The sequence below is a fragment of the Sparus aurata genome, chromosome 2 (assembly GCF_900880675.1).
Source record: "Sparus aurata chromosome 2, fSpaAur1.1, whole genome shotgun sequence".
NCBI classification, from domain to species: Eukaryota; Metazoa; Chordata; class Actinopteri; order Spariformes; family Sparidae; genus Sparus; species Sparus aurata.
The window spans coordinates 12,797,574-12,860,361 of record NC_044188.1 but is presented as its reverse complement, the minus strand read 5'-3'; the positions used below and the strand labels follow the sequence as shown (position 1 = coordinate 12,860,361).

At 39.8% G+C, this 62,788-nt stretch overlaps 4 protein-coding genes and 2 long non-coding RNA genes across 11 annotated transcripts; 5 read left to right on the top strand and 1 right to left on the bottom strand.

Moving 5' to 3' along the window:
- The first annotated feature begins 2,343 nt into the window (after positions 1-2,343).
- Positions 2,344-6,828, top strand: LOC115572264 (extracellular calcium-sensing receptor-like). Its single transcript, XM_030402176.1, has 6 exons — positions 2,344-2,402; positions 2,619-2,916; positions 3,072-3,866; positions 4,017-4,244; positions 4,434-4,557; positions 5,915-6,828. Exons 1-6 carry the CDS (start codon positions 2,359-2,361, stop codon positions 6,826-6,828), a joined length of 2,403 nt encoding a protein of 800 aa, XP_030258036.1. The 5' UTR covers positions 2,344-2,358.
- Positions 6,829-8,383: 1,555 nt separating this feature from the next.
- On the top strand, positions 8,384-12,106 carry LOC115572258 (extracellular calcium-sensing receptor-like). The gene is made up of 6 exons (XM_030402163.1): positions 8,384-8,487; positions 8,709-9,006; positions 9,156-9,950; positions 10,054-10,281; positions 10,444-10,567; positions 11,199-12,106. Exons 1-6 carry the CDS (start codon positions 8,399-8,401, stop codon positions 12,104-12,106), a joined length of 2,442 nt encoding a protein of 813 aa, XP_030258023.1. The 5' UTR covers positions 8,384-8,398.
- Positions 12,107-17,068: 4,962 nt separating this feature from the next.
- Positions 17,069-21,052, top strand: LOC115572255 (extracellular calcium-sensing receptor-like). Its single transcript, XM_030402147.1, has 6 exons — positions 17,069-17,295; positions 17,486-17,777; positions 17,950-18,744; positions 18,900-19,127; positions 19,258-19,381; positions 20,135-21,052. Exons 1-6 carry the CDS (start codon positions 17,069-17,071, stop codon positions 21,046-21,048), a joined length of 2,580 nt encoding a protein of 859 aa, XP_030258007.1. The 3' UTR covers positions 21,049-21,052.
- A 10,041-nt stretch (positions 21,053-31,093) lies between these two features.
- LOC115572248 (extracellular calcium-sensing receptor-like) lies at positions 31,094-37,005 on the top strand. The gene is made up of 6 exons (XM_030402138.1): positions 31,094-31,323; positions 31,515-31,803; positions 31,947-32,741; positions 32,853-33,080; positions 33,257-33,380; positions 36,092-37,005. The coding sequence occupies exons 1-6, from the start codon at positions 31,094-31,096 to the stop codon at positions 37,003-37,005; spliced, it is 2,580 nt and encodes an 859-aa protein (XP_030257998.1).
- Positions 37,006-47,492: 10,487 nt separating this feature from the next.
- On the bottom strand, positions 47,493-54,967 carry LOC115595617 (uncharacterized). 6 transcript variants are annotated; one of them, XR_003986738.1, is made up of 5 exons: positions 54,583-54,967; positions 49,623-49,754; positions 49,436-49,527; positions 48,235-48,300; positions 47,493-47,536 (listed from the first exon to the last, which is right to left on the bottom strand). It is a non-coding gene; the product is annotated as an uncharacterized LOC115595617 (long non-coding RNA). The 6 variants fall into 6 exon arrangements; XR_003986733.1 differs by lacking the exon at positions 47,493-47,536 and adding an exon at positions 47,564-48,143; XR_003986734.1 differs by lacking the exon at positions 47,493-47,536 and adding an exon at positions 54,252-54,310 and having other exon boundaries at positions 48,155-48,300; positions 54,583-54,631.
- LOC115595613 (uncharacterized) lies at positions 50,380-52,786 on the top strand. The gene is made up of 3 exons (XR_003986731.1): positions 50,380-50,866; positions 51,500-51,618; positions 52,571-52,786. It is a non-coding gene; the product is annotated as an uncharacterized LOC115595613 (long non-coding RNA).
- Positions 54,968-62,788: the final 7,821 nt, after the last annotated feature.

The window sequence follows — 62,788 nt, the reverse complement described above, 5'->3', positions numbered from 1 at the left end:
TTTGGTTTCCTCAAGTGTTCTGGGTTGGACTGCGGGCATGCCATGTTGGTCCAATAGCCAGAGGGAATGCCAGTGCTCTGTTGAGGAACTCTCGGTCCAAAGGCCCAGCAGGATTTCTGCTTAAGTGTGCTGGGGGCAGAGCCGGTCGTGGCTTAGAACAAAAGTCTCAACAAAAGTTGGAAACCACTTATACAGCTTCTGAAGCAAACAATCACTACACGGTTCTTCATCAAATGTGATGGTTCTCAAGTTCTGATTCTTAAACTGACAATTTAAGAACCAAAGTTTTGGTTTGATGGGAGAGTTTCACACAGCTTGACTACAATGTCACCTTCCATGCCAAGTGAGGTTTTCTTCCCAGTGCCACCTTCATAGACTGCAAAGTCACAGAGGATTCCAGAGGAAGTGCAGCGGCCCTTAAATTTTCAAGGCCCAAGGGTGGGGCTTGCTGTTGACATATTGCCTTATTGGGCTGTGAGTCCCTCTAAAAGAGACCATTTGCTCCTCAATAGAGTTGTGCTCCTCTGGGGTAATAATCAGGCATTGTTTGCGAAACATCTCAGGCCACAGATGGATCTTCCAGAAAGTATCCTCTTCTTGCCTGTTTGACTGATCAGCGTCATCAGTGAAGTGCAGAGATGGCAGCAGGTTCTGAAAATGGTTGCGTGACATGTTGTCAACCAGTCCTGGCAGTTGGCAAAGACCCATGCGCAGATAGAGGCCAATCAATAGTTCCAGCTCCTTCACAGTGGTGTTAACATCGCTGTGATTTGCAGATTTTTGTACACTGTACAAATTCGTTTGCTCCTTTAGTAACTCAAGCATTTCCGCTGTGATGAACTTCTTGAAATACTCCAGGGGAGTATGAAGATTGTCTGGGGGTGTGGCACTCTCTCCTTTGAATGAGCACTCAGGGGCTTCAAAAGCTTTCTTTATCCAAGAAAACCTTTTTGTATCCTGGGTAGTTGTATTTTGCTGTCCAGGGTTCGTCTTTGGTTGAGGTGCTTTATCTAAATCACCCGATTCACTGCAGTCTGAATCACTAGACTCACTTAACTCGTCAGTCTCCATGTCTCTGTTGCTGAGAGTAAAGAGGGTCTTCAAGGCCTTCATTTGAGCTACTTTCACATCCCTCAAAGTCACTGTCATCTACCTGGATGACTGCCAATGCATCCTGAACACTGTATCGCTTCTTATCCATACTGTAGATAAAATTAAATTACAATTTTCAATAAATATTTTCAATTTGTATTTTTTATTTATTTTCATTACATTTTCAAGCAATATAGGGTAGAAATAGTGATATAGGGTCTGTTTATTTTATTTACTGATGGGTAAAAATGGTTTCCTCATATATTTTATTAAAATTGGATTCATATAATGTGATTTTTGTTTACATTGTTTTAATATGCTTTGAATTGAACAATATAAAATATATTAACTAAATATCATTGAATAAGTTAAGTCAACTAAGTAGATAATAATGTTTTTTTTTTTTATTGTGACATATGTCACATTAGGTTTTTCATGACAATTTTAAGGTTAAAGGTCCGATGTGACATATAAGTCACAACGATATTTACCTGACTTGTTTATATCAAATTGTTCATGAAAAGTGTTCACAGCAGGTTAAATGTAATACAGGACATGTTATGTTTGCATTACAATTCTTAAATGGTTTGAATCTTACCTTTGGCAACCAAAAACAAGCTTTTTAAATGTAGCTAGCTCTGGCGCTAATGGTAACCTAGCACACAGACATCTTGGAAATGTTGTTATGGGGAGACTAAATCACATGACCTGTCACATGCCCCACCAGGATGTTTAGTATGTGTCACTTCGGGACTTCATGAGTTAAAGTTAAAGATAAAGCTGCTCATGGAATTTTCCGGAACATTTAAAGGACGTGTGACACCTGTGTCACGGTGGGTTCTTACTGTTTTGAAGATCCAAATACAAAAGGCTAAAAAAACAAAAAAAACAAAAACAAAAAACAACTGTGTAAGGCCGTCTCCCTCTTCTTAATTGACGTTGTATGTCCCCAGAGATAAAACATCTCTCTTCCATTCTGTTTCATGCTGCTCCAAAATGTATAAATATCAGAGCCAGTTCATGACTTACATTATGGTTTATGTGAGATCACCCAGTGGTTAACCTTTCTTAGAAAGTATGATGCCCACACAGAGGCTGTCAAAGAAGTGTTGGGTACTCTTACAGCTTTTGTTGGTTGCGTCTGTCACTCAGGCCAAGGAGCCAGTCTGTAGGCGAAGATCAGATCCAGAGAACCCACAGCTATCTAAAGATGGGGACATTATGTTGGGGGGGATGTTTTTTTTCCATAGCAAATGGAAAGGCAGAATGGATACCTACATGCACAAACCACTGCCACTGCAATGCACAAGGTAAATTATATGAGAGGAATATATTTAGATTTAAAATATCTAAGAAGGGATTGCAGATAGAAAATGTACAAAATGGTTATCAAACTGAGGATTAACATATCCATTGCTGTGTGTGTTAATACAATCAGAATGCTTTCATTTACTGTGATCTTGTTTCTCTTTCAAGAACAAATTGTTTTAAGAAAAAGGTTTTTCTTCATGATTGTCTGCATCAAGTTTCAATTTAAGGGGGATCCAGTATACCCAGGCTATGCTCTTAGCCATAGAAGAGATTAATAACAGAACAGACCTACTGCCTGGCATCTCTCTGGGATATAAGATCTATGATATCTGTGGCTCCATTTCAAGAGGAGTGGGGGTCACACTGGCCTTGACTAATGGTAATGAAGAGATATCTGCAGCCTCCGATGGAGCATGTGCCAGACCTGGCCAAGTGCAGGCCATTGTGGGTGTAGGTCATTCCACTCCTTCCATGGCTATCTCTACTGTCATTGGACCCTTTAATATTCCACTGGTGGGTAAGTCAGTGAAAGTTACATTTTGTTAGTGTATTCTTCCAATTGGTCATAGCATAAGAAGATTTAATGTTGTGAGTTTTTTTCAATATTTTATATATCTATTTAATATTATCAATATGTTTATCGTGGGATATCTTTTTTTGTCTTTTAGATCAGCCACTACGCTACTTGTGCTTGTCTCAGTGATAAAACCAAGTACCCATCATTCCTCAGAACAATACCCAGTGACTTTTACCAGAGCAGAGCCCTGGCCCAGTTGGTCAAGTACTTTGGTTGGACTTGGGTTGGAGCTATTAGATCAAACAATGATTACGGCAATAATGGCATGGCCATATTTACAGAAACCGCCCAGCAGCTGGGTATCTGTCTGGAGTACTCTGTATCTTTCTATAAAACAGATCCACCAGACAAAATAGAAAAGATAGTTAACATTATCAAAACTTCCACTTCCAAGGTGATTGTCACTTTCCTCGCTCACATGGATATAGACATCCTTATAAATGAGCTGTCTCACCACAACTTGACTGGGTACCAGTGGGTAGGCACTGAGAGCTGGATCTTTGATTTCCAAACTGCGAGCATGGATAAATATCACATTCTGGATGGTGCAATAGGCCTGTCCATCCCCAATGCACACGTCAGTGGCATGAGAGAGTTCATCTTGGATGTAAAGCCGCTCAATTCATCTAGAAATGAATTGTTTATAGAGTTCTGGGAGACATTGTTTGACTGTAAGTTTATGCTGTCAAGGTCCTCAGCAGGGAATCAGAGAGAATGTACAGGACATGAAGATGTGACTGGAGTGCAAAACACATATACTGATATGTCGCTCATGCCTATCTTTTACAATGTTTATAAAGGAGTGTATGCTGTGGCCCATGCACTTCATAATATTCTCAGCTGTAATAAAACATGTAACAGCACTGTGCAGCTAGATCCTTTTACGGTGAGTTGAACACCAAAGTGTCAATTTCTACATTCAGTCATGTCAACAAAGAAAATGGTTTAAATGGTTGCAGTCTGTCTCTCATTCTCTTAAAAAAGTAGAACCACACAATATTTAGCAGCTCAACTACATTGATGCATGTCTTCTTAGATTTTACAGCACATAAGAAAGATTCGCTTCACAACAAAGGAAGGAGATGAAGTTTACTTTAATGAAAATGGAGACCCAGCAGCAAAGTATGAAGTTATAAACTGGCAGCCAACTGAAAATGGTATTGTGGACTTTGTCACAGTTGGTCTTCATGATACATCTTTACCTGTAGATAAACAGCTGAATCTACTAAATAAGTCTTTAATATGGGCACAGAACTCACTACAGGTGAGTCACCATGTGACTACTGCAAATGTTTATGGTGATCTATTTGAATCGTCATAATAATTATCACTTGATTTAACTGGATAGACAATGTTTTGTTCCACTGTATCTCAATTAACAGTACTTGCTTTTAAAGACAAAGTCAAAGTCAATGCCCTTATGTTTTTTCTCATTGTCTTTTTGTTCATGCAGGTGCCTTCATCAGTTTGCAGTGAGAAATGTCCCCCAGGAACTCGAAAGGTTCTGCAAAAAGGAAAGCCTGTCTGCTGCTATGACTGTTTAAGATGTGCAGAGGGAGAAATAAGCAACATTACAGGTGTAGTAATATTAAATGCCTGACAAAAAGTTTCCACGTTTACATGCAAATGTTAAAGAATGTTACCGTTTTGTAATCTTATTTCAAAAGCATCGAGGGAGCCCCTGCAGGAATTGTATCGTGATTGTGTAGTCGTTCTTTGTTTGCAAAGAAACCAAAAATCCCTATCATTGCATCTAAAATTAATGCATAAAATATCCTAAACATATATTCAAACATATGTCTAAAATCAGCTATATAAGACAATCTTAGAAATGTAAATCAAGGTTAAATCCCCAATATGAAACTATTATATAAATTAAGTATACTTAAATTTACTTCAATTTTAATTGATTAAAGAGAATTCAGAAAAACCTGAGCAAGATTGGTGCTCTCTATTATGTCGTCAGCTCGTTAATTCTCAGACGTCCTGCGTCACATCCGTGGTATAGGGAAGGGGTTGTAGCATGAATTGCTAGCTTCAGTGTATCTTTTGGTCTAGCCACTATAAGTCACAAGGTCGAAGTGGCAAACTATAAAGTTTATTATAATGTATTTGAATTAATATTGCTCTAAGAGTTTTTAAATGTAAATTAAAGGGTCAGTTAACTCAAATAACAAATCGCTGACTTCCCCCTCACCCAGCAAACCAAGCTGCTGCTACTCTCCTCTCTTGAGCGAGGACATGGGGTTGAATGGCACCAGTCCATGTTATGCCCTGTCATAGCCCTTTTAGAGTACATCTGGAGAATGGCCCTCAAGAAGACTGGCAAGCATTTCCCTTCAAATCTAGTCATTTTGGCAGACCTTTGTTAAAGCCTAGGCTGTCTAATCAGGTCATGGACACAATTCAGGGGCTTCAGTGTACTTGACTTCTGTCATGGCTGCCAGTACAAACTGTTGACATTCTACTGTTAAATGTAGCAGCTAGTCCCTCCTTCAGGAGGCAATTACTAGGTCTCAGGGTCTGTAGATGACTAGGCCATGTGGGCTACATATTCTTAACCATTTTGTTGTCTCTCTTAGTCAGGCTTGCTGGCAGTCCTGAGACGCCAATTGAAGGTTTGGTCTTTGCATCTTTCAGGGCCTTTATTGTTTTTCTTTGGGTCACTCTTGTTTGCAGACAGCACCCTCTACTCATACCTATAGTTACCCCATACATATGGAACATATAATAGAGTGGTAGTCTTGATACAATAGGGACTAGGGATACAATAGGGACTGAATAGACAATCTCTTAAGTGTCTCATCAAACTGTCAGTGATACCATTTATTGGATAGTAATCATGTGGTGTCTGTCTTGTATGGACAAAAAAGATGCATCGTAGAGACAAATGTCATTAGCAAGTCTAACACCTGCTTTGAAATAATTTTTCAGATTCCATCACCTGTGTGCGATGCCACCCTGAGTTCTGGTCAAATGAGAGAAGAGATGCCTGTGTAAAGAAAGAGGCAGAGTTTCTCTCATATGAAGAGATTATGGGAGCACTGCTCACAGCAGCCTCTCTCTTTGGAACATGCACAACTGCTGTTGTGGCGTTCATTTTCTTCAGATACAGGCGGACTCCTGTTGTCAGGGCCAACAACTCTGAGCTGAGCTTCCTGCTGCTCTTCTCCTTGACTCTGTGTTTCCTGTGTTCTCTGACCTTCATCGGCCGGCCCTCTGAGTGGTCCTGCATGCTGCGACACACAGCATTCGGCATCACCTTTGTCCTCTGTATCTCTTGTGTTCTGGGGAAAACAATAGTGGTGTTAATGGCCTTCAGGGCCACACTCCCCGGTAGTGATGTGATGAAATGGTTTGGGCCTGCACAGCAGAAACTCAGTGTTGTGGGTTTCACCCTTGTACAAGTTATCATATGTATCATCTGGTTAACAATTTCTCCTCCCTTTCCCTTTAAGAATTTTAAGACTTTCAAGAACAAAATCATATTAGAGTGTGCTCTGGGCTCAGCTGTAGGCTTTTGGTCTGTACTTGGGTACATAGGACTTCTGGCTATGTTGTGTTTTAGCCTTGCTTTTCTGGCTCGGAAACTACCTGATAATTTCAACGAGGCCAAATTTATCACATTCAGCATGCTGATATTCTGTGCAGTATGGATCACTTTTATCCCAGCGTATGTTAGCTCTCCTGGAAAGTTCAGTGTTGCTGTGGAGATATTTGCTATTCTGGCTTCAAGTTTTGGCCTGCTCATTTGTATTTTTATTCCAAAATGTTATATTATCTTACTGAAACCAGAGAAGAATACAAAAAAGAATATGATGGGGAAGGGCTCATCAAAGTCCACCTGAATGCTTTAAAACAAAGGCATACACTTAGTGGCCTCTTTATTAGGTACACCTTTCTAATCATGGGTAGGTCTCCGTTTTTCCCTTGGACAGCTTGAATCTTTGAGACATGATTTCAACAAGTACTGCAAATGTTCCATTGAAATTCTGGTCCATGTTCGTCAGCTCCACATTCATCCAGAAATCAAGTTTGGCCAGGCTAGGCAATATTTTCACAGTTTTCTACTGTCTACTTTTGGTGAGCCTGTAAACTCTCAATCCTACTGTGCATGAAAATCCCAGCACATTAGGCGCAATTGAGTTACTCAAGCTACCCTGAACAATCATCACTTTGATCACATTTCGTCTCCATCCTGGTGTTTGGTCAGAACAACATCTTAACTTCTCAACCACGTCTGCCTGCCTTTATGCATTGTGTTGCTGCCACATGACTCTTTAGATTAGATATTTGCATCAATGAACCAATGTACTGTTGAACATAAAAAGTGGCCATTGGGAGCAAGCTTTACCCAAAACTTTGTACATCTGAGTGACAAGTAGACATCTACCTTCATTTTATCAAACTGTACACCTCTACAATTTTACACTGTATTTAATGGTATTTTTAACATGACAGAATTTAATACGATATAATAAAGAATCATATCACCATACCATCATACCGATATACAGAGATTTCACAAATACTAATACAGTTGTAATTAAATAAAATTCTGTTTCACAGACAGACTTTCAAACATTCTATTCCCAGATAAAATGCGGGACATGAAGGAGATTGAGCAGACAGAGTCAAACATCAGGTAATCTTCATATTTGGTGGCAACAGCAGACTGTGAAAATGTACAGCTCTCAAATGGTGTATAGCAGTAGGCCTAGTCAACAACTGTCCTGTGTCAGAAAACAGGGCATGCATTGGCCTGCTGTGTTCATTTTTTTAAACTTTAAACTGATAACCTTAGATGGAGAATCCATCAGAGCAGCACTCCAAAAAACGAGACTGGATCAATACTATCTCCACTCTACTGGTTGGTATATCAGCCAGATAGGCAGTTTTGTATTTGAGGTTCTCACTTTGACCTTAATATCTCATGAAAACTACTGGACAATGTATTTCCTCTTTTTCCATCTCTAGATTATTTGGCAATCTCAAGTTTCTAATTTTTTCATGAATAACACAAGTGTACTGTTGGCTCTAAAATATTTTTTTCAATTATCCCACTATTATTACATATGCTAGAATAAAAAATTGGCTCTGGCCCAAGACCTCTCAATCCCATCCTCTCAATCCACCTGGTATGTCCACAGAGATATAAAATCACTGTACCATTCTGTTTTGTACTTTTCTAAAATGTATAAATATCAGAGGGAACATTTGATTTACGTTATGGTTCATGTGAGGCAGCCAAGTAGTTCAGCTCTCTTAGACATTATGACGTCCACACATGGGTGGTCAGAGAAGGGTTGGGCACTTTTTCAACTGCTGTTGGTGGCATCTGTTGCTCAGGCTGAGGAGCTGCCATGCAGAAGGGGAGGGGATCCAGAGAATCCACAGCTATCTAAGGATGGTGACATCATGTTGGGGGGAATTTTCTCTTTCCACAACAAGTGGATGGACCGACAAGATACATACATGCACAAACCACTGCCTCTGCACTGCACCAGGTAAATTATACTGTAAAAATTATATTTAGATTTCAAGCATCTGAAAGTATAAGAGTATTTAAATCAGGTACAATAGGGGATAATTTAACTGAGTATTCAAATGAGATGTCTCTGTTTTCTGTGTATTAATACCATCAAATGTTTTTCATTTATTGTGCTATTGTTTCATTCAAAAGACAAATCGTCTGCAATTCCGATTAAATCTATTGTTCCACATAAAGCTTAAATTTCAGAGGGTTCCAGTTTGCACAGGCTATGCTCTTTGCTGTAGAGGAGATTAATAACAGCACAGACCTACTTCCTGGCATCTCTATGGGATATAAGATCCATGATGCCTGTGCCTCCATTGCCAGAGGTGTCACAGTTGCACTGGCCTTGGCTAATGGTAATGAGGAAGTATTTGCACCCTCCATGGGAGGATGTACCAGATCTGCCCAAGTGCAGGCCATTATGGGAGAGACTTTTTCATCTCCTTCTATGGCTATATCTACAGTTATCGGACCTTTTTATATCCCACTGGTGGGTATTGGTTGAAATGAAATTATACTTTTGGAAATTGATTATTATTCTGCCAGATGGTTATAGCAAAACAGGTTTTAAAATAATTGTATTGTGCTGTTTAAATGTTTTGTATCTTATCGTGGGATATCTTTTTTATTCTCTTTTAGATCAGCCATTTTGCTACTTGTGCTTGTCTCAGTGATAAAACCAAGTACCCATCATTCCTCAGAACAATACCCAGTGACTACTATCAGAGCAGAGCCCTGGCCCAATTGGTCAAGTACTTTGGTTGGACTTGGGTTGGAGCCATTAGAACAGATGATGATTATGGCAATAATGGCATGGCCACTTTTACAGAAACTGCCCAGCAGCTGGGTATCTGTTTGGAGTACTCTGTATCTGTCTTTAGAACAGATCCACCAGACAAAATACGACAAATTGTTGACATTATCAAGGCCTCCACCTCCAAGGTGATTGTCACTTTCCTCTCCCCCACGGATTTGTATGTGATAATACAGGAGTTATCTCTGCACAACATGACTGGGTACCAGTGGGTAGGCAATGAAGGCTGGATCTTTGATTTCCATACTGCAGCCATGGATGGACATCACATTCTAGATGGTGCCATTGGCCTGTCCATCCCCAAGGCACATGTCAGTGGCATGAGAGAGTTCATTTTGGATGTGAAGCCACTCAATTCATCTAGTAATAAATTGTTTACAGAGTTTTGGGAGAAATTATTTGACTGCAAGTTCAAGCTGTCAGAGTCCTCAGACGGGAATCCTAAAGAATGTACTGGGCATGAAGATGTGACTGTGGTCCAGAACAGCTTCACTGATATGTCGCTCATGCCTATCTTTAACAATATCTATAAAGGAGTGTATGCTGTGGCCCATGCACTTCATAATATTCTCAGCTGTAATAAAACATGTAACAAAAAGGTTAAGCTTGATCCATTTAAGGTGAGTTGAATACAGATACTTCAATCAGTTTTTACATTGAATCGCATCAACAACCAAAACAATTTTGTTGGATAATGATGTACATTTATTCAAATCTGCTTAGATTTTGCAGCATATAAGAAAGATTCGGTTCACAACAAAGGAAGGAGATGAAGTTTACTTCACCGAGAATGGAGATCCAGCAGCAAAGTATGAAATTATTAACTGGCAGCCAACAGAAAATGGCATTGTGGACTTTGTCACAGTTGGTCTTTACGATGCATCTCTACCTGCAGACAATCAGATGAAACTGCAAAATAAGCCTTTAATTTGGGCACAGAACTCACACCAGGCAAGTTATAATCTGTTGAAATTCTGAATTGATTCTATCACGGTATCATAATTTCATCCATATATTACAATTCAAATATATAATAAATGTTTGCAATCAAAACCTGTTGTCAAAGTGAATGCACATATATTTATTTTTTTAATTGCTACTTTGTCCACACAGGTGCCTTTGTCAGTTTGCAGTGAGAATTGTCCCCCAGGAACTCGCAAGATTCTCCAAAAAGGAAAGCCTGTCTGCTGCTATGACTGTTTAAAATGTGCAGAGGGCGAAATCAGTAACACTACAGGTGTAGTCATAATTAATGCAAGACAAGTCAAAAAGCATTATTTAACTTTTTTGTAACGGACTGCAGGCATCCAATTCAAAAGTGTATACTTCTAACCTTTTAATATTATTTGGGATCTTAGAAGGTGAAATCACGAAATCCCTTGCAATTGTACATGTTGCTAATGTTCTTAGACTAAGTGAATGTTCCCGCACATACTTTTTCACAAACTGGTGAACCTCCCCTTTGAATGATGAAGAATGATTTATGATTCTCCTTACATAGCCAATCATGATACAATCCCCTTTTTAACAATCAACCAGTTTACAAATGGAATGTTTTGTACATTGCTACATTGTGCATTGGTCAACGTTCCCAGTGTTGTGTTAACTATTTTGAAACAAATTGTTTGCTTCAAATTCAGAAATAGCATATGTTTTTTCAAATATATGAAGTGGATGAGGTGAAATTATCTTTTGTCTGATTTCAGTTCAATATGTATTGAAGATATCACATTGTTGCATCCTGATTTACTAAGACTGAGATTTATTGCACACTTTCCTTTATGGAAACTAGTAAAAACATAGGCACAGGATGAGTCAAATGTAATGAGCAAATCTTAAACATTTTCAATTTTTTAATTATTTTTCAGATTCTATCACCTGTGTGCGATGCCACCCTGAGTTCTGGTCAACTGAAGGAAGAAATGCCTGTGTACAGAAGGAGGCAGAGTTTCTCTCATATGAAGAGATTATGGGAGCACTGCTCACTGCAGCTTCTCTCTTTGGAACATGCATGACTGCTGTTGTGGCATTCATTTTCTTCAGATACAGGCACACTCCTATTGTCAGGGCCAACAACTCTGAGCTGAGCTTCCTGCTGCTCTTCTCCTTGACTCTGTGTTTCCTGTGTTCTCTGACCTTCATCGGCCGGCCCTCTGAGTGGTCCTGCATGCTGCGACACACAGCATTCGGCATCACCTTTGTTCTCTGTATTTCTTGTGTTCTGGGGAAAACAATAGTGGTATTAATGGCCTTCAGGGCCACACTTCCAGGTAGTAATGTGATGAAATGGTTTGGGCCTGCACAGCAGAAACTTACTGTTCTTGGCTTCACTCTTATACAAGTTATCATTTGTATCCTCTGGTTAACCATTTCTCCTCCCTTTCCCTTTAAGAACTTTAAGGAACTCAAGGACAAAATCATCTTAGAGTGTGCTCTGGGTTCAGCTGTAGGCTTTTGGGCTGTACTTGGGTACATAGGACTTCTGGCCATGTTATGTTTTATTCTTGCTTTTCTGGCTAGGAAACTGCCTGATAATTTCAATGAAGCCAAATTTATCACCTTTAGCATGCTGATATTCTGTGCAGTATGGATCACATTTATCCCGGCATATGTCAGCTCTCCTGGAAAGTTCAGTGTTGCTGTGGAGATATTTGCTATTCTGGCTTCAAGTTTTGGACTGCTCTTTTGTATTTTTATTCCAAAATGTTACATTATCTTACTGAAACCACAGAAGAATACAAAAAAGAACATGATTTGGAGAGTGGCACCCAAATAATTCAGAAATAATATAGTAGCACATTTACTATTATCATTTTAATCTTTTACAGAATAATTTGGTAACCAGACTTCATTTCATTGATGACTTGCATGTACCACTCTAACTGAATTTAAAAACAAAGTATTACATATTCCTATTAACCAATACATATAATTAATGCAACCCATAATTCCTTACATAATCACCAACTGTTATGTTTTTTGGATTGTGATCAAAGAATGAAGTTGACATTTTCACAAGCATCATCCCTAGGTTGATTCCTTTGGTTTCCTAATTTTAACAATGAGAACTCGCCCCTTGCTGTCATATCCCAGGACTTGCTATTTGGGGGATCTTTGTTTTCATCCAGAGCACCTATCCCAGAAGTATGGAAATGTAAAACATAAACATATTGTTGAAGTTATATATTTTGGTTTAATTGTGTATTTTGTACTGTATTTGAGTTATTAAGAGAAGGGTAATGTAATTTATTTATTCTGTGTCTTTTGTTCATTCTTTGGTGCTAAGGCAAGAAACTTGACTGTTGAATTCACTTTTACTTCCATCAGTTGTAAAAGGCTGTATTCAGTAAAACAAATCTAAAACCATCAAGGCCCCCTCATTAAGCCAGACCTGGGAGGAGAGCCAGCTAGCAATCACCTGGTTGCCTGGCCTTAGCTCATGAGACTTGGTTGTTTTCAGCCCAAAGAAAGAACATGCCGTCCCATCTGTGGACTGATCACCTGATGTGGAGTGGGATGTGTGATGGGCAATGGGTTAGGGCAGTGACCTGGGCGTCCTGACACCTAGCTGCACAGACTAGCTCTTGGAGAGGTACCAACTACAAATAGGTTGCCTCACTTCTTATTTCACAGACACCAAACACCTAAAGAGGGGCTGGATACTCCTTTTCGGGAGTTGCCCAGGTTGGGAGGTGCCGGGCGAGTGTGGGGACACTCACAAGACTCCAGCTGGGCACCGCAGTCTTGGAGTGCTCCCAGAGGAATGAGAAAGTTGAATTTGTGTGAATGAATTTGCTTAGGGGAAAGCTGTGACTGTCATTTGTTCTTATGCACCGAATGGAACCTCTGAAAACCCAACTATCTGGGAGTCCTTCGCTGGGTGGGGTTGTGGAAGGGGTGCCGTCTCAGGTCTAGTCTCAAATTGGCCATAGCAAACACCAAGTCTGAATAAAGACTGTCCGTAAGTGTACTTGGTACCAGGCTCCCCAAGGCCAAAGGCAAATGACTTGGTGGTCATGTCACCAGATCTGTGTCTATATGTCTTGGACACTTGGGTGAAGACCAAGTGTCAGAGCTGAGTTGTCAAGTAAGTTGGATCAGATGGCAGGGGAGGCTACTGGGCAGACATGGCAAACCAAAACAAGTTGTTAGGGTGAACTGGGAACATCTGGCTAAGGAACTGGTCCGTCGCGTCTTCAAATCCCATCTCTGGATGAATTTCCTCCTCATTACAGGGGAGATAGAGAAGATGGAATCTGAGAAGGTCATGTTAAAAGCATCTACTGTAGAGGCAGCTCCGAGGAGCTGTGGTCATTGGTGTCTGTTGTGGTGGCAACCTAAGAACTCACTGTTGGACACCAGTGATGAGGGAGGACATCAAGCTGAGAAAGGCCTTTCAGGCTAAGTTAGCACATGGGTGGGCTAACCCGGGTGTGGGAGGAGTTCAGGGAGGCCATGGAGAAAGATCTTTGGTAGGTGACTCAGGAAGGAAAAGCAGGGCTTAGCTCAGTCAGGTAGGACAACTGCTGACCTGGATTGGGGACATTGTCGGGCCATTGAAAGAGGACTTTTTGAGGAGGATGAGATTTACCCTGTACTGCTGAAGGCTGTGGGCTGCCTTGAATGACACACCTCTTCAGTGTCGCTTGAAGGTCAGGTACAGTGCTTTTGAAGTGGCAAAGCGGGGATGGTTTTCCTCAATTATCGGGGGTACCACACTGCTCCGCCTTGCAGGGAAATGTACTCCAGGATGCTGCAGCCAATAGTCAAACCTCTAATACAGAGGGAACGATGCAGATTCCGACCTGTGTACCCACCTGTGCGCCCCTGAGTGTGTTGGTCTAAGAGTGAGATGTGGTCAGGTGCACTTATTGTGGATTTCTATCAGGAGGCAACAGAAAGCAACAGCACCATAGACTAACAAATAGCTGGTCTTAAGTCAAAAGTGCAATCTGTTTACTGCTATTTAACACTTTGAAGTTGACTGGCACATCCAAATCACGTGACCAATTTAAGATGATGTGGCAGCAAGACGCAGCCTCAGTGAGTCTTGGTTCCGACTTATGTGTTGGTGTGGTCTTGAAACTATATTCCAGTTTTTAAATTGTGTTGTGTTGCCAAGTAAAACTGGACTTACGATAAATAATGTACGCCACGCTTTTTCCCTAACATTGCCATCACGTTTGCTGTGCGTTTGGTGCAGGAAGAAACGATAAAAATGGGCTTTTCTCACTAAAGTGTCTGCAAGCAGGAAGTGTTTGCAAGCAATACAACATGTGACACCCCCTTCCCTATTGGTGGAAAAAGGCACCAGGGTCATTCTATGAAAATGGTAGCTTTCCTGTCCCTGCATTATTCACCAGGAAAAACATTTAAAAGTCTTAAACAATGACACAAAATATGCACATTTTGTTGTAATTGAAGTGTGTTCTTCTTATTAAACAATACATAAGACAGTTATAATGCACATTTTTTTATATACATCTTAAATCACATGGTTAGCGCCGTGAATTTGGCTTGTCCCTTGGGTAAGGAGTCATGGTTTAGTGACATATTTTTGATATTAATGTTTTTTAAAATAGATTACAAAAAATAGCTGTCCCTTGATTTCATGTCACTAGTATTACTATTTGTAAAAACCTTTATTTTGAAAAAAAAAGCTGCATCCCTGCAAACATCTTCTTTGGTCAAGAGGTCATTGGAGGCGTGTCCATTTTGAAGAGCACATGGCAAGTCAGGACCTTCTCTTCATATGTTGACAATTTTAAGAATGAACTAGTAATTTCATGTGAGGACTTAAAATGTGTCACCGGTGTTGTAGAGTTTATAGTAAGGGGAAAGGACATTTGATTAAAATAATTTATCAAATTGTATGATTAGCTGATATATTTATAAGTTAAGAAGTGTAGTATTGCCTGCAATGTCCACCATCTTGAATCGGCCATCTTGTCTGTCGATATGTCACTGGTGTTACTGTCATTGGTGTTATTGTTCTAGTTAGTAACACCAGTGACGATCATTAGCACCACTAATCCTTTTCCCCAAAATAAATAGATATGTCAGCATTTACATAAATTTACATAAGCAAAGACTCTAAAGACAACGCAGGGATGCTGTCCCAGAATGCAGAGCAGCCTACCTTAAAGGGATATTCCGGCGTAAATTTAATCCATAGTCCAATACACCGTGACACCAAGTAAGACCCCCCCTCGAAAGATCAAGTTTTCCGACCGCTAGCTTATGTAGATTTAGCAACCTCAGAAAAGACCGCATGATAACAATACATTACAGTATATGCCCCCAGCAAGAAACTCCATCAAAAAGCCACTCATAGCCACAAATAATGCTCAGAACAGCACCAAACTTCAGCAACATTACAAATAGCGTCCCAGCACATTGTTCGAGGCATCAAACGTCTGCTAGCTTTGCCGGATTTCTATTGTAAAGTGAGCTATGCATTAGCGCAACTGGGCCTTGCACTGTATTTCGCCGCTTGCAGATCACCTGTTTGGGTCAGAGTTTCAGCGGTAGGGATATGGAGGTTCTATGGTTGAGAAAATGTAGTGCCAAAAGAAAGGGCGGTCTCACAGCGATGTAAAGCGGTGTGAATTTTCTCTATATAACATACACTTGAACTGATATAGATTTTTTTAGATGGGCCTTGTTTTAGGTGCTTAAAATTCGCTTTGTATCTGGACTCTGTTCACTGCAGTACAAAGCTGAACGTCTGGGCTGGAGCGGCTCTCTACTTCTCCAAACTGAGGCTGCGCTAATTGGCAATTACAGTAGGGAACAGACCAACTATAGATATGTACTTTATATGACCCCACTTTAAAAAAAACTAACTATCCCTTTAAGGCCACAGTCATTTGCAGTCTCTAGCAGTTGTGTATGTGTATGTGTCAAGCGCGTCAAGGGGAACAGACAGATGTTATTAAAAGAGAATACATTTTTCAAAATAAAACAACTAGCAGAGTGTGATCGTCAATATAACGGAAATAAAATAACTTATTTGTTTCTCTGCGGCCCGGTACCAAACGAACCACGGAATGGTACCAGTCTGTGGCCCGGTGGTTGGAGACCACTGCTTTAGACCATGCACTACAGACCATCTAAATAGGGCCCATAAAGTTTGGAACTAATTGATGAACATATGAGAGCATTTCTAAGATGAAGAGTGAATGGAGATCAAAGCAGAACTGAAAGGAAGTCTGTAATTAATCAGATAGACATGGACATTTCTCAGATCAATACTAGTACTGCTCTCTGTCTGCTTGGAGTGGAAATAAGTACACACTAACATGTAATTGTGATGATACAATAGCCATATTAATTTTACAAGGTGATTTTTTTCTAAGTGCATATCTTGTTGCACTCCACCTAAATGTTACCTAAAAACAAAATAGAATAGTTAATGCATTTAAAAAAAATACTCTTGTGTTGCCGGCATTGCACTCAGCGCTTCAAATCTATTTTTTCACATCACTTTAATCCTGCAATTATTTTTTTAGTATTTGAATTGAACCTATAAAATCAAGTATGAACTGCACTTGCTTAATGTAAAAAATACACATGAGAAGGAGACATCTTTGAAGAATTGTGTAATAATTCTGTTTTGTGTGTGTGTGTTTTTTTGTTTTTTTTCTGTCCCAAAATGTATAAGTACTTGTGAGAACCTCTGATTTACATTGAGGTACATGTGATGCAACCCGGTGGTGAAATGTTCTCAGGAGTGACAATGTCCACCCAGAAGCAAGAGAAGGGTTGGGCACTCTTACAGGTGTTATTAGTAGCATCTTTATCTCAGGCTGAGGAGTCGAGATGCAGGCGCAGAGGGGATCCAGAGAACCCTCTGCTATCCAAGGATGGGAACATTATGTTGGGGGGAGTCTTCAATTTTCACAGCAAGTGGAATGACAGAATGGAAAACTACATGCACAAACCAAAGCCACTGCAATGCACCAGGTAATTGTTTTAACCAATGTAAATATCAAGTGACTGATACTGAGTAAGTGCAGATAAAAAATGCAAGTTGTCAAAATGAGATTTAAAGTGGGAAATGTTCTTTGTGTGTCTTAAAGCCAAGAAATGCTTTCATTTTATTTCAAGTTCAGCGTGGTTGTGATTGCAACTATTTATAACTGTCTGCATTCAGCTTGAATTTCAGAGGGTTCCAGTATGCCCAGGCTATGCTCTTTGCCATAGAGGAGATTAATAACAGTACAGACTTACTGCCTGGCATCTCTCTGGGTTATAAATTGTATGATGGTTGTGGCTCCATTGCCAGAGGTGTGAGGGTTGCACTGGCATCTGTTACAGATAATGAAATAACATTTGCACCCTCTGCATGTAACAGAGCTGCCCAAATACAAGCAATAATGGTAGGGACCTCTTCCTCTCCTTGCATGGCAATAGCTACAGTGCTTGGACCCTTTTACATCTCAATGGTGGGTAAAATTGGTGAAGATTAAAGTGTACAAATCAGATTATTATTGAGTTTTTCGTCCAGTTAGACATAGAACAGGTTATTGTTTTTGTTTCATAACAACAATTGTAGGGTGCAGTGTAAATGTGTTATCTTATATATCATCTTGAGATATTATTTATTTTGTCTTTTAGATCGGCCATATTGCAAGTTGTGCTTGTCTCAGTGATAAAACCAAGTACCCATCATTCCTCAGAACAATACCCAGTGACTACTACCAGAGCAGAGCCATGGCCCATTTAGTGAAATACTTTGGTTGGACTTGGGTTGGAGCTATTAGAACAAATGATGATTATGGTAATAATGGCATGGCCATATTTACAGAAACTGCCCAGCAGCTGGGTATCTGTCTGGAGTACTCTGTGTCTGTCTTTAGGACAGATCCACTACATAAAATACAACAAATAATTGACATTATCAAGGCTTCCACATCCAAAGTGATTGTCACTTTCCTCTCGCTCACGGATTTGTACATGATACTACAAGAGTTGTCTAACCACAACTTGACTGGATACCAGTGGGTAGGCAGTGAGAGCTGGATCTCTGATTCCCAAACTGCAACCCGGGATAAGCATCGCATTCTGGACGGAGCCATAGGCCTGTCCATCCCAAAAGTTAATGTCAGTGGCATGAGAGATTTCATGTTGGATGTAAAGCCACTCAATTCATCTAGTCATGAATTGTTTGCAGAGTTTTGGGAGAATGTATTTAGCTGTAAGTTCAAGAAGTCAGAGTCAGCCACAGGGAATCAGAGAGAATGTACTGGACATGAAGATCTGAGTGGAGTGCAAAACACATACACTGACATGTCACTCATGTCTTTGTTTTACAATGTCTACAAAGGAGTGTATGCGGTGGCCCATGCGCTTCATAATATTCTGAAGTGTAATAAAACATGTGACAACAAGGTGCAGCTAGATCCATTCATGGTGAGTTGAACACCAAAACTTCAATTATAGTTAAGCCAAAAAAATAAATAAATAAATAACCTTTTATTTTAAGAAAAGTAAATAGTTGGAGTCAATCTAGTCTACTGTTGAGACATTTGTCAGATGATGATCTACATTTATATGCATCTTCTTAGATTTTACAGCACATAAGGAAGATTCGGTTCAAAACAAAGACAGGAGATGAGGTCTATTTTAATGAGAATGGAGACCCATCAGGAAAGTATGAAATAATAAACTGGCAGCCAAGAGAAAATGGCATTGTGGACTTTGTCTCAGTTGGCCTTCATGATACATCTTTACCTGCAGACAAACAGCTGAATCTGCAAAGTAAGCCTTTAATTTGGGCACAGAACTCACCAGAGGTAATTGTTACTATATCATAATTTTTGGTTTCAATACATTGAATCAATAATCGATTATTACAAAACAACATCTTATCAAAGTTAATACCTGTGTATTTTTTTCCTTCTTCTTGTCTATTTGTTCATGCAGGTGCCTTTGTCAGTTTGCAGTGAGAAATGTCCCCCAGGAACTCGTAAGGTTCTGCAGAAAGGAAAGCCTGTCTGCTGCTATGACTGTTTAAGATGTGCAGAGGGAGAAATCAGCAACAACACAGGTGTGGTAAATTTCATTCTGGAGGAAACACAATTGTGCATGTCACCACGTTCAATTGCATTGTTTTTTATCAACTAAAGAGCATTTAAAAACTCATGTATTTCCCCAGTGATCTTGAGATGGTCATGCATTCTTCAAATTAAGATTTGTTAGATTGTTGTGACTACTTGTATTCAGGTTTGAGCCATCAAACGATCTCACACTCTCTGCTGGTACAAAATGCAGTTGCTCATCTTTTAACAAAAACAGAAATAAAGATTAAATCACCCTTGTTATAGTTGCTCTTCATTGGTTAACAGCCAGCTTAATCCTCAGGGTTCTGCTGGCGATTCCCACCCCCAAGACTTAGAGAAAACAACCTTTTATAGCAGGGCCTTTTTGTACCCTGCCTAAAGGTCAGAGTACTGCAGAATCAGTGACATTTTTTTAAAATCACTTCTCAAAACTTTTATGAATTCTTCTTCTGTTTAAATTCCAACATTTCTTATCTGTTGTATAAGTATTGTTATTTTATCATTACAGTGAGTTATTTTTTTCTACTTTATTTCTAATTTATTTGCCTTGGTACTTAAATATGTTTTGATCCTCTTTCTTCCATGTAAAGCATATTGTTTTGTATTGAAAAATGTATCGTACAATTACTCATAAATTATCTGGTAATCACGCAGTGTCTATAGGTATAGGAAAGATACAATACACGCGCAAAGCAAGGACAACATACAATCCAAACAATTGTCTCTTTATTATTTTACAGATTCTGTCACCTGTGTGCAATGTGACCCTGAGTTCTGGTCAAATGAGAGAAGAGATGCCTGTGTAAAGAAGGAGGCAGAGTTTCTCTCATATGAAGAGATTATGGGAGCACTGCTCACTGCAGCATCTCTCTTTGGAACATGCATGACTGCTGTTGTGGCGTTCATTTTCTTCAGATACAGACAGACTCCTGTTGTCAGGGCCAACAACTCTGAGCTGAGCTTCCTGCTGCTCTTCTCCTTGACTCTGTGTTTCTTGTGTTCGCTGACCTTCATCGGCCGACCCTCTGAGTGGTCCTGCATGCTTCGACACACAGCATTTGGCATCACCTTTGTCCTGTGTATCTCTTGTGTTCTGGGGAAAACAATAGTGGTGTTAATGGCCTTCAGGGCCACACTCCCAGGTAGTGATGTGATGAAATGGTTTGGGCCTGCACAGCAGAAACTCAGTGTTCTGGGTTTTACTCTTATACAAGTAATCATTTGTATCCTCTGGTTAACAATTTCTCCTCCTTTTCCTTTTAAGAATTTTAAAACATTCAAGGACAAAATCATCTTAGAGTGTGCTCTGGGCTCAGCTGCAGGCTTTTGGGCTGTACTTGGGTACATAGGACTTTTGGCCATATTGTGCTTTATTCTTGCTTTTCTGGCTCGGAAATTGCCTGATAATTTTAATGAAGCCAAATTTATCACCTTTAGCATGCTGATATTCTGTGCAGTATGGATTACTTTTATCCCAGCGTATGTCAGCTCTCCTGGTAAGTTCAGTGTAGCTGTGGAGATATTTGCTATTCTGGCTTCAAGTTTTGGACTGCTCATTTGTATTTTTATTCCAAAATGTTATATTATCTTACTAAAACCAGAGAAGAATACAAAAAAGAACATGATGGGGAAGGGAGCACCAAAATCTTCATGAATCTTCCTTAAAATGATATGTTGGCTCAGACATTCTAGCACCATTAGCATTATTTCCACAACAATTTGTTAACCAGACTGTCAAGTAAATATCTTCATTCATTTTATTGAGTAATTGGATTGTATTACTCGAGAATGTTTCACTATGTATAGTTTCCTTCATGACATAAAATACTGAGATACTGAGAAAATGGAATACAATATAATATACATTTATATCATCTAATAAAAATAATTAAATACAGATACATTTGCGATCCTGAACCAGAATTCATTGTTGACTCCGCAGCTACAAACACTGTTGTTCAAATTGTGATGAAAGAAAAAAAACAAAAAACAGACAAAAATGTCTTCAGCTTGCCCTGAAATGAGCTGTAGACCTGATTGCATGGCCTCAAATGCAGAGCAAAGGTATGCTGTTGTGATTGCTGCTTGTTTTGGTTCTTCAAATGATGTAGGGGAGTTTTGATTGCACACAACTAGTTTAATTTGCCCAAGATAGTGACCTTGTTATTGGAGGTATCTTTTCATTTTGCGAAGGGGAGGAAAACACTTTTCAGACAACTCTCAAAAGTATGAAAATGAAAGAAGTATGCATTTTTAAGACTTGTTTATTCCTTTCAATAGCTTCTTGTTTTGTTTGCGAGAGGTTTACATAAAGGTATAGAATTTGACATAAATGAGTTTATGAGTTTATTATAGAATAAGAAAAGACACTCACCTTAAGGACATCACATAGGCTATTGCAGTTTTATAGACAAGGTGTGCTCGATTTGCTTACCCAGCTGTCCAGAAATGATGAAGTCATTTGTGTCTGCAGGAGCTGCTGCACAACAAAATAACGCGTAGTAACAGGATGAGGATAAAAAGTTTGTAAGTCGGGTGAGACGTCAGCAGCTACCTGTTGTAACAAAGTATCGATCATAGGCCTAATTAAATAACTGCCTAAATGCGGGGTTACAAGATATTGACTAGAACAGTATAAGAAAAGACACATACCATAAGGGCATCACGTTGGCTATTGCAGTTTCTAGTTACGGTGTGCTCGATTTGCTTACACAGCTGTCCAGGAATGATATAAATCTCTCTATAAAAGCAAGGAATCTTTGTCTGTCTGTCTGTGCGTCTCTCTCTGTGTGTGTGTGTGTGTGTGTGTGTGTGTGTGCCTCAAATATCTCTGCAGATCAGGATCAGACTGACCTGAGATTTTAAACATGGCTGCTGCATGGTATAAGGGTGTGCAACATCGGATTTGTTTGGACTACCATGATACCGTTAATAAATTATTTCTTAAATGATTTACGAATTCTGCTAGCATTGTCAGTCACAGCCACCATAGCCACTTGCGGACCAGAGCCAATCACTGCAGAGCCCACCATCACGCCCCACCCCCTGAGTCAGCGGATGCGCTGGCGCGTCCAAAACCGGATTTACGATAAAATAATGTCTGCCACGCTTTTTCGCAAACATTGCCGTTACGTTTGCTGTGCGTTTGGTGCAGGAAGAAACAGTAAAAACTGGCTTTTCTCACGAAAGTGTCCGCAAGCAGGAAGTGTTTGCAAGCAAAAAAAACACGTTCCTATTGGTGGAAAAAGGCACCACACCAACCAATCACAAAATTATATGGCAAAGCACGTGAATTGGTTGCTGAGGAACAGGCGGAAGTTGTGGGAGGGACAGCGGCAAAAGAGTGATAGAGACAGCAACAGATAGCAAGTTTTGAGAGTTGAGAGATTTGTGACATTTAGCGTGTTTGGAGTGTATAGTTAGTGTGTTGTGTAGTGTTTGGTGTAGTGTGTTTAGTGTGTAGTGGAGAGTTTTTTTTGTTTTGTGAGTCAAAACAACGAGGAGACTGCTGAATGTGGAGCATGCAGGAGAGCTGAGGGAGCCCTGAGCCTGAGGCATTGCCTGCATTTAAATGTAAATAATTACATATACCTTTGTAAATTTCAAAAACGTATGCACAACTTTAGCAAACAACAATTTATATTTGCATTATAAGTAATGAAAAATGGTTTATTAAACATATTTGTGGTTTTCACAGTAAAAACTCTAACTTTTTCCTACTCGGATTTTATGTTTTTTTGTGATTTTAGGTCCATTGTGTTAATACGTGTGTCAAAATGAAATAATAACTGTACAGTCACACATGTGAGGTTGTGTTGAAAATAATGACACCAAGAAAGGAAAGGTAAATAGTGTTTAAGGTGAAATATAATGGCAAAGTCAAAAATAGTCAAAAAACAATCACAGCCAAAGCCAATTATATCCCTGATGTCTCACCTTCAAACACAGCCTCATTTGGCCATCCATGAAAAAACTAATTTCCTATAGGAATACATACTTCCTATGGGCAATGCACTAGTATTATTAATTAGTATTTCGAGCGCACATTATACCTACTTTGTGGCCACAAATTACTATTTTGTGGCCACAATTTAGTATTTTGTGGCCATGCATTAGTATTTCATGGCCACAAATTAGTATTTTGTGCGCATGTTATTGCTATATTGTGGCCACAATTAAATTATTTTTTTGGACCATCTCATGTCTGGGGCTCCGTACTGTCTATAGAAAAACTGAATATTTAGAGTATAGATATTTCAAACAACCCTAATGTCTACTGTTTTTCTGTCCAGTCACCACCTCTCTACCCTCCTCCCAATTCACTTTTTTTTTTTTTGTTTGCTCCAAAATGTATAAGTATCATTGCAAACGTTTGATTTACTTTGGGGTACATGTGATGTTGCCTAGTGGTGTAGCTCTGTTAGATGGTATGATGTTCACCCAGCAGTGGACAGAACAGGGTTTGGCACTCTTACAGCTGTTGTTGGTGATATCTTTCTCTCAAGCTCAGGAGTCAGTGTGCAGGCGGTGAGGGGATCCAGAAAACCCGCTGCTTTCTAAGGATGGGGACATTATGTTGGGGGGATTCTTCACTTTCCATAGCAGGTGGGAAGCCAAACAGGACACCTACATGAACGAACCAAAACCACTGCAATATGCCAGGTAAATTAGAATGAAAAATATTATGAAATACCTATCAGAATAGATTAACAAAAACGTTTCAAAATGAGTAATATTCCCTATGTGTAAACAATCTTTCAAAATATTTAATATTATTATTTACTATGTTTTTGTTTAACAGTTCACATGGTTGCATTTGCAACTATTTATAACTGTCTGCATCCAGCTTGAATTTTAGAGGGTTCCAGTATGCCCAGGCTATGCTCTTTGCCATAAAGGTGATTAATAACAGCACACACATACTGCCTGGCATCTCTCTGGGCTACAAGGTATATGATAATTGTGCCTACATTGTGTTATGACTGCAGTAATTTTTTAGCCAATGTGCTGTGTGTGTGTGCCCTGTGTTTTTTTTTTCTGCTTTCAATCGTTTATGCAAATAGGTGTGTGCCATAGCCGTGCCATGATTGGTGGAGTGGTTCCAGGCCCTGGCTCTTGATTGGCTGCAGGCTGAAAACTACCTGGTTTATAAAGAGCCAAGATGGCGGACGTCTGATGGCAGCAGGCATTCCTCATCCTCCTCATCTCCCAACCGGCCACACTTCAGTTCAGCTTTGTAATCCTTTTGAGTAGTTTAGTTTCTTTGAGTAGTAAGGGTGGACTGCCAGTTTTGTTAACATTGTTTTTTCCTGTTTATTTAGTTAGGGAGGTAAATCTTGTGTCATTTGTTTCTTCTTAAGTTTGGTTAGGTAAGGTTTATTATTTCCTAGACAGGAATCTTTTGTTTGTTATTTTGGCCTTAGTCCACCCTGAAGCCTATAGCTCAGTTTATATATATCATTATCTATTGTTGTCACTTTAACTTTTTTTGTAAATAAAACCTTTTTCTTAGTATTCAACCAAATCATTGTTTGTGGCCACTTGGGACTTGGGGAAGATTGGGCTTTTTCATGTTGTGTCCTAGGCCCCCTAGACTGGGGCATAACAATTGCCAGGGGTGTGAGGGTTGCACTGGCCTCTGTTACTAGAGATGAAGTGGCATTTACATCCTCTGACACAACATGTACCCAAGTGCAGGCTAATATAGTGGGAACAGCTTCTTCTACGGGCATGGCAATATCTACTGTTCTTGGATCCTTTCATATACTACTGGTGGGTAAGAATAAATTAAATATAAAAAAATCTGATTATTATTCTGAAATCTCCCAGCCAGTCCAAGAAACATCATATACAGCAGTGTGAATGTTTTATCATCTGGGGATATAATTTATTCTGTCTTTTAGATTGGCCACATGGCTACTTGTGCCTGTCTAAGTGATAAAACCAAGTATCCATCATTCCTCAGAACAATACCCAGTGATGACTACCAGAGCAGAGCCCTGGCACAGTTGGTCAAGTACTTTGGTTGGACTTGGGTTGGAGCTATTAGAACAAATGATGATTATGGTAATAATGGCATGGCCACATTTATAGAAACTGCCCAGCAGCTGGGTATCTGTCTGGAGTACTCTGTTTCTGTCTTTCTAACAGATCCACCTGAGAAAATACGACAGATAGTTGACATTATCAAGGCTTCTACTTCAAAGGTGATTGTCACTTTCCTCCTCGGCGCAGATTTATTTTTGATATTACAGGAATTGTCTCACCACAACTTGACTGGGTACTAGTGGGTGGGCACTGAGAGCTGGCTCTTTGATTTCCAAACTGCAGCCCATGATAGGCATCATATTCTGGATGGTGCTATAGGCTTATTCATCCCCAGTGCACATGTGGCATGAGAGAGTTCATTTTGGATGTGAAGCCCCTCAATTCATCAAGTAATGAATTGTTTACAGAGTTTTGGGAGACATTATTTAGCTGTAAAGTCAAACAATTAAATTCATCAGTAGAAAATCAGAAAGAATGTACTGGACATGAAGATGTGACTGAAGTGAAATACACATATACTGATATGACACTCATGCCTCTCTTTTACCATCCTTATAAAGGAGTGTATGCTATGGCCCATTCACTTCATAATATTCTAAGCTGTAATGAAACATGTAACAACAAGGTGCAGCTAGATCCATTCACGGTGAGTTGAACACCAAAGACCTGATGTTGTTATATGTGAAAAAATGTTGCAGTCACTTATGTTGCCGAGACATTTGTCTGATATTGATCTACGTTGATGTATATCTTCTTAGTTTTTACAGCACATAAGAAAGATTTGGTTCACAGCAAAGGAAGGAGATGAAGTTTACTTTGATGAGAATGGAGACCCAGCAGCAAAGTATGAAATAATAAACTGGCAGCCAAGCGAAAATAGTATGGTGGACTTTGTCAGAGTTGGTCTTTATGATGCATCTTTACCTGCAGAGAAACAGCTGACTCTGCAAAATAAGTCTCTAATTAATTAATAATTAATTCATTCGTTTTCGGCTGTCGCTTCATTACAATGTCTGTTAATGCTCAAAATTAATGATTGATTCTCGCAAAATCAGAACATTTTCAAAGTTTCATTGTCTCTTTGTTCATACAGGTGCCTTTGTCAGTTTGCAGTGAGAAATGTCTACCAGGAACTCGCAAGGTTCTGCAGAAAGGAAAACCTGTCTGCTGCTTTGACTGTTTAAGATGTGCTGAGGGAGAAATAAGTAACGTCACAGGTGAAGTAATATTTCATGCAAGACCAAACATTAACGTATAAATTGTCATGTGCACATGCCTATTCTAAGCAACACGAAAAATATGCCTTCAGAAGTCAATAGATCAATATAAATGTCCTCAAAAAATACTGATACATAAGCCTTTAATCAGCAACCTAAATTCATGCAGTCTCGGAAATGCCCATCAATGTTAACACCCCAGTGTGATTGTAACACAAAGGTATTTTATATGACTTAACCTTCATTATTTTTTATCATATGAGAGAAAATTGAAAAGATTGCAACAGTATCAATTTTCAGCTCAGCAGCAGTGTGTTATCTGCTACATCCAATATGACTCATAAACCCAGACATTTTTAATTAATAACATAATTATGAAAGTAATAATATGTTGCTACTGTTTAAAATCTATCTGCACCAAACAGTAGAAAGAAAACAATTATCAGCATATTCCTATTACAAATAGGCTGACAGTATGTTCCCGCCACCTCAGCATGAAGATAGCTTTAATCTGATCCATTGAGGTTGTGACATACTCTGAAACTGTTAAAAATGTATTGACATTGACAGTTTTTTTTTTTTTTTTTTTGAAAACCACAATATTAACATAAAAAAAACATTTTAAAATGTTTTTCTTTTCTAAATCAATAGTTGTTAGAATAAACCTAATATCATTATATTAAATTATTAAAGAGAGATAGAGATAGATATGTATTTATTGTTTTATTATATGCTAATATTGTATGTTTTATTTTGACAATATGTTTATATTATATATATTATATACATATTTCATTTTCAAAATCATTAGTTATTACAATAAAAATGTTTATGACTTTTAAATTTGAGATAAGTTTTGTAAATGACTGTTTTCATAGTAAAAAAGTATTTTCTGTCTTTGTTTTTTTATTCATCTATGACTTATCAAAAATATCATATGAATTTAAAACAGGTTTCTGTTGATGTCTAACTAGCAAAACTTCCTTCATTGAAGCAAATCTATAACTAATAGAGAATTTTTTGAGATTTTTCATTTTTTTTTATTCATGATCTCAGCTCAGCTCTCTCTGGCCCCCTGTTGTTCTGTGCATACATGCTTCCACTAGGAAATACCATGAACAAACATAAAATTCAGTGTGCAGATAACTTGAACAGGTATGTTCCATTTAACACCAGTATGACGGGCAATTTTTTCACATATCATTTTGTCGGTCAGAAGGAGGGTGCTGCTTGTCTCAAAACCTTCTTGAATTAAATGAAGACACATCTGAAATAATTCTTTTTGGCACACTGATTCATTATCATTGTTTTCAGATTCTGTCACGTGTGTGGGATGCCACCCTGACTTCTGGTCAAATGAGAGAAGAGATGCCTGTGTACAGAAGGAGGCAGAGTTTCTCTCATATGAAGAGATTATGGGAGCACTGCTCACTGCAGCTTCTCTCTTTGGAACATGCATGACTACTTTTGTGGTGTTCATTTTCTTCAGATACAGACAAACTCCTGTTGTCACAGCCAACAACTCTGAGCTGAGCTTCCTGCTGCTCTTCCCCTTGACTCTGTGTTTCCTGTGTTCTCTGACCTTCATCGGCCGGCCCTCTGAGTGGACCTGCATGCTGCGACCGAAGCATTCGGCATCACCTTTGTCCTCTGTATCTCTTGTGTTCTTGGAAAAACAACAGTAGTGCTAATGGCCTTCAGGGCCACACTCCCAGGTAGTGATGTGATGAAATAGTTTGGGCCTGCACAGCAGAAACTCAGTGTCCTGGGTTTCACTCTTATACAAGTCATCATTTGTATCCTCTGGTTAACAATTTCTCCTCCTTTTCCCTTTAAGAATTTTAAAATATTCAAGAACAAAATCATCTTAGAGGGCGCTCTGGGCTCAGCTGTAGGCTTTTGGGCTGTACTTGGGTACATAGGACTTCTGGCTATGTTGTGTTTTATTCTTGCTTTTCTGGCTCGGAAACTGCCTGATAATTTCAATGAAGCCAAATTTATCACCTTTAGCATGCTGATATTCTGTGCAGTATGGATCACTTTTATCCCAGTGTATGTAAGCTCTCCTGGGAAGTTTAGTGTTGCTGTGGAGATATTTGCTATTCTGGCTTCAAGTTTTGGACTGCTCATTTGTATTTTCACTCCAAAATGCTACATTATTTTACTGAAACCAGAGAATAATACAAAAAAGAACATGATGGGGAAGGGAGCACCAAAATCATCCTGAAAACTTGATAAGGTGGCAAAGGCATTTTCTGTCCTCACACAATAATTTGCATACCAGACTGTCAAATAGACATCTACCTTTATTTCACTGAGGACATGAATTGTAATGCTGTCGATTTTTCCAATATACATCATTTCCTTACCATAGCATATTGAAATAACAGAATACAACACACTACATATATTACACATTAAAACAGTATTCAATAAGACATCAAATGCAAAATCACATATAATTTCCAAAGTATATTAATAAGATGCTACTTTATCCCTACTACCAAATTATAACAGACACCACAGTTAATGCTACCAACATGGACCTACGATCTTTTAACTACAGAACACAGGCTGTAATTTGCTGAACGGCTTTATTGCAATGTCACTAATAAACCTTGATGAAAGTCTAATAAGGCACTAACAAGGTGGTAAACAGCAACACACTACCCTGTAATAACATGAACTAATGTAGGTAACATGGAGCACAAATAAACGTACCATCCTCTGAGCTATGTTCCTTGTTTGACCATTGGCAGTATGGCACTATATTTGTCAAATGACAGTCTGCGTGGTTTAATTAAGCCATTTTAGGTCCATGTTGGTCGCATTAAGTGTAGTGTCTATGGTATTATTTGGTAGTAAGGGTAGGGTCTGATGAATATATTTTTATTTTGGCATTGCATTTGATTTTTTATTGCATATGTATATGAAATTCACCTAGTTGGTGTCTAATCAGAACATAATTTGGTATATCAGTCTAAGTATATACATAATGATCTAATAATGCATTATATGTGGTTTCCAAACGATGTGATTTAGGTGTATGGTTTATAACTAACTGTGTTTCCTCGTATTTCTATATATTTTTGATATACAATTTGGCATGTTACTCCTTACTAGCAAGTTAGAGCACCCCTTGCCATTTCTTTTTTAATTATTCTTTCATGTTCATATTCTTTCATATTCGTTCATATTTCATATTATTATCATACTATTATTTTTCAAACAAGGCCATATCATTTCAATTTTTTAAATTATGTATTATTATTGTACTCAGGGTATAACTGTCTTTCTATAATGTCTAATAAAGATCATGCCGATTGCAAGGCTCAGCACAATTAGCTGAACTGAATCTTCTCAATTTGAACAGGGAAGAATTTTGTATATACGTATATGAAACACATAAGACTTTTTCCTCTTCCAATTTCAGAATAACAATGAATTACAAATAAATATAAATAAGTATGTGTTGTACAGGCTGTTTTATTGTGTAATTTGTAATGTATGTGAGTTATTAAAACAAAGGTATGATATTTAAAACTATCTTGCCTCTTTTGCTATTACTGCCATCAGCCTTCACAAGCTATACTCAGCAACAAATCTAAAACTTGCAATGTGCTACTGCCCATCACCCCATGTCAGACAGACACATTTCACTGCTGAAGAGGTACAGGAGACTAAACTAGAGCTAAAAGTGGAGTCAATATTCGAGTGACATTCATCAGGTGGACGAAAAACATGTCTCCTGACCAATGCTCATTGCCATGTTAACGATGTGATAATATTGTGTGCACTGCAGTGGCGTGCACAGACCTTTTGAAGGGCTGGTGCGAAAAGAAGGGCACTTTAGCGCACATTTTGGCTCCCAAGAGGGCACTTTGGCGCACGTTTTGGCTCCCAAGAAGACACTTCAGTGCACGTTTTTCAACAATTGGGCCACGAGGGGGGGCGACTGCACACCACTGGTGCACTGCAATTTTGGTTGCACTGTGCCCAAATGGCCCGAAATGAAGTAAAACAAACCAGGTAAAGCTGAAGTAGGTAATTCTAAAGAAAGATAGTTGATTATTAAGTCACATTACCAGGTCATCAAACACTGACTCTTTTAGGCCGACCCAAAGCCCTAAGTATTTGACAATTGGGGAATAAGACTCAATAATGCATTATCTTCCTTGAACATTGACTAGAGCCTTAATTTTTTGACAATAATGTGCTTTTGCGCACATTGCAGTGCAATAATACGCTAATGGCAAAAACATTATTTCTTATTAGGCACCTCCCTCCTCACAACCCACTTGGTAAGTTCACATGGATAAACATCACTGTTTTGTTTATTTATTCTCCAAAATGTATAAATACAAGTGGACACTTTTGATTTACACTGAGATGCATGTGATACCATTCAGTGGTTTAGCTCTGTTAGATGGGGTGATGTCAGCTCAGATGCAGCCAGAGAAGGGTTTGGCACTCTTACAGTTGTTGTTGGTAGTTTCTTTCTCTCAAGCTCAGGAGTCAGTGTGCAGGCGGAGAGGGGATCCAGAGAACCCGCTGCTATCTAAGGATGGGGACATTATGTTGGGGGGATTCTTTGCTTTCCACAGAAGGTGGAAAACCAAACAGGACACCTACATTCACAAACCAAAGCAACTACAATGTACCAGGTAAATTAAATTGTGAAAATGTTATTTGCATTTCAAATACCTTACATCACCAACTAAGAAAATACATTTTAAAAAATGAAACATTCCCTATGTGAAAACAATCTGTAAAATTATTTGATTCATTTATTTACTATGTTGTTGTTTCATAGTTCGACAGGTTGCATTTGCATGTATTTACTGTCTGCATCCAGCTTGAATTTCAGAGGGTTCCAGTATGCCCAGGCTATGCTCTTTGCCATAGAGGAGATTAATAACAGCACACACATGCTGCCTGGCATCTCTCTGGGCTATAAGATTTACGATGTCTGTGGCTCCATTGCCAGAAGTGTGAGGGTTGCACTGGCCTCTGTTACTAGAGATGAAGTGGCATTTACACCGTCTGACACAGCATGTACCCAAGTGCAGGCTAATATGGTGGGAACCTCTTCCTCTCCTGGCGTGGGAATATCTACTGTTCTTGGACCCTTTCATATACCACTGGTTGGTAAGATTTACATAAATTAAATTGTAAAAATCTGATTATTATTCTGTAATTCTTCCAGCCAGTCCAAGAAAGTCATAAAAATCATATTCAGCATTGTGAATGTTTTATCATTTATGGATATTATTTATCTGTCTTTTAGATTGGCCATATTGCTACTTGTGCTTGTCTCAGTGATAAAACCAAGCACCCATCATTCCTCAGAACAATACCCAGTGATGACTACCAGAGCAGAGCCCTGGCACAGTTGGTCAAGTACTTTGGTTGGACTTGGGTTGGAGCTATTAGAACAAATGATGATTATGGTAATAACGGCATGGCCACATTCATAGAAACTGCCCAGCAGCTGGGTATCTGTCTGGAGTACTCTGTTTCTGTCTTTCTAACAGATACACCAAACAAAATACGACAGATAGTTGACATTATCAAGTCTTCCACTTCAAAAGTGATTGTCACTTTCCTCCTCCCTCTGGATTTATATGCGATATTACAGGAATTGTCTCACCACAACTTGACTGGGTATCAGTGGGTGGGCACTGAGAGCTGGATCTTTGATTTCCAAACTGCAGCCCAGGATAGGCATCATATTCTGGATGGTGCTATAGGCCTATTCATTCCCAGTGCACATGTCAGTGGCATGAGAGAGTTCATTTTGGATGTGAAGCCCCTCAATTCATCAAGTAATAAATTGTTTACAGAGTTTTGGGAGACATTATTTAGCTGTAAATTCAAACAATTAAATTCATCAGTAGAAAATCAGAGAGAATGTACTGGACATGAAGATGTGACTGAAGTGAAAAACACATATACTGATATGACACTCATGCCTCTCTTTTACAATGTTTATAAAGGAGTGTATGCTATGGCCCATGCACTTCATAATATCCTAAGTTGTAATAAAACATGTAACAACAAGGTGCAGCTAGATCCATTCACGGTGAGTTGAACACCAAAGACTGATGTTGTTATATTGAAAAGAATGTTGCAGTCACTTATGTTGCTGAGACATTTGTCTGATATTGATCTACATTGATGTATATTTTCTTAGATTTTACAGCACATAAGAAAGATTCAGTTCGTAACAAAGGAAGGAGATGAGGTTTACTTTGATGAGAATGGAGACCCAGCAGCAAAGTATGAAATAATAAACTGGCAGCCAAGAGAAAATGGTATGGTGGACTTTGTCAGAGTTGGTCTTTATGATGCGTCTTTACCTGCAGAGAAACAGCTGACTCTGCAAAATAAGTCTTTAATTTGGGCGCAGAACTCACTACAGGTAAGATACCATGTGAGCACTGTAATTATGAATGGCAGTTTTTCTGTCATGTAGATATATGTTTTTAATGCACATGTTTTCAGCTGTTGTCGCTATGTTAAAATGTTTGAGCTCGATGTTTCAAATTATTGATTGATCATTGTAAAGTCAGTGTCATTGTCTCTTTGTTCATGCAGGTGCCTTCGTCAGTTTGCAGTGAGAAATGTCCACCAGGAACTCGCAAGGTTCTCCAGAAAGGAAAGCCTGTCTGCTGCTTTGATTGTTTAAGATGTGCAGAGGGAGAAATAAGCAACGCCACAGGTGTAGTTATATTTAATGCAAGTTCAAACATCAGTTTATAAATTGTCATGTTTATATGACTATATTAAGCAAACAAAGAAAAAGTGTCCTCAGAAAATATGGATACATGTGCCTGAAATCAGCTACCTAAATTCAAGCAGTCTCGGAAATGCCCATCAATGTTATCAATCAATGTGATTGTATCTAAAATGACTCAACTTTCAGTATTTCTATACATATGAGAAAATCGCTGAAAAGATTCCAGCAGTCTGACTATTTCAGCCTCATCATTCTCAGGCCAGGGATTGCAAAAGGCATTGTCAGCAGCAGTGTATTATTTGCTAACCAATATGACTCATAAACCCAAACATTTTTACTCATTAACTTAATTATTAAGTAATGATGTGTTGCTAATATTGAAAATCCATATATACTAACTTGGGATGTCCCGGTCCGATCACGTGATCAGAAATCGGGGCCAATCACGTGGTTTCAGACTCGATCAGAATCTGACGTTACATACCGATCAAGGAACAGCTATATATATATATATATATATATATATATATATATATATATATATATATATATGTATATGTATATATATATATATGTATATATATATATATATATATATATATATATATATATATATATATACTTATTGTCATTATTTTTTTTATCAGATCTAAAATACTTCAAAACAAATGTGAAAAATGTGTGTGCACAATGCACGGGTCGGGTGTTGGTAAACATAATGACCGGCCACCGCTGTTTTTTGTACCTCTGATTCATGTCTTCATGTCACTCCGCAAGTAGTCCATTCATTTGTCCCGACAGAACTTCATTCAAAGCGGAGCTGCACCAAAGAGCCTGCAATCGTTGCGGAAGGTTATCTGATGTGTCAGGGTTTCCCCTGCATGCAATGTGCTGCTGGATTTTCAGCTCGCAGCAAAAAAAAAGAAAACAAAAAAAAAGACATGATTTTTGTAGGATAAATATCACGGGCAAATGGCAAATTTACGTTGCACACAGTGAAAGCACTACACCCTAAGTTATCTTGAAGTCGGTCATTATTGTTATTACTGCTATTTGTATAATATTTTACAAGTCACCGTTTAAGTTGGGTGAATGAAATCCTCGTCATCCTATTCAAAAGCTGCAACAGGCGACTCATCAAACCAGAGTGAAGTTAGTTTCAGGTTGGATATTCGGAGGATATCCACTGGGGTCCAGCCGCGACATTACTGAGGTTCTCTCAGTTATAGCAGCAGGAGGACGGTTAGCTCACCTCCCAGAGCCTTGCGCTGAACCGCTGGAAACTGATTTCGGAATCATCACTAAATTACTTGGCATGAAAATATTAATACAAAATAATTGCAGTGTTTTCGATATCTTCCATGTCATGTGGCCCAGTGATTCCAATCCAGCAGCAAATTGTATAAGTAAACTGGGGAGATGAGACACAGCTCTTTTTATTGTATTTTAGTGCTTCCTCTATTTTAAATGAATATTAATATGCAGAAATTATGATTTTTTTCTCAATAGCTTCCATGTTATGTGGCCCACTGACTTCCAAAATAGATTCTGTTCCCATAAGAAAATCTATAATAATTTAGAAAATAATGGTAAAAAAGTTCTCTAATGCTCAAGAGGTTGGATGTGTGGGGCGAACTATTTCTTTCTTAGCTTAAAAACCAACAATAGGACAAAATAAATATGAAGAGAGACATAGTGGAGCCATGTATTTTCCTGCTTTTTTGTCCTTTGCCAATCACACCTATGATAAGAGTTAAATGATAACATAAGGTGAATAAAATAAAAAATAAGGGACATCCTGGATCTGTTTTTCGCTCTTCTTAATTTTTTTAATGTACTATAGAAGTATTGGATCAGAATTCGGTATCGGCTGATACTCAGAATCAAATGAAGCAAAAAAACCTGATCGGGACATCCCTAATACTAACCAATAGACAGCAAACAATTATCAGCATACTCCTATTACAAAAAGGCTCACAGTATGTTCTCTCTGCCTCGGCATGCAGATAGCTTTCATCTGGTCTGCTGATTTTCTTTTTTTTATTAATTGTCAGAATCATTACTTGTAAGAATAAAAATGTCCTCTGGAGTTGAGATAAGTTTGGAAAATTACCGTTTTTGTATAATTATTATTATTATTATTATCATTTTTTGTTTTTATTTGTCTTTTACCCAAACTTGGTTTCTTCTATGAATTATCAAAATCGCATATGAATTTAAATCAGGTTTTTGTTGATGTCAAACTAGCAAAACTTCCCTCATTGAAGCCAAATCTTTAACTTATAGAGAATTTTCTGAGATTGCTCAGTTTTTTATTAATCATGATCTCAGCTCAGCATTAGCAAGTTGCTCATTTTATTCCATTGGATCACCTACCGAATGGATTGACAGTATGTATGCTGCTGCAGAAAAAGAGCTTTTCTCTGACCTGTGGTACTCAACGAAGCTCTATCCCTGGCCCCCTGTTGTTCTGTGCATACATGCTTCCACTTGGAAATACAACAAGATTCAGTGTGCAAATGACATTAAAATGTATGCTCCATTAAAAATCCGTATGGCGGGCATTTTTTCAGTTATCACTTTGTTGGTCAGAAGTTAAGTGCTGCATGTCTCAATAACTTCTTAAACTATATGAACACAAGTCTGAAATCATTATTTTTGGTCCTCAGCTTCAATATTATTTTTTTTTTCAGATTTAACCATCTGTGTGCAATGTCACCCCGACTTCTGGTCAAATGAGAGAAGAGATGCCTGTGTAAAGAAGGAGGCAGAGTTTCTCTCATATAAAGAGATTATGGGAGCACTGCTCACTGCAGCATCTCTCTTTGGAACATGCATGACTGCTGTTGTGGCGTTCATTTTCTTCAGATACAGGCAAACTCCTGTTGTCAGAGCCAACAACTCTGAGCTGAGCTTCCTGCTGCTCTTCTCCTTGACTCTGTGTTTCCTGTGTTCTCTGACCTTCATTGGCCGGCCCTCTGAGTGGTCCTGCATGCTGCGACACACGGCATTCGGCATCACCTTTGTCCTCTGTATCTCTTGTGTTCTGGGGAAAACGATAGTAGTGTTAATGGCCTTCAGAGCCACACTCCCAGGTAGTGATGTGATGAAATGGTTTGGGCCTGCACAGCAGAAACTCAGTGTTCTGGGTTTCACTCTGATACAAGTTATCATTTGTATCCTCTGGTTAACAATTTCTCCTCCTTTTCCCTTCAAGAATTTCAAAATATTCAAGGACAAAATCATCTTAGAGTGTGCTCTGGGCTCAGCTGTAGGCTTTTGGGCTGTACTTGGGTACATAGGACTTCTGGCCATCTTATGTTTTATTCTTGCTTTTCTGGCTCGGAAACTACCTGATAATTTCAATGAGGCCAAATTTATCACCTTTAGCATGCTGATATTCTGTGCAGTATGGATCACTTTTATCCCAGCATATGTAAGCTCTCCTGGGAAATTCAGTGTAGCTGTGGAGATATTTGCTATTCTGGCTTCAAGTTTTGGACTGCTCATTTGTATTTTTATTCCAAAATGTTATATCATCTTACTGAAGCCAGAGAAGAATACAAAAAAGAACATGATGGGGAAGGGAGCACCAAAATCATCCTGAAATTAAAACTTAATAAGGTGGCAAAGGAATTTTCTGAATGATTTCAAACCAAATAGTCAAATAGACATCTACCTTCATTTCATTGAGGACATGTATTGTAATACTGTAGATTATTTCATTTCCTTACCATAGCATATTGAAATAACAGCATTGGTATAGTAGTCTAAGTATATACATTATAGGTCTAATAATGCAATATAAGTGGTTTCCATACCATGTGATTTAGGTGTATAATTCATAACTAACTGTGTTTATTGTTATATTCATTATTATTATTAAAGTTAACGCGTTAATAACTCATTAACGCAACATCCTCTTAACGCCGTTAATTTTTTTAACGCGCGATTAACGCTCGGTATTAAAAAAAGAAAAGAAATGCGCATTGTTTGAATTATGGCCGTCGATGGCATCTGTAGTCTTGATCCAGAGGGTGGCAGAAGAATAAGAAAGGGAATCAGAAGAATAAGAATAAGCAGGGTTGGCGTTCGGGAAAAACACGGTGGACTGAAAAGCGAAAGCAAAAGTAAATGGAGACAGGACTTATGAACGGCAAATTCACTTTCAAAACACTGCCAGATGGTTCGGTCGATAGAACAGAAGTTATCTGCACATACTGTCGACATGAAATGAGTTACCATTGAAGTACGTGGAGTCTCAGATATCATTTGCAAGCCAAACACTTGGCAGATGTAGAGCGCCCACCGCCCCCACCTCGCCAAAAGCAGACATCACCATGTTTTGATCCCATTTAGGGTGAGGGGATATTTTTTGAGCCTTTTATTTTACTGCATGATTTAAAGTGTTGAATAAACATTTTCATAAAGCAAGCATATTTGCCCTTTCTTATGTTGTTAAAAGTATTAAGAACGTGAAAAAAATACATTAAAGTACATTTAGAACAGAAAAAAATGTGCCAAAAACATTGCGATTAATTTGCGATTAATCGCGAGTTAAAGGTCCCATATTATACTGTTTTTCATCAATTTCACACAGCTGTCAGAGGTCCAACAACTCTGTATTTGATATGTATTGCCCCAAACACATCCGTGGTCCTGCATTCCAGCTGTCTAAAAGTCGCTCCGCTGAGCTCTATTCAGAGCACTCTGTTTCTGTGCCTGCACCTTTAAATGCTAATGAGCTCCGTCTGTCAACGCCTACTTGGGGAGCCTTGCCTGCTACGTCACTCTCAGGGAGAGGACGCCCCATATGCTAATGGTAGCATGCACTAATGTTTACGGTGGATGTAACAATATGGCGACTATGTGACTGAATAATGTTAGTTTGTTTGTATGTGTTGTTACAGTTACTACCGTGTAGCTAATGGCTAACAGCTAGCAAAAGCTGTGTTTGTCTCCAACACAGTCTCCAAACTCTTGGACACTGTTCACATCATCTCTGTCTCCAGTCTGCACATGTTTCCAGACTTTCTACTGTGACAACCAAGCTCCATTATAATATTATTAACATTAAACTCGCTTCAAACGCCATTGCATAGCGGACCGAAGTGGCGCTAACTAGTTAGCCAATTTCCAGCTGACTTCACCATACTCATCGGCAACTGTAAATACTATCAAACTGCGCGACACTTATCGGTGGCTCGGGTGCAGTTGCTGGGTCCGGTATGGTCTGGACTGATCCTTTTACGAGGGTCAGTGTCGAGGAAAAGCCAGCTTTGTAGTTACTGACACTCGTTACTGAAGCAGTCCGATGTGAAGTGGTTAGCACACACATACTAGCCAACACGAACCGCAGCCGGCACGTTGTCATTAAATATGAAACACAACCACGGTCTCTTCTGTTGTTCTGTAGCTGGGACAAAATATAGGCATTTATGTTGATTCATACAACAACAACAGAGCAATTGCGTGTCTAGCTCTGAGTGACAACGTTGTGAAACACTGCTGTCTCTCCGCTGGACACACCGAACTTCACCTCGGGGATGAACGCCCCCCTCTCAGATATCTCCTATCACCGCGCAGAGGAGGTCGGCCTATGATAATGACTCCTTTCGTTAGGTAACGAAAGGAGCAGAATCTGAACAGCCTGTAGGAGCGCCGTGTTACCAGTGGGTGGGCTGCAGAGACCATGCAGGACTCACTTGTTTTCCTCATTCTGGGAGTTGGCAGGCTCAGGGAGGACCAGCTTATATATGTAGAGACCAGAGAAAACGTGTTTTTTATGATATGGGACCTTTAACTATGGACAAAATGCGATTAATCGCGATTAAAAAAATTAATCGTTTGACAGCCCTATTATTATTATTATTATTATTATTGTTATATTTTCTAATCAAGGCCATGTCATGTCTTATTTTTGACTAATTTGCTACAATTTATGGTTCATTATTTCTCGCTAGTCTACTTAGGGTATCACTATCTTTCCTTACTATCCAATAAGGACCATATTTTTTCAGTGTTTTTCTCTAATTTCAGATAAAGTACAGCTTATTACATCTTATCAATGTACTTTTAAATTAATTGCGACCAATATAACTTATCAGCACAAATAAGAATCCAGAGTTTTTTTCAAATTCTGATCAGGTCAAAATCAGACCTCAAAGACGAAAACAATGTGCTGTAGAGGTGACTGGTACGGCCTAAAGAGCAAAGCCAAACTATGTCTTTTTTAAGGCTGCTCCCCTTGGCTGCAAAACTAGCTGAACTGAATCTTCTTTTTTTGTACATAAGATTTTGTATGAATACGAAACATGAGACATTTTCTTCTTTCAATTCCAAAATGACACAAATTACACTAAATTCTAGATTATGGTAAATAAATATTTGTTGTACTGGCTGTTTTAATGTGTATTTTGTATTGTACATGAGTTATCAACATAAAGGCATATTATTTAAATCTATATTGCCTCTTGTGCTATCCCTTCACAAGCAATACTTAGTATCAAATCTAAAACCTACAGTGTGCTCCTGCCCATAACCACATGTCAGATGGAAGAAATGCACAGCTGAAGAGTTAATGGAGATTAAAACAGAGCAAACAGAGCTGAGAACATTGTTTGTGTACACAGAGTTTACTAAAAAGGTTTTTGGACAACTTACGGTAGTAGTAACATCTCCAGCACGCCGCCGTCATGGCAGACAGAAAGTGTCGATCCCCGAGTGTAACCTAACAGGCAGGAGAGTAATGGTGGACCGCTCCTCAAGCCTTCCTGGTAGGTCGCACTCAATGTTCTCAATGCTCATGTTCATGTGTAGAGAACCTGATGATACTACAAGCAAAGTTTCATGTTGTGTCGAGCCTTCTTAGTGTTTAAAAATATCGATTTTGATCCTAGCGTAAAAGTTCCTGTAGCACTCCATTGAAAGTTAGCTTGCCCGAAAACGAAACTACGCTAAATCTTAAAAGTGCCTCTTTCATCGTAATTATGCTTTTACACGAAGGTTTGACTCATATTCAATCACAAATAAAGCCTCGGTTGCTTTTTGGCGAGAGTTTCACTTTAAGTCTCACTACCAGGTCATCAAATGCTGATGTTTTTAGGCCATCTGGCCAGGCCAATGAAACGGCCAACCCAAAGCATCAGTATTTGACAACCTGCGAATGATACTCAAAAACGTACGATCTTCCTTGAAGATTGAATTTGGCTGCATTTTTTAACAATAATGTGCTTTTGTGCACATTGCAGTGCATTAATACTGTAATGGAAAAACGTTTTTCTGTTTGGGCACCTCCCTCATCACAAGCAACTTGGTTAAGTACGCATAGATAAACATCACCTTTCTTTTCTTTCTTTTTTTCCTTCTCCAAAATGTATAAGCACAAGTGTAACATTTGTATTTACACTGAGGTGCATGTAATGCCACCCAGCGGTTTAGCTATCTTAGATGTGATGATTTCCTCTCAGATGCAGCCATAGAAGGGTTTGGCACTCTTACAGCTGTTACTGGTGATATCTTTCTCTCAAACTCAGGAGACAGTATGCAGGCAGAGAGGGGATGCGGAGAACCCGCTGCTATCTATGGATGGGTACATTATGTTGGGGGGATTCTTTGATTTCCACAGAAGGTGGAAAGTCAAACAGGATACCTATATGCACAAACCAAAGCCACTGCAATGTACCAGGTAAATTAGACAGTAAAAATCCTATTTACAGTTCATACACCTAATAGAAAGACTAGAAATTAAGTTTTAAATTGAGAAACTCTTTCATTTATTTATTTATTATGTTGTTGTTTCATAGTTTAACTTGGTTGCATTTGCATAGTGAACAATTTATAACTGTCTGCATCCAGTTTGAATTTCAGAGGGTTCCAGTATGCCCAGGCTATGCTCTTTACCATAGAGGAGATTAATAACAGCACACACATACTGCCTGGCATCATTCTGGGCTACAAGTTCTTTGATAATTGTGGCTCCATTGTGAGAGGATTGAGGGTTGCACTGGCCTCTGTTACAAGAGATGAAGTGGGATTTGCACTCTCTGACACAACATGTACCCAAGTGCAGGCTAATATGGTGGGAACAGCTTCCTCTCTTGGTATGGCAATATCTACTCTTCTCGGACCCTATCATATACCACTGGTGGGTAAGATTTGGATAAATTAAATTGACAACATCTGATTATTCTTCTATAATTCTTCCAAAGAGTCCAAGCCAAGGGGAAGTCATAAAAATCATATTCAGCATTGTAAATGTGTTATCATCTGGGGATATTATTTATTTTGTCTTTTAGATCGGCCATGTTGCAACTTGTGCTTGTCTCAGTGATAAAACCAAGTACCCATCATTCCTTAGAACAATACCCAGTGATGACTACCAGAGCAGAGCCCTTGCCCAGTTGGTCAAGTACTTTGGTTGGACTTGAGTGGGAGCTATTAGAACAAATGATGTTTATGGTAATAACGGCATGGCTACATTCATAGAAACTGCCCAGCAGCTGGGTATCTGTCTGGAGTACTCTGTTTCTGTCTTTCTAACAGATCAACCCGAGAAAATACGACAAATAGTTGACATTATCAAGGCTTCTACTTCAAAGGTGATTGTCACTTTCCTCCTCCCTACGGAATTATATGTGATAAGACAGGAATTATCTCACCACAACTTGACTGGGTACCTGTGGGTGGGCACTGAGAGCTGGATCTTTGATTTCCAAACTGCAGCCCGTGACAAGCAGAATATTCTGGATGGTGCTATAGGCCTATTCATCCCCAGTGCACATGTTAGAGGCATGAGAGAGTTCATTTTAGATGTGAAGCCCCTCAATTCATCAAGTAATGAATTGTTTAAAGAGTTTTGGGAGACATTGTTTAGTTGTAAGTTCAAGCAATTAAAGTCATCAGTAGAAAATCAGAGAGAATGTACTGGACAAGATGTGACTGAAGTGCAAAACACATATACTGATATGACACTCATGCCTCTCTTTTACAGTGTTTATAAAGGAGTGTATGCTATAGCCCATGCACTTCATAATATTCTAAGCTGTAATGAAAGATGTAACAACAACGTGCAGCTAGATCCATTCACGGTGAGTTGAACACCAAAAACTGATGTTGTTACATGGAAAAAAAATGTTGCAGTCACTAATGTTGCAGTCACTAATGTTGCAGTCACTAATGTTGCGGAGACATTTGTCTGATATTTATCTACAGTGGTGCACATATTCTTAGATTTTACAGCACATACGAAAGATTCCGTTTACAACAAAGGAAGGAGATGAGGTTTACTTTGATGAGAATGGAGACCCAGCAGCAAAGTATGACATTATAAACTGGCAGCCAACAGAAAATGGTTTTGTGGAGTTTGTCAGAGTCGGTCTTTATAATGCGTGTTTACCTGCAGAGAAACAGCTGACTCTGCAAAATAAGTCTTTCATTTGGGCCGAGAACTCACTCCAGGTAAGATACCATGTGATCACTGTAATTGCAATTTTTTTTGGGCCTTTTATGGCTTTATTGATAGAACAGCTGAAGATATGACAGGAAACAGAGAGAGGGGGAGTGACTCGCAGCAAAGGGACTCAGGCCGGGAGTCGAACCTGGGTCTGCTGCAGAGCCTTGGCACATGGGACGCGCGCTCTACCCACTGACCTAAACGGCACCCCGTTATTGCAATTTTTGTTGTATGTTTTTAATGCATATGTTTTCAGCTGTTGTCGCTGTATTACAATGTCTGTGTTCAATGCTTGACATTATTGATTGGTTCTTGCATAATCAGTACCTTTAGTTACAGTCCCTCTTTTTGATCAGCTTGTGTAGAGGTCGTGCACATTCAATGGGACACTCAGATTACAAGTTGTTCAGCCATAGTTTATTATTCACCAACCCGGTGAAACAACAATGGTGCACGTCAAGAGCAGGAGGCTGGAGAACCAGACAGAAAAGAAATCAAAAAGGGGAACGCGCCGGGCCAACCCGCAATGGGCCGTCGCACCCGGCTCTTTCCCCTCTAACCTATAAAACAACCAAGACTAATCTAACTACCAAAAACAACAGAATGAAGACCCGAAAATCTAACTGCTGCTGGTCTCCTGCCCCGGCCCTGCTGCACATCAGACGAACAAAGGAAAAACCCGACATTCAAACAGACGGGGTGGTAAACGTCGTGGCGGAGGCACAGCCTTGCGTCTCTCCTCCAGCAGTCGGTTTAAGGAAGTGCTCCCTAGAGGGCGAGGCCTCCGCTCATCTGCCTTTTTGTACCTCCTCCCGCTGATTGCACACTGCCCGGCTTGTTTCCCCTGCACGAGACAAACAGAAAAAAAAAGAAAACCGGAGAGAGAGAGACCACCGGCCGAGCATAACAGGTATTCTTTTTGCAGCCCTCCATAACACCCTCACCCTAAGATGTTAAATAACAGTCATTCGTGAATGTTATTAACACGTCTTATGAGCACCTCGATAGCGCATCAGCCAGGACATTGTCCCTCCCTTTGACATGCTTGACCTCCACATTAAAAGCCTGGAGGAACAAGGACCAATGCATCAACCTCTGATTATTATTTCTCATTTGATTAACTAACACCAACGGGTTGTGATCAGTGTAAACGACCGTAGGCACACCAGCAGAGCCAACATACACTTCGAAGTGTTTTAAAGCCAGGACGAGGGCCAAAGCCTCCTTTTCAATGGTGGAGTACACTCGCTGATGGCGATTAAACTTCTTAGAAAAGTAGGATACCGGGTGTTCTACACCATCCTCTCTCTCCTGGAGAAGGACAGCACCTGCTCCTGCGTCACTTGCGTCTACAAAAAGTCTAAAGGCGCGATCGAATACTGGTGCGGCCAGGATGGGAGCATTTGTCAGCAGCGCTTTTACGCAATCAAATGCACGTTCACAGTCGTCATTTTAGTGCCAATAATCCACGCGCATAAAACCATAATCAGCGCGCACAAAGACCACTTTCTGCGCACTCACGGTCACTCTCTGCGCGCTTGCGGTCACTCTCTGCACGCTCGCGGTCACTCTCTACGCGCTCGCAGTCTCCCTCTGTCCCTTCTGCTCGCTCGACTTTGCAGACTTTTGGCACTCTGGGGCGGGCATTGAATAGACGGCCACGCAACCCCCCTCCTTTCTGATTGGTCACTTTAAACGCTTACTGTCTCCAGGTTAGAGCCAATCCGAGGCAGAAGAGGGCGGGTCATCATTGCGGTTGGCGGCAGAATGTGATAAAGAATTGCGGATCGAGATGTCAGAGAAAAAAGAGGTAAGTTGAGGAACAGGCAGATATTTAAATTATGAATTTATTGAACAGCTTGGGAGTAATTGTGATGGTTCACTGATTTGCTAGGAGGGAGAATGAGAGGCTCTCTGCCTCGGCTTCCTTGAAATCAAAGCACATGGGTTAGCAAAACAGCGACTGGACTTGCATGCTTCCCATAGTTGCTATGAAAGCGAATCCTGACTAATATTTAAACTAAAATGCATTTGCAGAAATGCTTTTTCATGTTAAGAATGTGGCTGCATTATTTGACTCAAATACAATTAATCAATCAACCTATCATGTCATTTGAATTAAGTGAAAGAATGAGCAGTCTTGAAGAAAATTAAAATGCAAATAGGATGATTGATGATTAATTTTATTTATGAGTCAAATAATGCAGCCACATTCTTAACATGAAAAAGCATCTCTGCAAATGCATTTTAATTTAAATATTAGTCACAATTCGCTTCCATAATTTGCAGCCCATATATACAGGTCAGGGTTAAACAGCCTTCCTGCTGTTAGCCATTAGGTCTAATGTGTGTTGTTGTTTAATGTTGCGCTCAGCAAAACGATCTGCTTATGGTAGGCCCATTCATATATTAATGTTACTCCATTTGTACTGTTATGATAGGGAGAGTTGCAGGATGCTGCGCAGCGGCTGGTTTCCTTGCTGCAGAGTGCCCTGTCTGAGCCAGCACCTATGGAGAAGACTCCAAAAGCAGCAGATGAACTAAGACTTTTACAGGCAGGGATGGGTCGGAGGACCATCAATGTAACAGAGGATGCTGATCATTTATGGGTAAGTTGTAACACATGTTTAATTGCAGTTGTCACTCACACATTGTACTGAAATGTGATTAATCTTCCTTGATAAAAATGATGATGCCATTAAAGCTTAGTATATAAACCCTGAGAGATGGCATGATATTAAAAGTAATGTAATTAAGGAATACACATTATACACAGGCTTCTCTTTAACAAAAGATTTACATTATATAAATTGTACACAGTTGTCCAGAAAACTTGAGGAGACCTTCACCAAAATGGCCACTTTAAAAAGGGGCATGGATGTTGTACAAGGCTGTTGGCAAGATATTGAAGCTTTCTGGCTTTATTTACTGTCTTATGTATGTTGATCAATGGCAAATTTGATTGACTTCAGGTTGTGTACTTACATTAAACGGATTTTCCTGTAGGTGGATCTGGTCAAAGAAAATTGTGTATTGTGCCACCTGAAGCAGAAGGCTACACAGGTCCTTACCTCAATACAGTTGCACGTGGGAAGTCAGCACTGTACATTGTACCAGTCCAAGGAAGTCTTGATACTACACCTCTTCCCTACTCTGCAAGGGAGTTTGAAAAAATGCCAAAAGCAACATGCCATACCTGTTCAGTAAACATGCCAGTTCAGTTACTAGCTGCACATGTGGCATCTTGCGAAAGAGAGCAATTCTCAGATGTCGCCAACAAACAGGCAAGAATATTTTACTCATGATGATAGATATGTAAATCACAGTTATTTTTGTCCTCTCATTAATTTGTTTGTTTGTTCCTTCTACAGACTACAGGCTTTCTGGGGTCCCCAGAAAACAGTCATACCATCCAGGAAAACTCCCAAAACGATATTGACATGTCTGTAACGGTATGTCTGTGAAAGATGCAAAATAAAGTCAGTTGTGTTTGCTGTTATTCACATTTACACATGTTTACAATCTAACACATTTTTGCCATTAATCTTACATGTAAAGGACTCCACAGATCTTCCTTCGCGTTCCAATGTTCCTAATGTCAAAGTAAGAACAAAACTGTCCAGGGCATGCATGCAATTTTACTTCCAACTGAACCTTAAGCTTCCTTTTCAATATTGTTTTTAATAAGTTATTAATTAATTAATTTATTAACTTAATTGGTGTTTACAGTATGTAACCAATGCCCTTAGGCAATTTTGTGTGAATACAGTATTAATATATTTACTAATGCTGTGGTACATTCTAGACAGCCTGTCCTATTTGTCAGCAGTTGTATCCCACCAAATATGTGGAAGTTCACGCAAGCTTCTGTGGTAAAAGGTATTTCTCCATTTTCCCATGCATCTTCTAAAGCAAAATTTCAAATGTTGGACAGTTATTTTTGTATCTGTATCTCAGATCTAAGTATGACTAAACCTTATCACATGTGTTCCTACAGAGCTTGTGACGCAACCAAGGCCATCAGTTTAGTTTCAGATGATGAGGACACAGAGACCCACATAGCAAAATTGGTCTGGCCCAGCTGTGGCCCACATAAGGCACTTGCACTAGGCCGACATACCGCAAAGAATGACGGCCCCCCAGTGGCCCGGATAAGGTTTGCCAGAGCTGGCTCACACATGGGCCAGCTCTGGGCCAACTGCAAACACACACAGTTGGTCCAGAACTGGCCCATGTGTAAGCCAGCTCTGGCAAACCAGATCCGGGCCACTGGGGGGCCGTCATTCTTTGCGGTATGTCACCCGAATGCAAGTGCCTCAGTTGGTCCAGAGCTGGCCCATGTGTAAGCCAGCTCTGGCAAACCAGATCCGGGCCACTGGGGGGCCGTCATTCTTTGCAGTATGTCACCCGAATGCAAGTGCCTCAGTTGGTCCAGAGCTGGCCCATGTGTAAGCCAGCTCTGGCAAACCAGATCCGGGCCACTGGGGGGGCCGTCATTCTTTGCGGTATGTCACCCAAGTGCAAGTACCTCAACTGGCCCAGAGCTGGCCCATGTGTGAGCCAGCTCTGGCTAACCAGATCTGGGCCACTGGGGGGGGCGTCATTCTTTGCAGTATGTCAGCCAAGTGCAAGTGCCCCAGGTGGACCAGAGCTGGGCCAGACGTCAGTCTAATCCATGCTGCATCTGGCCCGGATTAAAAAACAACAGAGGTACAATTATACAAATGACTTTATTTTCACAGCTAATTTCCAAAATACATTTCCAATATTGAATAATCAATGCAAAGTGTTATCAGATAAGTGCAATATGCATCGGAACATTCAGTACTTTTTTCACAATTCAAAAAGCGGCAACATTTTAACACTGAAAAGTTGTATAGCTGGCAATATATGACTGCAGCCATGCTGCATTCATGGTAAACACACATCCTTTATAATAAAAGCATAGTATCAGAAATTATAGACTTCAAAATAAAACTCTGAGATTTTTCCATTCACATGTACGACCCACTTGGGTCCTGACCCATCAGTTGAGAGCCACTAGCATAGACTGTTCAAAAACATACAATGCAGCGGAATGTTGCATAATACCTTAACATATACTTACAACATATCTGTCAGCAAACACAACATGTCAAGAGTCTACAGAACATTATTACGAATTTAACATTCACTGCCATATCTTCAGTTTAAAAACCAACACTGAACATTTTAGACAAAACAACTTGGCATAGACTTTCACACCATGCATAGAAACATCACGTCTCCATGTGTTCCACCAGCAGTAGCACCTTACAAAAGGTGAAGAGAGTTTAGATCAAAAGTCTAAAATGCATTACGCATGAGAGCTTCTCTCACTGTCCATCATTCTCATTTACTCACTTCCTCCGCTGTTCCCATCAGGTGCTTTCTGCAACCATTTTGTAATCCTGGTCTCGATTTCTTGGTCTGTGGCATCAGAAGTCAGACACACACATACAAACACACAAATTAATGAATATCACAGTACAGTTCACAAGTGACACATCTGATGACTAGCCAATAAATATGATTGGCACTACATTCCAACAGCCATCAGTGTGTTTGGCCATTAACATGCCCCCCCCATGCATTGAATGGAAAAGAAATTCATGAAACTATTTAACAGTTTTTTTACTTTATTTAAATTTTGTGATGACGAATGCAATCACATTGCTGCAATTTAAGTTGTTAGAATACACATATAAAGCACTAGGGATGTTCCTGATTAAACGACTGGTCATGTAAATGTTTCAAACATCGCTTGTCGTCACCAGAAATAGTGTAATCTAGTGTAAAAGGTGGCAGCGAGTCCGGCAGTATCTCGACATAGAAAATGAAAATAAGGATGTAGCCTGTGTCAGAGTAAACTGGCATACCGGTATAAGTGCTCGACCGGAGCAATGCATAACCACATTCAGTACCCACATCACACACACATTCACATCAGCCTGCTTGCAGATCTTGCCAAACAAATTTCTACAACATCCCCCCCTCAGAGAAGAAAATAACAGCTGCACCCCCCCAAATAATTATTATTGCTATCATTACTGTTAATATTTTTGCTGTTGCTATACGTCATGTTCCATGCATTGTCAGACATTGGGATGGCATTTAGCTCGGCAGCAGCAGCTTCTCCATCATCACTGAACACAACTGAACTCCGTTTTTATTTAAATGAGGAGCTGTTTGATAGATACCATTGATCCCACTGTTCAACAGCCAAATGCTGATATAGTTTGCACTTAGTGGCACACATTAATGAACTGAACTATGTTAATGAAATGTGTCATCTTCTCTGACCACTGACATGCTGTGTGGCTACCGTTAGCAGTGCTAGCAGCAGCCTGCTCTCCGTGCAGGATAACATCCACATCTGATGATTTTCCAACTTTTACTAAATCATTAATAATTAGATGCTAAAATCATAACATTCCATCCATTTCTACATAGGCACTCTTTTAAAAAAAAGAAAAAAATAATTAAAATACCACTGAGCCATCAGCTATTCTGGATTGCACAACCTCATCTCAAACAGGCTGGGCTTTGAAACAGTTTTCTTTACCTTGTAGGCCTTGATTAGCTCCTCTGTTTTTCACCAAGATAGAGAATGAGGCCTCTGATCACATCCTCTCTTCTGGACTCAATGCTGTTGTGCTATAAAAAAAGAAAGGAGATCATGCTAAGTACAAACATCAGAATGCTAATATATAACTAACTATTTAACTGCAATAAGTACATGCCTCATTTACCATGTCACAGGTCTCATCAAGTTTCTTCCCAACAGCTTAGAGGCTCAACAGCCTGGGTGTGTATTGGTCCAACTTCCCCAGTAATGTGAACTGTAGTGGCTTTAGTGTGATCCTCCATAATTCATCCTTGATCTGCAAAAGAGGTCAGAAGTGAGATGGAGAAACATCTTGAGACACAGAAAAAAAGAATAACAGAGACACAGAGCAACAAAAACAGAACAGAGTCATGCATTTTATTCTGACAGCCTCATCAGGCTTACTGTTGCTGCATTTTAGACTGGGCTGTCACGACATTTTTTTCAGTGAAAGACCAGAATCTCTGCCCCCAAAAATTACTTTTTGTCTGGTCCATAAACTGAAATAATCTAACATGTGTCCACTTTCCCCACAACAATTGTTTTTGCATACCTTCACCAGTGTGCTTGACACGATAAATCATCTGATAAGCACACAATGACATAGTAACTGACCACTAAAGAGATCGTCTATGCAGCACGCATCTCACTCTGCCCCCTGTACAGGGCTCTCTATTTGAGAACTCGGCGTGGTGTCTCACCTGCAGCGTGGCTCGCTCTGCCCTCTGCTGCGGTTCGTGGCTAACAAGCAGACCTAACTTAACAACCTAGATGTAGGCTAAGTTACCTGCTAGTTAGCAGCCACCGCTGCGACCAAAAACCGGCCACACAAACCCAAACACACACGGCCGACTTATATGGCGTTATATTTGTGTCAAATGTCGCGCGAGCGAAAACACATCTGCACACGCGCAGATCTCTCTCTCGCGTAAACTATTCCGTGTCACGCGCGCAGATTTCAACTGCCGCGCGCACTAGTTTGATCTTCGCGCACATATTCAGTAACAGAGTGAAGCAGAGGCAGGTGCGCGCGAGTAAAAAGCAACAACCACACGCACAACAAGGCTGTGCAGCTGCTTTGTGCGCGCTCTCTCTCTCCTCTGTGCTCGCTCGCGGTGGAGTTCTGCTCGCTTGAAGCAGACTTTTGACATTTTGGGGGCGGAGACCAAGGCTGACCCCGGCCCTCTTATGATTGGTCATTTTCCAGCCCCCCCACGTGGGTAGAGAGCCTCAAGAGAGAGAGTGGCGCCACCTCCATTCACTGCATTGAGTTTTTTCACAGCAATGGCGGATCATGGAGCTCCTCAAAAGTCCCCGAAGTTAGCACAAGCTAACCGCCGCTCAATGTAATTTCTATGGAGCACACGGCCGGAGCAACACTTGTTTAAGGTAAAATGTTTTAAGAATGACAATTTCATGTCAGTAGTGCATCTGAATTAAATTAAGTATGTTGGAGGATTCTTCCCGTCTAGATTAGAAGATTTAGAGAATATTAACAGCTAAAAGTTTAGGCTAGCACACTGGATAACGACAGCAACACATGCAACAGGCTGATAAATGTCAATTCTGTTCTCTAAATACAACTTAATCCAATGCTGTCAATTTATACTAGTAGCGAGGTTAATGTACAGGCAGTGTGATTGTAGTTGAACATCAATTTAATATCATTGAGGCTGCGACATGATGGGTGAAGCTTATGATATGAGGATACACTGAGTACACTGATTATGAACTGCGAGCTCATAATGTCTCTCACCAACGCATTGTACTGACTTTTTATATATTGCTAGCTAGAAAGAGAGCTATTTTGTGAAATATTGCAGCCCATACACTTATACAATAGCCTACTATATTAGGGCTGCCAGTTTATATTTGATATCCAAATATAGGTGTAGTGATGCCACTTCACAACTTTATTTTGCATGATGCAGGCCAGTAGTGCTGAGTAGACAATAGGGAGACTGAAAACATAATGAATGTGATGTTTTTCAAGCAGTCATACTAAACAAATGTCCCTAACAGGTGATATCATCTTGCATATATTTGGGAACCTACAGTAGGAGCACTTTGTTGTGGAGCGTCAGTGATGCTGCAGGCCAGGAGTACTGAGTGGACCACAGTGAGACTGGAAACATAGTAAGGTGGGTAAGGCATAATAAATCATACTAAATGGGTATTACCTTGCAATATAATTAAAGGAATAATACTACACATAACTATTGCTATTAGTCATATTATTTAATACACCTGTGTAACATCATACAGTGCAGTACAAAGGCTGTGCCATAAATTCTCCTTTTTTAAATCTTATACATGTTCAGTTTTTGTTGACATTATCAGAAAGCTGTTCATTCTACTTTGTTATTTGTTGAGGTCATAGGGTGGGTGGCGGTGCTGTGCTGGACTGCATTATCTCAACAATTGTTGCTTATATTTTGCCTTCAAGTATTGTAATGAAGAGGGCAAAATATCAGGAACACTGATGAATATAATGCAGCGCAGCACAGCAGCATCCACTATGACTCCTGTAATAAAAAGAAACCAGAATGATCACCTTTTTGACAATTTCAGCTAAAAATAGAAATGTATAAGTTTTATAAATGTAAGAATGTATGGCAGAGCAGTTGAACTGGATTATCTTAGATTGCACAAGTGCGCCTAATGACATAGGTGATGAGTCTATGTATATTAGTAACTGTAATGAATATATGGTTATTTAATAATTCAAGTTATCATACGGCATTGATGCTGCATGCTGCACATCAGGAGACATGAAGAGTAAGGACCAAAGATCTTATAGCTCAGGAGTGATGATGACGAGATGTTACATGTCTCTTGTTAATGGTTGTAGTCTTCTGGTAGTTGGTGGAGGGACAGTGATGCTGACGTTATCCTGACACACTTTCAGCTGTTCTGGGGTTGCTTGATGTTGAACCTAGGCCACTGTTCTTTTTCACCTTCTTGGATTGGCTCATGCTTCCAAGATGGCCATCTTTATAAGTTTTGGTTTTTTCCTCATTTTGTATTTTTCTTGCTTCAATCTGCAACCTCAGCCTAATAAATCTCCTGATGATCTTTTCTTTAACTCCACAGCATGATGGAAGCCTGCTGGAGAGTGCCAGAGCTTCACCCACTGCGTTTGGAAGCTCCATGAGGGAGGAACCAGTCTTTGTCCTAAACAGTTCCTCGATGTGGTGAATGATACCAGAGGCTTCTTGGGAGGGGTGGCAAATTGCAACTTCCCTTGCTTTTTGCATTGTTTTTCCTGTTCTGTGTTCTATTTTTAATTAAAGAAATCTTAAAGTTCCAGTTGGTGTGGTATTAAAGTGTGCAAAAGTACAAATGCATTGTTTGAATATTACCTCCAATATTTTTTTGTTAATAAAATCTTTGTAGGTGGGTAAATTGCTCCTTCTGACTTCAGCCAGCCATGTTTTCTCCTGTCTCTGTCTTGTCTACATGTGCACGCCTTTCTCTGAGCGATCAGAGCATCCCCATGCAGCACAGCACACCTGGTGAAGACTGTTTTCAAGGACGGCATACCAGAAAGGACACAAACAGCTTGACCTGCTGATCTTCTTGACTTCTTTAGATATTGTTTTTAAGGAATTCATTGTGGTATTAAGTGCATTTGGAAAAACAAGACAGTGTGTGATTTATTATGCATCAATGAGTAAGTTTAGGATAAGTAAGTAATAGTTCACAAATAGTGATAGTATTCCATTTACTTGCAATGAATTCAAATCCAAATTATTTTTTTCTTGCCATAGATTTCCTATTAGAACCCAGTTATCAACATCTGATATCATCATCATCATAATGCTGTTGTGAGTCAAGACTTATTGTGCAGTTAGTTGGCAAATCATTGTCAGTCACCTCTTAGTCTGCCTCCCTCAAGTCTGAAAGTTAAAAAAGAATGTTCAGAGTTCAAAGCAATTAACACAAGTGCATATATATTGATAAGAATAGTTAACAAACGGTGATAGAATTCCATTTATTTGCAAATCAAAATGTAATTTATTTGCCATGGATTTCTAATTAGAACACAGTTGTCATTATAATGCTGCTGGGAGTCCAGATTTGTCAGTCACCTATTAATCTGCCACTGAGCTTCCTGTCTGTGACGGACGCTGTCATTAGCAGGAAACTGAAAAGGCACCCACGTTGGGGGGGCTGGAAAATGACCAATCATAAGAGGGCCGGGGTCAGCCTTGGTCTCCGCCCCCAAAATGTCAAAAGTCTGCTTCAAGCGAGCAGAACTCCACCGCGAGCGAGCACAGAGGAGAGAGAGAGCGCGCACAAAGCAGCTGCACAGCCTTGTTGTGCGTGTGGTTGTTGCTTTTTACTCGCGCGCACCTGCCTCTGCTTCACTCTGTTAATGAATATGTGCGCGAAGATCAAACTAGTGCGCGCGGCAGTTGAAATCTGCGCGCGTGACACGGAATAGTTTACGCGAGAGAGAGATCTGCGCGTGTGCAGATGTGTTTTCGCTCGCGCGACATTTGACACAAATATAACGCCATAGACTTACAGCTAACACTCCTCGTTAGCGAGGGGTAGCCCCGTACACCGGGGTGTTAGCCGTTAGCGAGGGGTGTTCGCGGCACCAGGCGCCCCTCGCTAACGGTGTTAGCCATTAACGGTTAGCCGTTAGTGAGGAGTTACCGAGGGGCGCCGTGTGTTGCGAACACCCCTGGCTAACGGCTAACCCCCCCCGGTGTTAGCCGATAGAGAGGGATTCTGCACAGTGCCATAGATAGAAATGCATACTAACGTTAGTTTACTCTATCACTCTGGTTCTGCATGCAGCCATAAACCGGCACCCAGCGCTGTCTGATTAACGTAATGTGAAAGAAAAAACACATCCATGCTTACTTTAAATTATAGTCACTTGCAAACGTCAGGTTCAAATTACATTTGAAGCAAGTATTTTAAAACTTGCTAACATTTGTTTCAAGTTACACAGAAGTCTGTTGAAGCCACTGTTGTTAATTACAAATTACATCAAGTGCCTCCAGTTATTTTACTTATTTCTACAACAATGTAAAACCTGAAAGATTGTAGTAAGTAACCAACTATATCAATAACATTAACTAAATTCTTACCTTAACAGTTCAGTCTCCCATTTTTCAAATTTCTCCTTCTGTCTTTGCTCAGGCGTTTGGCGCGAATACCCAGAATGCACCACGGGGGGGGGGAGGGCAGTCGGAGTAAATACAAAGTGTAGAAGATTTGTTGATCCGCTTACATACAGCTTGTTAGGGAAAACAATCAAAATGACTTGTGTTTTGAACAAATGTAGAATAATTCACAACTTGATATATTCATGTCTAGAGACAAACTTTGTTTTGTATTGTTATTATCACAGGATTAATTATGTTACAATTATTTATTCTTAGATTGACTTGTTTCAGTGTATAGAAACGCCTGTAGGAACCAATAAGACTTATGTGGGAACCATTAAGACTCCTATAGAAGACTCCTGTAGGAACCATTAGACTCCTGTAGGAAACGTTAGTAGGGACCGTTGAAGTCCTGTAGATTTGTGTAGGAGATATTAGAACCTTAGAAAAACAAACCAAACCATTAGGACAACATAAGTAGCCATTAGAAACCATTAGAAACCACCAGGAACCATTAGAAACCAATAGAATATGCCTAATGGTTTGTCTGACTTTTTTCAGCAGGGTACATATCTGGGCCACATACAACTAACCACAAATAGCCCACATTTGGCATGCCATTTCATAAACAGTGCCATCACTGCCAAACCTGGCCCAGACCTGTCTGTTACAGACCTGGGCCACATACACCTAACCACAATTGGCCCACATTTGGCATGCCATTACATAAACGGTGCCATCATTGCCAGACCTGGCCCACATCTGGCTAACATTCTATTTACCAGGTCAGAAATAGGCCACAAGTGCCGGCTTGATGCCAGATCTGGCCCAGACCTGTCTGTTACAGATCTGGGCCACATACACCTAACCACAATTGGCCAACATTTGGCATGCCATTACATAAACATTGCCATCATTGCCAGACCTGGCCCACATCTGGCTAACATACTATTTACCAGGTCAGAAATAGACCAAAAGTGCCGGCTTGATGCCAGATCTGGCCCAGACCTGTCTGTTTCAAATCTGGGCCACATACACCTGACCAAAATTGGCCCACATTTGGCATGCTATTTCATAAACAGTGCCATCACTGCCAAACCTGGCCCAGACCTGTCTGTTACAGACCTGGGCCACATACACCTAACCACAATTGGCCCACATTTGGCATGCCATTACATAAACGGTGCCATCATTGCCAGACCTGGCCCACATCTGGCTAACATACTATTTACCAGGTCAGAAATAAGCCAAAAGTGCCAGCTTGATGCCAGATCTGGCCCAGACCTGTCTGTTACAGATCTGGGCCACATACACCTAACCACGATTGGCCCACATTTGGCATGCCATATCATAAACGGTGCCATCACTGCCAAACCTGGCCCAGACCTGTCTGTTACAGACCTGGGCCACATACACCTAACCACAATTGGCCCACATTTGGCATGCCATTACATAAACGGTGCCATCATTGCCAGACCTGGCCCACATCTGGCTAACATACTATTTACCAGGTCAGAAATAGGCCAAAAGTGCCAGCTTGATGCCAGATCTGGCCCAGACCTGTCTGTTACAGATCTGGGCCACATACACCTAACCACGATTGGCCCACATTTGGCATGCCATATCATAAACGGTGCCATCACTGCCAGACCTGGCCCAAATCTGGCTAACATACTATTTGCCATGCCAGATGTAGGCCAGAGGTGCCGGCTTGATGCCGGATCTGGCCCGGACCCGCTTGCTATGTGGGGATATGCCCAAAACGACCCAGACACCAAGAGATTAAAAGGTACCTCAAAAAAATCCTTCTAAAAGTTCAGGTAATTGTTTATTGTTGATAAACTGTTGAATGATGCAAATCTTGCAGAGCTAGATCAGGCAGACAACACAAGCTATGCCAATCCTGATTAGCTGATCAGTCACATGCTCTCCTCATCTGATTTGGGTGGAATATTTAAACCCCTTTCTTACCTGTTCATGACTACTACTACCACTGCTGCTCTGTTGCCACTGTTGCTACTGCTCATTGCTGCTGCTCTGGCTTCACATGAGGTGTTTTAATCTCAACACCTCCCCAGCATACTCCTGTGGGCTCTGTTTCTAAAATTCCCTACATCCCCTATAGGGCTCTGCTATTCATTCCCTGTAATCATTGTGATAATTTTTCAGGGAATGAATTACTTGAGACAGAGCCAGATGCCAAACCTGCTTCAGCCATGCTATAGTTATTTATGCTCTGCTTCAGCTATGCAAAATGTTTAGGCTCAATAGAAATATTGAACTTGATCCAGAGTTGCAATGATGCATTACTGACATCATCAAAAGTATAGCTAATAGGGTGGATGAAGCAGCAATTTTCAGCATCTGCATTACCAGGGACCAGATGCTGGATAGAGGCATGAAACAGTGGCAGCGACAAAAGAAATCTTCTCCCAAAAATCCCCACAGAGTTTCATTTATAGGAGTGGGGCAGTGACAGTGGGGCTCTGAGAAAGGAGTTTTTAACTGGTATGTTTTTCTTTTTTGAACTTCAAAATAAATATGTGGTGGCATGTCATCAGTCTTAACTAATTGTTGTTATATTGGTCATGTAGATGATTGTTACTTCCGTATTCTATGCTGACCAATTTGTATCTCCCTTTTCTGAAAAGAAATGCTGGCAGGCATAGAGAGGAGGTTCTTTGAGGGAGACATCAGTGGCAAAGTACCAAAGTACTCAATGACAGACTTTGAAAAATACAACTTCAAGTAAGTGGTAAAAAAGAGGCCTATAAAATTAAACTACAGCAATGCTTTTCTATACACCCAGTCATGCACACGGTAACTCATGTTATAAGAAGTATATTATTTCAAAAATTTTAACATTAGCTGTTGTCATTTCAACATCTTTCAGATTACCCATTGTGCAGTATTATTGTATAATAGTATGTTTTTTTGTTTTGTGATCTCAGGACTGTTGGAGAGATATTTGCTGTCAGTCTTGCACAGGGTGGACCACCACCAAACTTCTTAATGCAGTGGTGTTACCGGTACATATCCACTGGAGAACTTGACCAGGGATCGGTAACTGAAAAGGACGTTGCAGACCCTGAGTTGCTGGAACTAATAAAAGAGGTAGCTCATTTAAATGTGGGGAAAATGCATTCTGAATCATTTCATGTTTAGGTTTTGTATGTTGTTGTGATATCATTATTATGTACTTTTCAAAGATTGAGGCAGCTGACATTGAAACCCTGATGGACTGCAGGATCTTATCATGTGGATACACAGGGCCTGTGTCCATCCACAGAAAGGAGGACATTGTGCGGTAGGACATTTCCTTCATTGTAGGTTCAACTTCTGGGACTGTACTTTTTAAAACTTAATTCAGTTTACTATTTTTTGTTACAGCTCTGTAGTCCTACACTCTACAGTGAGGTTACTTCCCATGCTGCAACAAATCTCCTCTGGAATTAAACTATATGACCTCCTCAGCTTGGTCCAGCAAGAAAAGGACATCTGCAGAGAGCTCTTTGTTCCTGGATCTTTTTGCACGGCAAATAATGAATAATGTCCATTAAAAGATAATCTGCATTGAATCATTTAAGAACTATTTCTCAAAATTAAACTTTCATGACTTTCTTCTTTTTGGAAAACTTAAGGTGGATGCTGACTTTCTAGTGAAGTCACTGTCACCTGTCTTCAGTGAGATGGGTACAATGAGGCATCAAAGAGAGTCCACAGTGGTCAACTTTCTGCAGGACTTTGTACAGGACATGGAGGATGAAGGTGAATAATTTGTTAAAATTAAAAACATTGTTGCTTTACCCTGAAAACTTATAAAGTACAGTTTATTAGAAGTTATTTACTCTTGGAGCAAATAATTGGGTGATTACATATATTTTCAAGTCCTTTGCTTATCAATCATCATCAATATTTAGATGCTAATCGTATTAGCTGTGGTGTTGCTTAAAGTATGATGTGCTTTTTTTTGTCATCAATGCAATCATAACACTTCCTGTTTCTACATCAAAAAAGGAACTGTAATTTGATTGAAAAGTCCTTATTGACAAGTAACAATACTTGTCATGAGCCTTAAAATGAACTTGGCTAACAGTGCTTTCATATCACTTTTTTAGCAGAGGATGAAAACAACAGAGAAGACATGCCTGAAGAGACCATGGGTGAAGATGAAAATGTTGACAAGGCAGAAAAACAGAAAAATGACATGCATATTAATGTTGGGAAGTTCTGCCAGTGGCTGACAGGACAGTCTCATATCCCATTAAGTCACGCAGAACGGGAAGATTTCAAAATAGTCATGGAATTTGACCATGACTGCCAGGTTCGTTATGGTGCAAATCATACCATCTGCTATCCTGTGATTAATGCATGTTCTCGCTCAGTGACATTCCCAGTTGCACACCTGAGTACATATGCACAGTTCAAAACTGTACTCTCTCAGGCCATTGTCCATGGCTATGAATTTAGCCGCTATTAAGATGGTTAAGTTTGTGTCCGCAGTCGTTTTATATGTTAATAGCAGACAATGTATAGCTGTTCATCAGTAAAATTTGGGTCAGTAGGATCAATTAAAGTTTGGAGTTCATCCATTTCCTCCTCCGTCAGAGGGCACTCGTATTCAGGCACAACAATGCCAGTTTCAGAGTCACTGCCATTGTAGTCAACCGCAGTCTCCCAATCAATGTCTGGCTCTTGAAGGTCCTGTAAATGTACCAAAAGAAAGTATTTCAGTTTACACAAGATCATTACAGATTATATGGTTAAGTTATTTACTGTACATTCAAGGTATCTTTGCCTATTAAATGTGCATTCAATCCTTGTGTTTTGGGTCTTTTTTATCCAGAAATGTACTGTAGAGAAAACACTTACTGCAAGGTTCTCACAATGGACGTTGCTGTTGTTTAGCATCTGTCCAGTTTCCCACATCTGTGTCGGACTCCGGTTTCCCGCAGTGCGGAGTGGATGGTGGTTCCAGCCTTCAGTGAAGATCTCCAAGTCTTTTTTGAGTCCAGGAAGTCATTTTCTTCTAGAGAGTGTAGAAGGTTGTAATATTTTGATGATACAGAGATCCACACTTCTCGCCATAACCGCTCTATCCTATGGAGGGTAATAACAACAACAAAAAATGGCATTACCATGAAGGAAAACATGATATGTGTTAATATGTGAAAGACAGAGTAATTGTACCTTTGATTGTGGACACTTTTTCCCGAGATGAAACTTCCCCGATCGCTGCCACGGACAGTGAACATAAACCGGGCAATGTCCACATTCTCTACTCAATGGTCAGCTCATACTCTGAAATCACAGTTATGGAGGAAATAGCAGAACAATTGTTTTTTCTTTGTAAGGCTTTGAAGGATTTGTAAGCTATTACACTACAAAAAAAGTATTGTCAATATTGATAAATGTGCCCATTAATCTAATTTTGTGTTGATTTCTTTAAAGTCCCCTTTTCCAGTTACAGCTAAAAACATGTAATGAGAGGCAAAAAAATTCCACAAGTAAGGACTATGAGTGAAGAATGTCTGTGTCTGTATGGAGAAATGGCATTACATATGTTCCCATGTCTTTTCACTTTTCATCAACTTTTTTAGGAAAATACTCAATGCTGAAATTCTGGCAAAGGACATGTACACAGTATTCATATGTGCATTTAAACATATATTTTGCTTTGTAACAATTTGAATAACACTACCTTGAGGGTAAACCATGCTGCTGAGTGGCCTCCAAGAAGAAGTGAAATGCTGTTGAAGCATAGTTGTTTGTCGCTGCATTCAAGTACAGTATCTACAAAAGTCAAATCAAATGTAAACCAGTTAAAAGGCATGCGTGTGTGTCTGCACCAAGAGAACACTCGCAAACTGCACAAAAAACTAGTAAAATAAACAAGATGGCTGGTTGATTATAACTTGTAGGCAACTGCTAAATTTGAACCATTTTTTCAGTCCTGAAGCATAGTTACCCTCTGCCTCATACTGTACAGCCTGCCTTCTTGGCTTTCATACAAATAGTTGGGGCATAAATGTGCTTAGATCATGAGACAAATTTGACATGTTGGCCAAAGGGTGGCACTACATGGAAGGTGATGGTGAAATTAAAAATTACAAGGTTCCTTCCTGGGAAGCATGAGTACATGGAGCAAATGGCTCTTGACTTATCGGATGTTATGTTCAAGTTAAATGTTTGACCTGGGGGTGGCACTTAGGTACTGTTAAGGCACTATTATAACCTCAAAAAATAAAATGTTGAAACAAACCACAGGAAGACAAATGATTCTAATGTCATTTTCTGGATGTTAATGGATGGTTAATCAAAGCTTCTAAGTGTTACAGACTACACAATGTTTATCAAGACACAGGTCTATGCTGGTCAAGTTACCTTTCCGGAAAAACCATCGATTCCTCCAAATATGACAATGTTGTATCCGGGAAGCAAACATATGACTTAGACTTAGACTAGACTTTACTGTCATTTAGGATTTGTGCACTACAGTGTACAAACAGAGCGAAATTATGTTTCAGTGGCTCCAGAACAGTGCAAAAGTACTAAGAAAAACAATCAATACAATAAAAATATGTATTTCATATGTAAAATGAAATACCACATCACCTTTACCTCCATGACGGATAGTCATTGTACAAATGAGAACTAGTTGTCAATTGACTTACTTAAAAAAATAAAATCTTTAATACAAACCTGATCAACTTGTGATTTGTGTCCACATGTACCAAGGACAAGGGCCCTGGTACAGAGTAGACTCTGCGTACCACACAGCCAAGACTTGACAGTCTTGAGATGATGCCCATGGAATCAACTCTGTGCATGCAGGCTGCAACTCGTCTCCAATGAACTCTGTGTCCCAGAGACTCCAGTCTGCCTTTCACCATCCTGTAGCCTGCATTTGGTAAATCACTCTTGATGGAAGAAACCAAATTGTCAAGTTCAGCATCAGTAATGGGACTATACATTTCCCTGACAGAGAGTTCATTCTCTTTCATTCGTCTATAGATTGTCCTTCTTGACACACCCATCAGTGTGGCTATGCAAGGTACAGGAAGCTGGACATCAAGCATTTCTTTCAAACGCTGTTCGTCGACCAAAATTTTAGGCCGTCCTTGGGTGCCTGTGATTTCCACTGTGACACATGGGGCTGGATGATCCAGTTCTTCTCTCACAATTTCAAAGAGTTCCTGCAAAGCCTGGGTGATTGCAGCTGGTACTTGTATGTGGTAGGATAGGGCCTGCAGAAGATACAGCTCCTGGCGACAAACAAATTCTATGTAATCCAAATTTAGTGGGGTTGCAGTGAATGCCAATTGTATTTTATCCAAAAGTCTTTCCAGAAGTTGATGTCTCAGCTGTTGAGAAAACATAGTATAGTTAATGAAGTGTCAAGATCAATGTCTCTCTTGTGATACACATACAACCATTCAACAGATGTCAGTCAATCATGCAAATTAAATCTTTTAAATATTTTTCTTTCCTTGTTTGTGTTTTTAAAAACTTTTTATTTATTAATTAAACATTTGTATATGTAAATATAAAATGTATGCAGCAATGTGGAACATTTTATTCTCTTTCCCCCATCTGCTGTTGTGCTCCTTTTCACAAGAGTAGACCCACCTGAACCCGCTTCTGTATGCTTACTTCATATCAGGACTGCATGATTATCATGAAGGCCTAATTGTTGATTTTATAATTGAAAGTATAATTTCAATTTAGTCGAACTATAATTAATGACAGAATATCAATAGAATTAATTAATAAGATTTTAATATTACTTAAAAGAATAGATTTATGTTACTGTGAACAACCCAGATTAAAGTAAATAAAGGGTTGACCAGACGTCCCAGTTTATCTGGCACAGCCCCATCATGAGTGTGTCAGGGTTGTAGTTAGGGGACTCCGTTCACCCACTTTTAACCATAACTATGCTGTCAAGGGGGGCTTGCTTGCGGTGACTCTGCTTGTATCAGGTGAGAACGGGTGCCAGGAAGCTTTCTACATGGCTGCTGGAGATTTTAACAATGGGAAACTGATATTTTGGACACTCTTATGGTTTTTGTCACCAAATTTCCATAGCAACCAGTGTTACACTGTGTTACACGCTATGGAACACGCGTGACAATGCATACAATCAAACACTGTTTACTTTGGTGACTTATGTGAAACTCATAAACAT

Coding starts and splice junctions, on each gene's coding strand:
- LOC115572264 (XM_030402176.1), top strand. CDS start 2,359: ATGGATACCTACATGCACAAACCACTGCCACTGCAATGCACAAG. Junction 3,867..4,016: donor TGCAGCTAGATCCTTTTACG/GTGAGTTGAACA, acceptor ATGTCTTCTTAG/ATTTTACAGCACATAAGAAA. Junction 4,245..4,433: donor GGGCACAGAACTCACTACAG/GTGAGTCACCAT, acceptor TTGTTCATGCAG/GTGCCTTCATCAGTTTGCAG.
- LOC115572258 (XM_030402163.1), top strand. CDS start 8,399: ATGTTGGGGGGAATTTTCTCTTTCCACAACAAGTGGATGGACCGACAA. Junction 8,488..8,708: donor CTGCCTCTGCACTGCACCAG/GTAAATTATACT, acceptor TTCCACATAAAG/CTTAAATTTCAGAGGGTTCC. Junction 9,951..10,053: donor TTAAGCTTGATCCATTTAAG/GTGAGTTGAATA, acceptor AAATCTGCTTAG/ATTTTGCAGCATATAAGAAA.
- LOC115572255 (XM_030402147.1), top strand. CDS start 17,069: ATGTCCACCCAGAAGCAAGAGAAGGGTTGGGCACTCTTACAGGTGTTA. Junction 19,128..19,257: donor GGGCACAGAACTCACCAGAG/GTAATTGTTACT, acceptor TTGTTCATGCAG/GTGCCTTTGTCAGTTTGCAG. Junction 19,382..20,134: donor AGAAATCAGCAACAACACAG/GTGTGGTAAATT, acceptor ATTATTTTACAG/ATTCTGTCACCTGTGTGCAA.
- LOC115572248 (XM_030402138.1), top strand. CDS start 31,094: ATGTCAGCTCAGATGCAGCCAGAGAAGGGTTTGGCACTCTTACAGTTG. Junction 32,742..32,852: donor TGCAGCTAGATCCATTCACG/GTGAGTTGAACA, acceptor ATATTTTCTTAG/ATTTTACAGCACATAAGAAA. Junction 33,081..33,256: donor GGGCGCAGAACTCACTACAG/GTAAGATACCAT, acceptor TTGTTCATGCAG/GTGCCTTCGTCAGTTTGCAG.